At 44.8% G+C, this 71,767-nt stretch overlaps 1 protein-coding gene across 4 annotated transcripts; it reads right to left on the bottom strand.

Annotated features, from left to right (window-relative positions):
• Window positions 1-24,088: 24,088 nt before the first annotated feature.
• TMEM40 (transmembrane protein 40) lies at window positions 24,089-70,179 on the bottom strand. Of its 4 annotated transcripts, XM_025449424.3 has the most exons (11): window positions 69,752-70,160; window positions 53,835-53,915; window positions 53,048-53,179; window positions 46,988-47,041; window positions 44,442-44,477; window positions 44,316-44,348; window positions 43,885-43,932; window positions 39,863-39,934; window positions 39,707-39,781; window positions 39,112-39,174; window positions 37,740-38,357 (listed from the first exon to the last, which is right to left on the bottom strand). In XM_025449424.3, exons 2-11 carry the CDS (start codon window positions 53,905-53,907, stop codon window positions 38,338-38,340), a joined length of 606 nt encoding a protein of 201 aa, XP_025305209.1. In that variant the 5' UTR covers window positions 53,908-53,915; window positions 69,752-70,160; the 3' UTR covers window positions 37,740-38,337. The 4 variants fall into 4 exon arrangements, with proteins under 4 accessions (XP_048953617.1, XP_048953618.1, XP_025305209.1 ...); XM_049097660.1 differs by lacking the exons at window positions 37,740-38,357; window positions 39,112-39,174 and adding an exon at window positions 24,089-27,349 and having other exon boundaries at window positions 69,752-70,170; XM_049097662.1 differs by lacking the exon at window positions 53,048-53,179 and having other exon boundaries at window positions 69,752-70,179.
• Window positions 70,180-71,767: the final 1,588 nt, after the last annotated feature.

The raw sequence follows: 71,767 nt of genomic DNA, 5'->3' as shown, positions 1-71,767 counted from the left end.
AAGAAATTAGGCCCATCTGTACAGCCTTTTTCTCAGCCTTGGATATGAATTGCACATTTAAAATTCTACATTGTTTTCTCTTAGTTCATTTCCTCATTATGGTTCTGAGTAACTTTGGTTTTTATCTTCCTCCTCAGATTCCTTTCAGTAATGTTGGTGTCCTACTATCCACATTCGCTCTATCAGGAAAGTCATTGTTTTCTTTTTTTTTTTTAAGATTTTATTTATTTATTCATGAGACACACACACACACACACACACACACACACACACACACACACAGGCAGAGGGAGAAGCAGGCTCCATGCAGGGACCCTGATGTGGGACTCCATCCCAGAACTCCAGGATCACACCCTGAGCCAAAGGCAGTTACTAAACCTCTGAGCCACCCAGGGATCCCCTTTTTTTCTTTTTATTTTATTTTATTTATTCATTTATTTATTGGAGAGAGAGAATCCCAAGCAGACTCCATGCTGAGCATGGAGCACAACTTGGAGCCCAATGCAGGGCCTGATCCTGAGACTCTGAGATCATGACCTGACCTGACATCAAGAGTCAGACACAGGGATCCCTGGGTGGCGCAGCGGTTTGGTGCCTGCCTTTGGCCCAGGGCGCGATCCTGGAGACCCGGGATCGAATCCCATGTCGGGCTCCCGGTGCATGGAGCCTGCTTCTCCATCTGCCTTTGTCTCTGCCTCTCTCTCTCTCTCTCTCTCTCTGTGACTATCTGTGACTATCATAAGTTAAAAAAATAAGTAAATAAATAAAGTAAAAAAAAAAAAACCAAACTACTGATACCATGGTACAACATGGATAAATCTCAAAATATTTTAAAAAAAAAAGAGTCAGACACATAACTGACTAAGCCACTCAGTCTAAGCCAGCCTTTAAAAAGCCAGCTTTTAAAAAAAAAAAAATTACTTACTTATTTATTTATTTATCTGAGAGAGAGAGATTAAGGTTTTTTTTAAGAAATAATTTCAGGGGGCAGCCCAGGTGGCTCAGCGGTTTAGCGTCGCCTTTAGCCTGGGGTGTGATCCTGGAGACCTGGGATCAAGTCCCACGTCGGGTTCCCAGCATTGGAGCCAGCTTCTCCCTCTGCCTGTGTCTCTGCCTCTCTCTCTCTTTGTCTCTCAGGAATAAAAAATCTTAAAAAAAAAAAAAAAAAGGAAGAAAATTTGTATTAGTACTATAATGAACTCACATATATAGCATCTGTACTTCTAATCACTAGAATAGATTTGTTCAAAAAACAGGCACCCAAAGATAGTAATTAATCTTCATTATGAAAAAAAAATCAATATATCCAAGATGAAAATCCAAGATGAAGATCAATCTTGACTGAAAGTCCCAAAGCTGAAAGGGGAAACAAAGTGTGTCTAGTATTTTCTGCATAATTCTTACTCATTTCTGTATTTATCCTTCCTGAGGTTTTCTTACAGCAATAAATACATTCATAAAACCTCAGAGCCCAGAGAAATCTTAGAGACCCTCAGCACGAACCTCTGAACCTCCATGACTCTTCTATTTGGCAGGTGAGTGAGTGAGCTGACCTGAAGGAGGAGCAAGGTGCTCTTCCTCCCAATCAGCCTGGAGGGGCTTTAGAACTCAAATCAGGGGACGCCTGGTTGCTCAGTGGCTGAGCGTCTGCCTTTGGCCCAGGGCGTAATCCTGGAGTCCTGATGTCAAGTCCCACATCAGGCTCCCTACGAGGCGCCTGCTTCTCCCTCTGCCCATGCCCTGCCCCTCTGCTTCTCTCTGTCTCTCATGAATAAATAAATCTTAAAAAGAGAGAGAGAGAGAGAGAGAGAGAGAAAACAAATCAGGGGAGCACAGCTGGCTCAGTCAATGGAACATGTGACTTTGATTTTTGAATTGTGAACTCAAGCCCCACGTTGAGTGCAGAGATCACTTAAAAATAAAATCTTAAAAAAATAAAATAAAAGAATTCAAATCAAAGCCTGGCTGTGTCACTTAAAAGCTGTGTGACCCTGGGGCTCCTGGATGGCTCAGTTAAGTGTCTTACTCTCTTGATTTCAGCTCAGGTCGTGATCTCAGGGTCATGACATCAAGCCACACTTTAGGCTCCATGCTCAACGGGGATGTCTGCTTGAGATTCTCTCTCCCTCTCCTTCTGCTCCTCCCTCCAGTGCAAGCTCTCATTCTCTGTCTCTCTCTAAAATAAATCTTAAAAAAAAAAAAAAAAAAAAAAAAAAAAAGCTGTGTGACCTTGGACAGGGGCCTAACCTCACAGAAACTTAGTTTCCTTATCTATAAATGGAGCAAATAATACTGACCTCACAAAGTTATTGAAAGAATTGAGATAAGATATGTAAAGAGCTTGGCATCAAGCAGTGATCCAATAAACATCCCTTTGCTCTGCCTTTTCAAATAGCTTCCACACTTCAGATTATTTCTCTAGAATAGAGTCCCAGAAGTAGAATTACTGGATCAACTGGAATAAACATTTTTATGGCCCTTGATCTATATTGCCAGCTTGTTTTCTAAAAGGGTGCTGCCACTGGCAGCATGTGAGATTGCCAGGTTCACCATCACTTTGCCAGCACAAAAATATAATTTTTTTCTGTTGGGTATTAGAGAAAGAAAAGTACTTTACCACTGCTTTAAGTTTCATCTCTTCCATTAATCATGCAGGTGAATATTTTCCCACATATATGTATATGACTTATATGTTCATGACCCTTGACTGTGGAGGTATTGGCATTTTTTTTCTTATCAACGTCTGTAAATTATTCACTTCTTAATTATTGATGGCAAATGTTTGTTCCTAGTCTTTATTTTTCTTTCCTTTTTATTTTGGAGCTATTTCATTTATTTGTAGTGATTATGTAGTTATAGTTATTACTGTTGTGCCAGTTTGGGAGGGTTTTAAGCGATGGGTGTCTTTCATCTCTATTTTGATGTTTTTCTTTACAAAATATTCTATAACTTTTAAGCTGTCTTTCTGGAGGCTAGATTATATCGAGGAATCAAATGGTATATAGGTTGAATTGTGTCCTCCCAAAGGCTAGGTTGAGGTCCTAATTCCCAGCACCTGGTAATGTGGGCTTATTTGGAAATAGAGTCTTTGCAGATGTGACCAAGGGGAAATGAAGTCATACTTCACTAGGGTGCGCACTAGACAAATAGGACTGGTGTCCTCATTAGGAGAGAAGAAGACAGACACACAGGGAGAAGGCCACCTGATGACAGAGGCAGACACTGGAGTGAGGAGGCAGCAAGCCACGGAACACCCAGTCCTGCTGAATACCACCAGGAGCTAAGAGAAAAGCAGGGATGGATTGCACGGAGAGTCCCAGAGGGTGCACAAGCCAGCCAACACCTTGATTACATACTTCTGGCCTCTAGAACCGGGAGAGAATAAATGTCTAATTGTTTAAGCCACCCAGTTTGTGGGACTTTGTTATGGCAACCCTAGAAACTAATACAGACAACAAGTTAAGGCCAAATTTTCCTATCAAAATTGGAACCAAGGAGAATTGGATAGAAATGATCTCACACGGAACAGGGAAGTGCCAGGCGTAGAGAAGAATGGTACCCAAAGTGCTGTTTTCCTCAAACTTAGGAAAATACAAAAAGACCAAAATGAAACTCAAAATGACTGAAAGATTTAAATATAAAAATGAAACCATAGACATTCCAGAGGAAAACATGTGTAAGTTAAAAAAAAAAAAAAAACCACACAATTTTTTTTCAGCATAGGGGAGACATATTTCTAAGGATGATACAGATGCCAGAAGCTGTAAAGGAGAAGATTAATAAATCCAACCACAATAAAGTCAACTTTCTGCATGGTAATAAATAACTTAAGCAAGATCAAAGGTCAAGCGGCACACTGGGGAAAAAAATACTTGCAATTCAATTCACAACGAATTGGTTTCTCTACCATAAAAAGAGCTTCAAAAATCAATAAGAAAAGGCCAAGTACCCAAAAGAAAAATAGAAGATACGAACAGACAATTCACAAAAAGGAACATGCAAATAAATCAAACATAGAAAGATAGCGACCATCATAATGAGAGAAACTACATTTTTAAAAAAGATTTTTTTAAATTTATTCATGAGAGACACAGAAAAAGAGGCAGAGACAAAGGCAGAAGGAGAAGCAGGCTCCATGCAAGGAGCCTGATATGGGACTTGATTCCAGGAATCCGGGATAAGGCCCTGAGCAAAAGGCAGATGCTCAACCACTGAGCCACCCAGGCATCCCTAAGAGAAACTACACTGAAAGATCATTTCTCACCTATCAGATTGGGCAAAGCCAAAAATCATTTATTAATTACCTCCCAAATATTTTCAGTGTATTTTTGACTGGAAAAGCAGAAGGCTAAAACCACAATCACTGGGTGACCTCTTTTTTTAAGATTTTTTTTTTAAGATTTTATTTATTTATTCATGAGAGCCTCAGAGAGAGGCAGAGACACAGGCAGAGGGAGAAGCAGGCTCCTCGCAGGAAGCCTGATGCAGGACTCGATCCCAGAACTCTAGGATCACACGTAGGGCCAAAGGCAGATGCTCAACCACTGAGCCACCCAGGCGTCCCTTTTTAAAAATATTTTATTTATTTATTTGGGAGAGAGAGCAAGAGGGAGCACAAGTAGGGGGAAGGGGCAGAGAGAGAGGGAGAAGCAGACTCCTTACTGAGCAAGGTTCCATCCCAGGACTCCGGGGTCACCACCTGAGCCAAAGGTAGAGGCTCAACAGACTGAGCCACCCAGGCACCCCTCTTTTTTTTTTTTTTTTTTTTTAAGATTTATCCATTCATCTTCGAGAAAGAGAGAGAGTAGGCACACCAGTGTGGCAGGAAGAGAGGCAGAGAGAGAGGAAGAGAATCCTCAATCAGAACCCCCAGGGAGCCGACCATGGGGTTCGATCCTAGGACTCTGAGACCACTACCAAAGCCAAAACCAAGAGCCAGGCACACATCTGACCGAGCTACCCAGGCATCCCCACTGGGTGACCTCTTAAGATTTTTTTTTTTTTTTATGATAGTCACACACAGAGAGAGAGAGAGAGGCAGAGACACAGGCAGAGGGAGAAGCAGGCTCCATGCACCGGGAGCCCGATGTGGGACTCGATCCCGTGTCTCCAGGATCGCGCCCTGGGCCAAAGGCAGGCGCTAAACCGCTGCGCCACCCAGGGATCCCCCCTCTTAAGATTCTTTGCTCGAACTCTCTGCAACCCATAACTTGCTGTTATTATTTTTACCTATTAGCATCATCTAAGTGTCAAGACATTAATCGATATAGAAAAAGCAAGTACAGCATAATGGTTAGCTGTAGTGCAATGGCTGACTGCCCAGGTTTGATTCTTGGTTATGCCATTTGCTAGTTGTGTGGCCTTGGGTAAGTCATTTGACTGTTGAGCCTCAGTTTCCTCACCTGTAAAATGGAGATGAGTGCCTATTTCCTAGGGCTATTAAGAATTAGTGAGTTGGGCACCTGGGTGGTACAGCACCCGACTCTTGATTTGGGCTCAGGTCATGATCTCAGAGTCTTGAGATCAAGCCCTGCCTGAGGCTCCTCAATGAGTCTGCTTAAGACTCTCTCTCCCTCTCCCTCTGCTTCTCCCTCCAAATAAATAAATCTTAAAAAAAAAAAAAGAATTAATGAGTTGATGCTAACTTGAGTTTAAATTTAATTTTAATTAAAAAAACATTAATTAGGGACACCTGAGTGGCTCAGCAGTTAAGCCTCTGTCTTCGGCTCAGGGCGTGATCCTGGAGTCCTAGGATTGAGTCCCACATCGGGCTTCCTGCGTGGAGCCTGCTTCTCCCTCTGCCTGTGTCTCTGCCTCTCTCTGTGTGTCTCTCATGAATAAATAAATAAAAATTTAAAAATAAATAAAAATAAAAAAGCATTATTAGTTGATATATGAAAGCATTTAGTACAGTACCTGGCACATGACAAGTACAGTATCAATGCCAGCAATTATTATTATTGCCAAAAAGGAACCCTAAAATCTGGAAATACAGATAATTTTGTTATGTAGTGCCAATAAACCAGTTATTCTGAAAATTCCTCTGTGCTGTCGGACTTGATGGCCACTCCATACATACTACATGCCTTAAAATACGTTAATCTTTTTTAATCCTCCCAACAGTCTTGTAAGGTTTGCTTTATCACCTCTGTTTCACTATTAAGAAAACAAGGGATCAGAGAGGTGACTCTACCCCCCCTCCCCCAAAGTCACACAGCTTGTGAGGGCCAGGACCAAGATTCAAACTTAAATCTGCCCAAGGTCTTTCCACTCCCACCTCAGGCCATCCCCTCCAGAGTGTCTTTCTCAGTCCCCAAAGGCACCCTTTGGTCCACAAAGGATGGAAAATTTTCAGTCCCTTTCCAGATGGCCGGGCCCAAGTGGAGAGCCTGCCTGGCTCGGGCGCTGCTGCATGCCCCGCAGATTTATAGAGAAGGTGGAGAGCATTCCCACATCCCAGCCGCACCCTGACCCAGGAGTCTGCCGCGGAGGAGAGGCTGACTGGCGGCTCCGCCTCCTGACCAGTCGGGGGCGGGCGTGGGGACCGCTCTGGGGCCCCCAGGGGAGACGCCTGGCCTCGCTGTTACGCTGGGGCAGAAACAATGGCTCGCAATGCAATTCGCTCCAACTCTGCCCCTCGGGTACAGGCCCCAGAGTCTCTTAGGTGCATCCATCCAGGCTTGTTCTACCGGACGATCAACGCGTGCAGAGTGTGCAGTGACCTGTTTCTAAATAGATCTCATTTGGGCCATGACTTTGAAAGCGAGCCAAAGGCCTCAACCTAAAATAGACAGCCTACTGCCCTGTTATTTTCATGGCTTAAAAAAAAAAAAAAAAAAAAAAAAAATCCCTCCAAAGCAAAGCAAGTATTTTTATCACAGGCTTGGCCTGGAATAGCAACACCTATTTACTTGTAGGGAGAGGCTGCAGGCGAGTTTCAGTGCTGAGTGATTATTCCAGACCCGGGAGAGCGGGTCCAGCTATGGCCTTTACTCCAGAAGCATCTCCAGCCCTTCTTCCTACTTGCAGTACATAATCCCTATCTTGACCGCCCCCCTCCCCCCATGCACCTCACTTTCTAAACTGCTCCTGGACCTTCAGGTCCTGACCACAGGCTTTCATGCTGATGCCTCACCTTAGCCCCCAGGCCAGCAGCCAGCCTTCCCTTTTTGCTTCCCTCTGTAACCAGAATCTAGATCTTCCTTGGGCTGGAGGCTCCCTGACCTAAGGAGCTTACATCAGCCATGAATAATCATAATTGAAGCTAAATTTTAATTGAGCACTCACTGAATTTTAGGAACCATGCTAAGTATTTCTCGTGTATTATCATTGAATTTGAAGGATTGTTCTATGAGATTGGACTATGGTCAGCCCCATTTTACAGAAGGAAAAATGAAATTTAGATGAACTGCCCAGGGTCACACAGGCAGAGGATGACCTGGGACAGCTGAACAGTGGCTGAATGGGTCCCAAGTGTGAGTTCTGGATCATTATCTCATCATTATAAGTTTTTGCTTTGTAGGGATATCATCCAATTTTGTTTAACATATATTTATGTACATCTGCAGAGATGCCCTCCAAATGCCAGTTCTGGGGAGGGATGGGGAGTGAAAGTTTTATCCTTTCTTCTCACTTGCTTCTTTAAAAGCTTCCTGTATATTTTTATGAACACATATCTGTTTTATTAGCAACAAAAACAAATGCTAGTTGAGAAAAATAAATTGAAGCAAGCACTCAACTGCTCTGGCAGAGGCAGTGTGGGGTAGTGGTTAACACACACACTTACTTGGAAGGCAGGCTGTCTGAATTTAAGTCCTAGCACTGTCACTTCCTAGCTGTGTGATCTTGGGTGGTTTATTTAGCATCTCTGCTCCTCTGTTCCTCACTCATGGAATGGAGGCTAATAATAGCATCTACCTCAGCCCATGGGCATGAGGATTATCATGTAAAAAGTGTTCTTGGCAATGCCTAACTCACAGTCAGGACTGCATGAGAATCTGCCACCATCTGATACCTCAGACTGTAGAGGAAAGGCAGGCGTGGGCAGGCAGTAGAGCAGCCACAGCTGTCCGTACTCGAAAGGATAAGTAAGGCTTGTAGCAAACTGGAGACTGTAAAATTGTGGCTGGAAGGGGTGGCAATGTTTTTATTTTTTTATTATTATTTTTTTTGGTGGCAATATTTTTAGATCCAATGCAGGAGCTGTTGTTCTAGGATGGTAGAAGTCCCTTAAGGTGGGACATCTGGTGGCTTAGTGTTGAGCGTCTGCCTTCGGCTCAGGTTGTGATTCCTGGGTCCTGGGATCGAGTCCCTGTGGGGAGCCTGCTTCTCCCACTGCCTGTGTCCCTGCCTCTGTGTGTCTCTCACGAATAAATAAATAAAATCTAAAAAAAAAAAAAAGTCCCTTAAGGTTTAATGTTGGCTCAAATTGAACAACAAAAGATGCAGAGCCCTTTGGCCCCAGGCTGCCAGCCTGCAGCCTGACTCCCTCTGGCCTCCTGCCACAGTGGCCTGCTCCCCCAGAAGAACCCTGACATCCAGCAGCTGACTGGTGAAAGTCAGGAGTCACAGATGCCTGTTTTGGAGGGAAGTGGCACTAGGAACCAGATAGGGATCATCCTCTTCATTTTACAGGTGAGGTAACTGAGGCTCAAAGCGAGGTGGTGATTTGCCCAAGGTCATACAGCATACTGACTGATGGAGTCAGGATTTAAACTCAGGAATTTTTTTTCTTTTAATATTTTATTGACACAGAGGGAGAGGGAGAGGCAGAGACATAGGCAGAGGGAGAAGGAGGCTTCAACCAGGGAGCCTGACGTGGGACTCGATCCTGGGTCCCCAGGATCACACCCCGGACCAAAGGCGGTGCTAAAACCACTGAGCTACTCGGACTTCCCCAAACTCAGGAATTTCTAATTCCAAACATATTGCTTCTAGGGCTATGAGTCTAGTACTTTCCCTCAGTTCTTTCAACCTCAGCATGGTGAGACTGCTAAGTAAGAAAAAAAAAGTCCTCCCATGGTCTTTCTCAATCTCTTTTTTGTCTTGAAATAAAAACTGTTGACTACCACATCTTATCTAAAAGGTTTTTCTCTGCATGGCACACAAATGGTTAAGTTAAAGGTGTGGCTGGCCACACAATCCTGGCACTGGTTTGCAGTCACATGCTTCTACTCAGCATCTCTGAACAATTCAGCAATAGTTTTTTAGTGGGCAATGCAATGCCTGCTCCTCATTGGGCAATACAATGCCCACCACTACAGGAAGGACTGTGCTGTTAAGAAACTGATCAGAAGGTAATACAAAATTGAAAATGAAAATGAAAAAACAAAAAAGAAAGAAACTGATCAGAAGGGCATCTGGGTGGCTTAGTCAGTTAAATGTCCCAACTCTTGATCTCAACTCAGGTTATGATCTCAGGGTTGTGAGATCGAGCCCCAAGTCGGGCTCCATACTGGAGTGGAGTCGGCTTGAGATTCTCTCTCCCTCACCCTTTGCCCCTCCCCCACTTCATCTCTAAAAAAAAAAGGAAAGAAAGAAAAGAAATTGATCAGAGCCCTTCAAGGTAACAGGTTAAAATTGGTCCGAGATGGGGATGGAAAGAGAATATTTAGTCAGCCCTTAATATATGTCAGGCACATGGGATCTTCTCAAGAACCTGCTTTCTTTCTTTTTTTTTTTTTAAGATTTTATTTATTTATTCATGAGAGACAGAGAGAGGCAGAGACACAGGCAGAGGGAGAAGCAGGCTCCCTGCGGGGAGCCCGATGTGGGACTCGATCCCAGGTCTTCAGGATCACACCCTGGGCCAAAGGCAGGCACCAAACCGCTGCGCCACCCAGGGATCCCAAGTCAGGTGGACTTTAAGAGAGAAGTTACACCTTTCACCCAATGCTTATGCTTCAAAAGTTATCCCTGGACCAGAGCTTCCAAGTGTGGTCTCTGGTCTAGCAGCATTGGAGTCACGTGGGAGCATGTTAGGAAAGCATAATCCCAAGCCTACCTCAGGCCTGCTGGATCAGAAGCTACATTTTATAGGACCCTCTGATGATTCTTATACACACTAAAGTGTGGGAAGTGCTGTCCTAATGAGTCCCTTCCCTCCTGACCTTTGTCTCCTTCCCATTGCTTGTGGTGGAGCTGCAGAGCTGGTATCTTCCCTGTGCATTTCAAACTATGCTGTGATGCCACAGATGAGCTGGGGTGCAGTAAGCAGTTTTATTGTCTTTATTCTCTAAATTCAAAAGACTTTATTTTTTTCTTAATTTTTATTTATTTATGATAGTCACAGAAGGAGAGAGAGAGAGAGAGGCAGAGACACAGGCAGAGGGAGAAGCAGGCTCCATGCACCGGGAGCCTGATGTGGGATTCGATCCCAGGTCTCCAGGATCGCGCCCTGGGCCAAAGGCAGGCGCCAAACCGCTGCGCCACCCAGGGATCCCTCAAAAGACTTTAAAAAAAAAAAAGACTTTTAGCTTCAAACCTGAAACTTGAAATCCTAAATATCTACTACATGTCAACATTTGTATATCACCTTCCTGATGGGTGGCCAAATATCCCAATGTGCCCAGAATTGAGAGGTTTCTTAGGAGGCAGAAATTGTAGTGCTAAAACTTGGATGGTCCTGGGCAAACCAGATCGTTGGTCCCTAGAACCTTCCTTCAGCCTCTCAATCACAGTTAACTCATTACTTAGCAAGTAGTTCTCAGCCCTGGCTACAACTTAGAATCACCTGGGAGCTTCAGTAAAAAATAAAAGAAAAATAGAAGCCCACTCACTAACCCAGGTGAATTGATTCAGTACACCTGGGGCCAGGAGCTGGGCACTGGTATTTTTTTTTAAATCCTCATGTGATTTTAATGCACAGCCAGAATTGAGAGCCAGTGCTCCTACCTGAAATTATTTTTTGCTCTGAGTAGCACATTTTCAGACACATGAAGAATTAACTGAAGGAAGGCAAAAAGGGGTGGAACTAGTGCTTACTGGATCCATGCTTCTCTTGCTGGTCAGCAGCAAAATGCTAGAAGCTGTGTTATCTGTAAAGTAGGAGTTATTTGTGCCCATTATACAGATAAGAACAATGAGGCTCAGAGAAATTAAGTAACTTGCCCAAGTTCACATAACTAGGAAGTAGTGAACTGTGGGATTTCAGGTCTGTCGTCCTTTATAACCCCAGGAGGTTGCTCTTCACACTATCTCCAAGAGAAATCTAGATTTTAACTCTGCCACTGATCATGAAAAGACTCTGGATGCCTTCCAGCTGTGAATCATCTTCTGCAGAGTGGATGATGAGGCCCAGATGTATGGATGGACTGTCTTCATGCTGGAAATTTCTGCAACAGAATTCTTTCCCTAGATCTATAAGACCCAGGTGGATCCAGTAATTCCTCTCCTAAGTGCAGACACAAGAGAATTGAAAATGGATGTCCCCACAGAGACTTGTATGTAAATATTCATAGCATCATTGATTACAAGAGCCACGATGTGGAAACAACTCAAATATCCATCAACAGATAAGTGGATAAACAAAATGTGGTATTGGCATATAATAGAATATCATTTGGCAATCAAAAAGAATGAAGTAGTGACACATGCCACAACATGGATGAACCTTGAAAACATTATGCAAAGTGAGAGAAGTCAGACACGAAAGGCCACAGATTGTCTGATTCCCCTTTTGAACAAATATTTATTTGAGAGAGAGCACATATGCACATGCGCACACACGCAAGTCAAGGGAAGGGCAGAGAGAGAAGGAGAGAATTTCAAGCAGACTCCACGCTGAGCATGGAGCCCAGTGCAGGGCTCCATCTCACAACCCTAAGACCATGACCTGAGCCAAAATCAAGAGTCAGACACTTAACCGAGTAAGCCACCCAGGTGCCCTTATATGATTCCCTTTGCATGAAATGTCTAGAACAGCCAAATCTATGTAGAGAAAAAGGGGATTGGTGGTTGCCTGTGCAGGCGAAGCTGGAAGCAGAAGAGAGGAATGGGGAGTGATTACTAATGAACATGGGGCTTCTTTTGGAGTGATGATACATAATGGAATTAGCAAAGACAGTCATACCACTGTGTAAGTATACTAAAACTATTGAATTGTATATCTTAAAAGGTGAATTCTGGGCAGCCTGGATGGCTCAGTGGTTTAGGGCCATCTTTGGCCCAGGGCATGATCCTAGAGACCTGGGTTCGAGTCCCACATCAGGCTCCCTGCATGGAGCCTGCTTCTCCCTCTGCCTCTCTCTCTCTCTCTCTCTCTCTCTGTGTCTCTCATGAAAAAATAAATAAAATCTTTTTTAAAAAAGGGTGAATTCTAGGGTATGTGAATTATATCTTAATCTGCTAGCTGGAGTGTTCATACATGTCTGGTGTGCTCATACATTTCTGATGGGAGCATAAAAGGGAGCAATTGGTTTAGAAAACTGGTACTTTCCATACTTACCCTATGAAACAGCTGCTCCATTCCTGCCTATATTCCACAAATAAACGAGTGCTTAAGTCCTTGCAAACACATGTACGTGGATGTTCATAGCAGTTTTATGCATAATATCCCCCAACTGAAGACAACCCAACTGTCCATCAATAGAAGACCGGATAACAAAATTATAGTTTACCCAAACAACAGAATAGACACAGTGATGAAGAGGAGCTGCTGTTTCCTGCCTATCAAGAATGAATCTGATATGCTGATACTATGTTGAGTAAAAGAAGCCAGAGAAAAGACCCCATACTCAAAAAAAAAAAAAAGACCCCATAGTCTATGATGCCATTTCTATGAGGTTCAAAAGCATGCGAAACTAATTGATGATGATAGAAGTCAGAAGAATATAGAGTGGGAAGAGGCATGAGGGAGCCTGTTAAGTTGCCAGAGGTATTATGTATATATCTTGATCTTGATAGTTGTTGCATGGGTGTGTACATATGTAAAGATCACTGAACTGTACATGGAGGGTTAGTGAACTTTATGTACTTCACCATGTGTACATTATACCTAAAAAACAATCCAGAAGCTCCTCGGCTAACAGTGGCCTAGTCCTAGGGTTCAATGACTGACCCTGGACCCTGGCAGTGAGCTGAAGAGGTCAGACTGTGCAGTTAGATGGACCTGGATTCCACTCCAGCTTTGTCCCTTATCTAGTCCTATGGTCTTGGGAAAGTCACAGAACATTTCTTTCTTTTCTTTTTTTTTTTAAAGATATTATTTATTTATTTATTCATGAGAGACACACACAGAGAGAGAAGCAGAGACACAGGCAGAGGGAGAAGCAGGCTCCATGCAGGGAGTCCAACGCGGGATTCCATCCCAGGTCTCCAGGATCACACCCTGCGCTGAAGGCGGCGCTAAACGCTGAGCCACCCGAGGTGCCCTACAGAACATTTCTGATTTATTAAATGAGAAAGCAATGTTTACCTCACAGGGGTTGACTTGACACTTCATGGAAACAATACATGTCAAATCCCTAGCACAGAGCTCAGCAAAAGAGCAAACAATCCCAAGTGATCAGCAAATGAAGGCTCAAATAAGACTTCTGCTCTGTCAGAAAGGTAGAGTCAGAGCCTTCCTGGGGGACCAGGGACAGTTGAGGAATAAGCATAGCTAACAGCTAGAGACTTTATGAAACTTGTCCTAGGTCTTCCTGCCCTGTTGAGACCACCAGGACAGACCACATAGAGAAGCCAAGATAAGAGAACAAGAGAGAGACATGAAAAGAGAGAGGCCCAGGGTCCCAGTGCCCCAGCTGAGCCCAGCTTTCAAGCTGTCCCCACAGGGTACAGCCATTAAGGGTGAGCCATTTTGGATGGTCCAGCCCAGCTGGGCTTCCAGATGACTGCTGGAGCTGAGCCCAGTAAATCCACAGAATCGTGAAAGATCATAAATGTTTGTTGTTTTAAACTTTAGCCAAAACAGGAATTGCTGTTGAGAAGTGGAGAGTTCCAATAACCACCACCAAGAGCATGAGACATTGGCTGAAGGAAGGGCAGTGGGCAGAGGCTCAGAGAGTCTTGATGAGGTTGTTATTGGAACCTGGACGGGCTGTGAGGAAATTGTTATAAAAGGCTGAGGAAAGGGAACCCAACTTACGTATTGACAGAACAATTTAGTTAAACTGTTCCTTTTCATAATGTGGAAAATAGAAAATTTAGTTCATGAACTTGTTGATTTGGCTAAGAAGATTTCAAGGCAGAATGTTGAAAGAGCCAATGGTTCATTGTAGCTGAGGTATGGACAGAGAGAGAAGGGGCTAAGAACTCTTTGCTATTCAAGCAAATCTAAAGGAAAAGCTTCTCACTTCAAGCTTGCTGGGTTGGAAAATCATCTCATTCCCACCTTGTGTAGCCCAGTAAAGATTCTCAAAGAAAAGAAAAACCTAGGGGGAAGGAGGGAACCTGGTGACAAAAATCAAATCTATGGGGGCCCCTGAGTGGCTCTCGGTTTAGGCTCAGGTCATGATCTCAGGGTCGTTGGAGCATGCCCCAAGTTGGGCTCTGCGCTCAGCGCTGAATCTATTAGAGATCATCTCCCTTTCTTTCTCCTCCCTCCTCTGTTCCTCTCCCTCTATTCCTACCCTTGGTTGTGTGCTGGCTCAGATGCTCTCTCTCTCTCTCCCTAATTAATTAATTTTAAAAAAATATATTTTTTAAGAAAAGATGTTATTTATTTATTCATGAGAGATAGAGAGAGAGAGGCAGAGGCAGAGGCATAGGCAGAGGGAGAAGCAGGCTCCCTGCAGGGAGATGATGCGGGACTCCATCCCAGGACCCTGGGATCACAACCTCGGCCAAAAGCAGATGCTCAAGCACTGAGCCACCCAGGTGCCCCATTAAATAAATAAAATCTTTTTTTTTTTTTTTTTTTTTTTTTTTTTTAATAAATAAAATCTTAAAAACAAATCAAATCTAGGGTGCTGCCAGTAAAATGTGGCCTCAGGGTGAAGGTTAGATCAAGTGTGCCGGCCACACAACCCTGTGTTGGGACTTCCGCTGGATTTAAGGGTCTATCAGGTAGATCGTCTCAGCTAGACAAAAGGCTTCTGAGAATCCCTGAATTAGCTTAGCAGCTTTCCTAGGGCCCCAAAGTAGAAAAGGACCTGTTTTGGGAAGAAATGTAAGTCTGGCTTCTGTCTAATGGAGCAGGTGATTTGCTACATAGGAAATTCACACATTTTTTTATTTTACCAATTTGGACCGAAAAGAACAGAGACATTATAAAAAAAAAAGCAGCCTTCAAGACCCCAACATCCTAAGGGCAGGAAAGAGGCCAACATGGGGCGTTTCTTATGGAAAAGAAGGTATGACTCAGAGGGTGGAGCCCAGAGCCACAGGTAAGCATTCATCTTCAGAGGTAATGCGGATTCTGTTTCCGACCACCGCAATAAAGGGAGTATCTCAATAACACGACTCAAGTGCATTTTTTGGTTTCCCAGTGAACATATAAGTTATGTTTATCCTATACTATAGTATTGAGTATGCAATAGCACTATGTGTAAAAAAGATGTACATTAATTAAAAAATGCTTTATTGCTAAAAAATGCCAACCATCACCTGTGCTTTCAGCAAAGTCGTAATCTTTTTGCTGGTAGAGAGTGTTGCCTCCATGTTTTTGGCTGCTGACTGCTGGGGTGCTGGTTGCTGAAGACTGGGGTGGCTGCAGTAGTTTCTCAAAATAGTACGATACTCTCTTTCATAATTTCTCTGTAGCATGTGATGCTGTTTGATAGCTTTCTACCCACAGCAGAACTTCTTTCAAAAGTGGACCCTATCCTCTCAAACTCCTCAACTGCTTTATCAAACCGAGTTTAAGTCATGTTCTAAATCCTCTGTTGTCATTTCAATAATCTTTTTTTTAAGGCTTTTATTTATTTATTCACGAGAGACACACACAGAGAGAAGCAGAGACACAGGCAGAGGGAGGAGCAGGCTCCATGCAGGGAGCCCGATGTGGGACTCGATCCAGGGTCTCCAGGATCATGCCCTGGGCTGAAGGTGAAGGTGGCACTAAACCGCTGAGCCACCCAGGCTGCCCTCATTTCAACAATCTTCACAGCATCTCCACCAGGAGTAGGTTCCATCTCAAGGAGCCACTTTCTTTGCTCATCCATAAGAAGCAACTCACCCGCTCAAGTTTGATGGTGAGATCACAGCAATTCAGTCACACCTTTAGGCCCCACTTCTGATCCTGGTTCTCTCACTATTTTCACCACATCTGCAGTGACTCCCACCACGGAAGTTTTGAGCCTTCAATTTGTAAAAAATGCGGTATCTGCTAAATGGAATAAAGTGCAATAAAATGAGATGTGTCTATAGAACTAATCCCAGGAAGCAGGCCTGAGCCTTAAACAGCATATATTTCTTAACCCTGGACAGAAGGAATTGTCGAGGAGAGGAGGAAAGGGAGGAATTTCATAATTGCGATGGATCTGTGACACCTCTTGTTTCCCCTTTTAGAATGGGAGTGAATATTGTGATGCTCAGTTCCTGTCTCATTGTAAATTGAGTATGTGGGACCAGATAACTTTTCCCTTTGGTCCACAGGTCTTCCGATCAAGAGAAACCATGCCCAGGTGCCTCCTCAACAATGATGAGATTTAGTTGATGAAAAACTGGACTTTGGGCCTAAGTCTGAGGCTGTAATGGATAAGATTTGGGGGATTATGGGAAGAGGGGCAATTTTATTTTGCACATTAGGGGACCTTGGGGGACCAGATAATAGACTAGGATGGCTAGTCTCTAAGGATGGCCCCTGATGAATCATGCCTCCTGATGTTCATACCTTTGTGTATTCCCTTCCCATGTTGTATCGGGGCTGGTCCTGTGACCTACTTTAACCAACAGAAGGCAGCAGAAGTGATACTGTGTCAGCTCTGGGTCTGTGGATTAAGAGGGCCTGGCAGTTTCAGCTTTTGCAGTCAGGGGAACCTGAGCTGCCTTATTAGAAGTCTGTCTACCTTGTGCTGGAGAGACCACAGGGAAAGGCAATAGGGAGAGGAAGAGGCCTGAAATGATTTGGAAAGAGCTTCAAGCTTCTCTTTCCTGCTGAGTCCAGACTTCTAGCCATTCCCACCAAGTGGCCAGACGTGAGAGCTCCATCGTGGATGTTCCAGCAGAATTGAGTCCCCAACAGACTGCCACCACTGCTGACATCAGGTGGAGTAGAACTAACCCCAGATGACCCCAGTCAACCCATAGATTCATGAGAGACAATAAAGTAGTTGTATTTTTAAGCCACCAAGTTGCGAGATAGCTTGTTATACCACAATGACTAAAACACCATTGGCCCAACCCAATCAGAAACTAAAGATCAGGGGATCCATGAGTGGCTCAGGAATGAGCAAAGAAAGTGGTTCCTTGAGATGGAAACTACTCCTGGTGGAGATGCTGTGAAGATTGTTGAAATGAAGGCAGCCTGGGTGGCTCAGCGGTTTAGCACCGCCTTCAGCCCAGGGCGTGACCCTGGAGTCCTGGGATCGAATTCCACATCAGGCTCCCTGCATAGAGTCTGCTTCTCCTTTGCCTGTGTCTCTGCCTCTCTCTCTGTGTGTCTCATGAATAAATAAATAAAATCTTTAAAAAAAAAAAGAAACTAAAGATCAAAGAAGCTCATTCTTGGTGGCCATATAATCAACTTCCTGAAGCAGAGAGTAGAATGAAGAAGGATGGAGAGTAGATCTGGAGGGGTAAACCGAAGATAACCAATTTGAACATGATGGCTTGAATGGAGTGAGAGAGAGAGAGAGAGATTTCTGGGTGTTTGGAATCAGGAAGATTCTTCACCTTTACTGAAGCAGGAAATGCTGGCCAACAACAAGGTTTGGGGGGGAAAGTCAACGATTTCTATTTTGTGTAGATGTAGATGGAAGGGCTTTGAGACATTCATGTGGAAGTGTCAATGGAGAGGAATGTGGGAATCCTTGGTGTATGATGATGGTAACAGCAGCTGAGGGTGCCTGTGAGTGTGCCTCCGAGGGGGTCAGAGTGAGATGAGAAGACAGCACAGACTATACCCTGAGGACCCCCAAAATGCAACAGTCATTCCTTTGCCTGCCAAGGAGGCAGACAAGGGGCAACCAGTGACAGAGAGGAAAATGAGGGCAGTGCAATGTGAAAGAAGCCAAGAAGAGAGAGTGATGGGTGGATGAAGTGGTCCACCAAAAGTCACACTACTCAGATGTCAAGTCAGAAGAGGGCAGAAGGCTTCACTGAGATTGGTGGCCTCACTCCCCTATTAGACAGCATTACCTGAGCGGGTCTGTGGACCTGGAAATGGCAAGGGAGTTGTGGTTGTTCCCAAAGAGTGAACCCAAGTGGCCAGTAAACCCATGAGGTACCCAACCTCATTAGTCATCAGGGAAATGTAAATTCAAACCACAATGAGATTCCATTTCACACCCACCAGATCTGCTAAAAATAAAAAGCCTAACAATACCAGGATTTGGAGAGGATGTTGAACAAACAGAGCTCTCATGCATTGTTGGTAGGAATGTAAGTTGGTACAACCATCTTGGGAATGGTTTGACATTAACTAGTGTGGTTGAGGATGTGCATAGCTTGCTGGGCCAGGTTCCCTGGGAAACAGACTCGGAGGAGGAGGTTTGCCTGCAGGAGATTTAAGGGAGTGCTCTCGGGATCAACACTTGAGAGGGGGTGAGGACAGCAGAATTTCACACAGGAGATGAACTGCAGGGAATTATAACAGAGATCTCAGGCACTGGGAGCTCAGAAAATGGGATGGCTTTTTATAAGTGTCCCGAATTCCTGGAAGAAGGGCAGACCTTTGTACTCCTACATTGGCCAGTCACTGGTGGGAACTATCTCCAAAGAGGGGTCATAACCTTGGATGAGGTAGCCCCGTCCATAAAAGGGCAAGACTCCTGGCAGCTGGAGAGTGGGCATGTGGGTTCTGAAGGAGGAGATGTGGGCACAGACCACAGCATTCACTACACTTCTGTATCGTTTGGATCCCTTGCTTTGTAAAAATAAGTTAACACCATCTGAGAATGATTCTTCCAGGATTCTGATTCTTCTTTTTCCCCCCCCCTGGGGAAATGTTAGTAGAATAAGCTACAGCTCTCGTGCTGCAGCTAGTATAGTGGTTAGCTCCCTCCTGTTCTAGGGTCCCTAAACCTCAGCTCATACCTCTACTGGTCTAAGGGGATTACCCAGCCAGATGGTCCAGATCTTCATCTCTAAGGGGTTTGAGGCCTTTGTCACCATGCTTATCTTAGTCATGGTTCCTGATTTTGTGTGTACCATCTGTCTATTTACCATTAAGAAACACACAAGTGGAGTGTCAAGTGCATTTCTCTGTCCTTTGTGTAACAATAGCTCTGCTTCCTCCTGATGTTGTAGTCAATTCACTTGCCAGGAGGGTGATTCCTCTTCTTGCCTGCTGGTCTCTTAACACCAGGAGGCACCTGAAATGATCAGGTAACAGCTATACCTTGAAGTTCAATGGAATTCTCTCTCCTGGTGGAAGCATCTGTTATCCCCACCCCTGGGAATCAGGACCTCTAGACTTACAGAGCCCAGAGTTGTGAGAATGGGAAGCCCAAATTCTCCCATTGGCTCACTGGGAGTACAGTGAGAGGAGTCACTCTTATTTCTACCCCCTGATCCCCAAATCTGTTTATTCTGCTTATAGATAGCAACCATCCATGGTATTGGTCGAGAGTGAATGCTGCCTCCTTGCAGAGTATCTTTCCTTGCAGAGTATCATTTCCAAATTGGTGCCTCAGTTGCATCTCTCTCTCTCTCTCTCTTTTTTTTTTTTTTTTTTTGGAGCTAAAATACGTTTTATTTTTAGGCCTACCAAACATTTTAAATATAAAATTCTTTTTTAAAAAAGATTTATTTACTTGAGAGAGAGTAAGGGAGAGCATAGAGGGAGAAGGAGAAGCCAACTCCCCACTGAGCAGAGAGCCCAATGTGGAGCTCGATCCTGGGACCTCGGAATCATGACCTGAGCCGAAGGCAGGTGCTCAAACCACTGAGCCACCCAGGCATCCCCTAGAATTCTTTAATATACAAACAGTGATTGCAACAGCATTCACAGGACAGTGAGAGCTGGCTGAAGGGGAGGGAGAGTAGGTTTTCAGGTTCCTAATTGCTCCCCTCACCCACAATCCCCCATGTTGCCTGTGAGAACACAGTCTTAGCAGAGGACAAGTCAGGGCAGCCAAAAGCACAGAGGCCTTAGAGCCCACTCTAATGTGGCTTCAGTTCAGAAGGTCCCTCTAACATAATATCATCACCACCTGTAGATCCATTGCTGGATCCAGTTGGAAGACAATAGGAAGGTGGTTTTACAGAAAAAAACCATATCATTCTTCAGGATTCTGTTTATCACAAATTTTGGGCATAAAATAGAGTTTTCTAGAGATTGTTAGATTGGCAAGAGCTAAACGCATCTGGGAAAAGAACAGAAATTGAATCTGAGCCTACCTCCTACCAAGATTCCTTGCCTATGACTCTAGAAAGCTGGAATTGTGGATCTGCTTAGATGTTTGGGAAAGGGAAGGGATGACAGAGTCTTTGGACCAACACAAGTGAAGCCTTGCCAGCTGTTGACCAAGAAAGCCTCCAGGCAGGCCAGGGAGGTCTGTGGGAAACAGTTTATGGCAGTGGTACTCAAAAGAGTATGATGGTACAATGGCTTTTAGGCAGAATTTATTGCAAATGTGCAAGAGAGAAAGAACAGAAGTCAGAAAGAATTAAGAACTAAAGAACCTGCTTCTTAGAGGTCTGTGGGATAGAAATGAGATACTCCTGGGCTGGTACTGGGACCGACCCCAAACCTGTTCTCTCCTTGAGCTCCAGTTTGACTGGCTTGGATGTAGATTGCAGCCCCAAAGTCCTCCAAAGGCCAGCAACTTCTGGGCAATGTGGTCTGTCATTAAGTTTGGGGGATCTTGTGATCATATGGCCATTACTGCACCTCCTTTTTTTTTTTTTTTTTTTGCATCTCTTTTTCTATAAAGTTAGTCCTTTGGTCCATTGTGATGTTATCTAAGACCAAATGTTAATAGATCACTCTGCAAGTCTTTTTTTTTTTTTTTAAGATTTTATTTCACACACAGAGAGAGAGAGAGATTGAACACAAGAAGGGGGAGCAGGAATGGGAGCAGGAAAGGGAGAAGCTTAATCCTCGCTGAGTGGGGAGTCCAATGCGGGGCTCGATCCCAGGACCCCAAGATCATGACCCGAGCTGAAGGTAGACACTTAACTGAGGAACCCAGGTTCCCCTCTGCAAGTCTTCAGATTGGCTGAGACCCAGTACCCAGGAAAGGTAAACTCATACTAGGAAGAGTTGTCCCAGTCAAGATGAATTGCTTCTTCTTCCAGGTCGAAGAGGTCTAACTTAATTAACTTGCCATAAGTGGCTGGTGGGGCTCTCTGAAGGATAGTGCCAAACTGATGGCTCCATGTTGATCTTTGTTGCTGGAAAAGTGGACATCCAGCAGCAGTAATACGTAGATCATTCTTAGTGAATGCAGGACCTTTATTCCTGCTACATAGATTCTTCATTATGAGTCTTTTAAGCCAAAACTGGGGTGGCAGACTGCTGACCTGGCTGAGTCACTCTGCCTGCTTGGTTATTTAGCACCTCTTTCATGATGGATGCTCTCTGTTGGATGTCAACATATGATGCAAGATCTTCACACTTTGTGCCCATTCCCATGAGTCCACACATAACCTTCTTTCCCAGACCGCCTTGTCCCCAGTCTTTCAATATTTATCCTTCCTGTTTTTGCCACTGCCCATAGTCTGTATTTATTCTTACCTCAGGCTACTTCTCCTGTCCACAGAGTGGGTGCCCAAAGCCCTACCCATTGGTAAGATTCCACCTCATTTATTGTCTTTAAAGGTCACCTCCGGGTGACACTGAAATGTAGCTGTCCTCCACTTTCAGCTTATGCCCACCTACCAAATAGATCTATCTGTGAATCAGGCTTAGCCTTCTCCCTCCTTATCAGGTGGTCATAGGGAGCCCCATGCAGCCTTCATGTTGTTCCCTTCATGTTCCCTTCATGTTCTCCCTCCTTATCAGGTGGTCATAGGGAGCCCCATGCAGCCTTATAGTTGTTCCAGCTATAAGATCCCTCAATGCTCCATGGTCAGGTGCTTCATCTCTACCAGTGCCCACCCCAGGAGGTGTTTCTCAAATGGCAATAATTCTCTGTTGCAGATTGAATGGCTTTGCTCCAGAATGCTATGGGTCTAGATTGTGTTTATTTCACTGGGCTTGCTGTAAACACATGGTACCTTTTCCCACCACAGATACATCGAATACCGTAAGGTCTTCTGGGCCATATAACCCTGGAGACAGAAAAGCCTGCAGTCCAGCCTGGATCTATTGCAAAACTATTTTCTGGGCCAGACCTGCTCAAAAGATGACAGTCTTCCATGTCATTCAAAAAATAGATTGGATTCCTATTCTCAAGTATAAAATACACTGACTCCAGCCTGCAGAAGCCTACCCGGTATTATGCTTCCTTCTGAATGGTGGGAGGTAACAAGATGCAATCACATGTTCTGTACTTTGAAGGGGCTGTCCCAGCATGCCCCAGACCGCTCTCCAAAAACTACACTGATGTGGTGAGCCCCTAAAACTTAATAGGGTGAATTGCCTATCCTCTAGATTCCTTGAATTCATGTAGAGTTTATCTCCTACTCTCCAGAGACATGCATATTCTTCCAGTCCTATAAACACTGTTTCACTAATAGAGTGAACCAATGTGATGTTTTGCAGGATGTCCGATGGTCCAGTCCCTTCAGCCTTTATTATGACAGAGAGCACGAGAGAGAACACAGCCCTCAGGCAGATCATAAATGTGTATCGTAGTCTGCCCTACATAAGAGTGAACTGTTTCTGGCCTTTTTCACGTTAGAAATGGAAATGTATGTATAAGCTAGATCAACAGTTGGATACCATGAACTTAAAGCGATATTACTCTGTCTAGCAAAGCTGCCTCACCCAACACAGCAACTACACTTTGGGTTACTGTTTGGTTTTTGCGTGGGGTAGATTAGTGGATTAAAAGGGGGATAGATGGTGACCACTACCCCTGAATCATTTAGATCTTATATAGGGACTTACCAAGAGAGTATTCTCAGGCCCATTTTTAAATTAAGAAATGAAGCTTCCAGGGTTATAATAATTTATTGTAAAACCCCCTGCTGGGGATCCCTGGGTGGCTCAGCGGTTTAGTGCCGCCTTCGGCCCAGGCTGTGATCCTGGAGTCCCAGGATCGGGTCCCATGTCAGGCTCCCTGCATGGAGCCTGCTTCAACCTCTGCCTGTGTCTCTGCCCCTCTCTCTCTCTGGGTCTCTCATGAATAAATAAATAAATATTTTTTAAAATAAAAATAAATAAATAGAACCTCCTCCTTTGTCAAATCTGTTTGGCTCACAAGCTTTTGCACTTAACCCTATGAGAGACCCAGCCCACGGTTGTAATTAGTTAATTTAGGAAAGTAAAAAACAAGATCTGACTGGATTGCTAAATGTCCATGCACATCTACCATGCTTTTTGTAAGAGGTTTTTCTAACAAGCCTAACTTTGGAATCAGATGGGGCCAATTCCGCCTAATTTCTTAAGAGTGGGAAATCAAACTTAGTTGAGAAAGTTTTGTTAGTTTTTATTCCTGGCAGCTTTACACATGAGCTTTATTTCCAAATGCTGTATGCCAGGATGTTTCCTCATTTGACTTTTCCAGGATCGTGATGGAAAAAAAAAAAAAAAAGAGGGAAAAGAGTTGCCACCCAAAATTAAACTATTCCCTTCGCTATGGAACAATGCAGCATGAGGCTTCCTGGAGCAGGCAGTAATTTTCTTTGTGCAAATGACTGAAACAGCCAGCCCCAGAATACGCTACTTGCTGTGTCTTCTTAGGCAAGTCATCACATGGATCTCAAATTCCTCAGCTCTACAATGGTAATAATAATAGTTTCTACCTCAAAAGATTGCAGGGTCTTGCTCAATCATGAGTCCCTAAAGTACCTGACACAAAGTAGCATTCAATGAAGGCTGCCTGGCTGGCTCAGCCAGTTAGGCATTTGGCTTTTAATCTCAGGTCTTGGTCTCAGGGTCATGAGTTCAAGCCCCACTTTGGGCTCCATGCTTTTTTTTTTTTTTTTTTAAGTAGCATTCAATGAATATATGCAGAATCAATGAGTAAATTGTGAAGACTAAATGCGATAACACATTTGCACAGCACATGGCAAACATTAGATTCTATAGTGGTAATTTGACAATGTATATTAAAACCTTAAGGGTCTCCTGGGTGGCTCAGTAGGTTAAGTGTCTGCCTTCAGTTCAGGTCATGATCTCAGGGTCCTGGAATCTAGCCCCATGCCTGGCTCTCTGCTTGGTGGGGAGTCTGCTTCTCCCTCTGCCCCTCCCCCTTCTCCAGTTCTTTCTCTCTCAAATAAATACATTTTTTAAAAATTATTTTATGATAGTCACACACACACACAGAGAATGAGGCAGAGACACAGGCAGAGGAAGAAGCAGGCTCCATGCACCGGGAGCCCGACGTGGGATTCGATCCCGGGTCTCCAGGATCGCGCCCTGAGCCAAAGGCAGGCGCCAAACCGCTGCGCCACCCAGGGATCCCCTCAAATAAATACATTTTTTTAAACCTTAAAACACACAGGTTTTTTGACTCAATGATTCTGCTTCTAGAATTGGATACTTAATCTGAATAATTTTAATAATTAAGATAATTGATAAATAATAGTGGCAATCTTACTTAGATAGTAATTAAAGATACACCAGAGATTTAGCATATGAGATTGCTCCTGGAAAAACCACCTAAATGTCCATCATATTTTGGCAAGGATTCTCTATGTGTGACACATAGACAGACTTTATAAGGTTATACACTAGAGCAGTGGTCCTCTAAGTGTGGCTTGTGGGCCAGCAGAATCAGTATCACCTGGGAAAACCTACTTATTTTTTAATTTTTTACAGATTTTATTCATTTATTCATGAGAGACAAAGAGGCAGAGACATAGGCAGAGGGAGAAGCAGGCTCCCTGAAGGGAGCCCGATCCAGGACTCAATCCCAGGACCTCAGGATCACAACCTGAGCCAAAGGCAGACGTTCAACCACTAAGCCACCCAGGCATCCTACCTGGAACTTATTTAAAATGTAAATTCTTGAGCCCCATCTCACACTTACAGAAATTCTGGAATGGGGCCCAGCAATCTGGGTTTTAACAAGTATTCCGGGTGATGCTGTTTACATGTTCAAGTTTAAGAATCACTGCTCTAAGTTGTTACTAGAAATTGTTTCTTTGTGAGTGGGAGTATTTTAATGTTCTTATATTCTCTGAAGTAAGCATTACACTGCCAACTAATAGAAGAAAGATACCCAAAACAAGAAAAAAAAAAATAAAAGAAGAAAAGTAAACTAATAAGTGAAAAGGGAGGGAAAAAATTAAAAAATGGAACAAAAAAATGGAACAGAAAAAAAAGCACTCCTACCTCTCCAATGTTTTTTCTTCTCCCTCCCCCCTTTATTTTTACCCCTACACCAATGGGATGGTATTTATTTACAGACTTGATTAGTGTCCAGGACATTTTGCAGCTGCTTTTTTTTTTTTCTCATTTAATATGTCACAGGAGCTTTCTGATGATGTCATAGGCATTGGTATCATTTTTTAAAATGGAGGCATTAATTTTACTTTGTTCCCCTGGTCATCTGTTTCCCTGTGTGTGTGTGTGTGTTTTAAGATTTTTATTTATTTATTTGAGAGAGAGCGAGCGAGCGAGCATGGGCAGAGGGAGAGGAAGACTTCCCAACAAGAAGGGAGTACATCTCTGGGCTCCATCCCAGGATCTTGGGATAGATCCCAGGACTCTGAGATTATGACCTGAGCCAAAAGCAGACACTTAATTGACCAAGCCACTGAGGTGCCCCTCCCTGTGTTGTTTTCAGTTTTTGCCATCATAAATAATGCTGTCACCAATATAAGCACATACACCTCTTCCCAGATTTCCAAATTATGTCCTTAGGATAGGTTCTTAGAAGTGAGGTTGGGGGATCTCTGGGTGGCTCAGTGGTTTAATGCCTGCCTTCCACTCAGGGGGTGATCCTGGAGACCCCCATAGATCGAGTCCCACATCCGGCTCCCTGCATGGAGCCTGCTTCTCCCTCTGCCTGTGTCTTTGCCTCTCTCTGTGTCTCTCATGAATAAGGAAATCTTTAAGAAAAAGAAAAGAGGTGAGGATGGTGGATCAAGGGAAGGATAGAAGCATTTTATTTTATTTTTTTTATTTTATTTTTTAAAGATTTATTTATTTATGATAGAGAGAGAGAGAGAAGCAGAGACACAGGAGGAGGGAGAAGCAGGCTCCATGCAGGGAGCCCGATGCGGGACTCGATCCCAGGACTCCAGGATCACGCCCTGGGCCACAGGCAGGCGCTAAACCACTGAGCCACCCAGGGATCCCCAGATAGAAGCATTTTAAAGACTCCCGTTGTGCAAGACTGCCCGTTTCCCAACAGTGAGACATATGATTTATATGATTTGAAGTAGTATGGATAATTAATGGAGAAAATAAGTTACTTGTTTAAATTTTCATGTCTTTGTTTGAGACAACAGTTTCTCCTCTTTCAGAATAAACTCATATTTATCCTTTCGTAAATTGGGTTGGGGAGGAAAGCTCTGAACTTCATCCCAGTAACATCCTTGAGTCTCAAGTTTCTTCATGTGCTACATGGAATGATACCAGAATGATTTTGAAATTAAGTAAGATGAGGTATGGGAAAGCTCCCACAATGTATTCTGCATATGCGTGTCACCATTACCCTACTTAGCATGAGATTTACGTATTCATTATAAAACCTTACGTTTTGTCAGCAATCCAGAAAACCTTCACCACAACCCAAATCTTGAAAGCCTTCTTCCTTTGGGGCCTGGTGCCTTAGAAGGCTGTGGGCAAATTCCCCTCTTAATTTCTTTCTTTTTTCGAGAAGAACACTGGGATGCGTTTGCAGCCTTAGCAGAAGGGCCCTTGGTCAGGGCCTGAGGGTGTCCTTATCTGACACTGGCGAGAAACCCAAGTTGGCGGACGAGAGAGTGCAGCCTCCCCAGGCTCAACCTCGCGTTTGGGAGAAGAGCCCGTTCGGAAAGGTCAGAGGCGCTCTTAGACCCAGCAGAGACGCTTCAGGTACCAGAAGCCGACCCAGGGCCGGCCTGGCAGGTGCAGGAGCCAGAACACATCAGTTAACGACTCTCAGCAAGTTTTCCTCCGCGATGTTTTTCCCGTTGCTAGGAAACCTCTTGTCGCCGCGGCCCGCTGGTTAGCGCTCCCTCTTGTGTCCACATGCTGCAATAGCACCTGCAGTGGAGCAAGGAGCAAAGGTTGCTTTTGTTCCTAGTACAGTACTCGATCTAGAGCGTTGTTATTGTGGAATGTAACACAGAGAAAAGTATCCAAGATAGACACACAGGTTGAAAAGTAGTTACAAAGTAAGCTCTCGTGTAACAACCACGACCCAGGTTAAAAAATAGAACACTAAAAAAAAAAAAAAAAAAATAGAACACTGCCAACACCTCAGACCTCTACACGCCCCCCACTCCCCTGCTCAATCACACTCCTCCTATAGATTAAACACTCTCCACGCTTAGGGATCTGTTCATAGTTCTATTACTGTTTGTGTATCTGTAATCAATATAGCTTTAGTTTTGTCTACTTGGAAACTTGATGTAAGCAAAACCATATGACTTTATTCAATGTTATATTTGTAAAAATATATTATTTTTGTATTTCTGAGGGCCATCTATGTTGTTTCATGCAGATGTAGTGTGTTCATTTTCATTGGTGTATAACATTCCAGGATATGACTATTACTACACTTGGTCCGTTCTCCTGTTCATGGATATTTGGGCTGTTTCCAGCCTGGATAGCTTAGATAGTGCTTAGATTCCAGCTTAGATAGTGCTGCTGCTGTGTCCATTCTTGTACATGTGTCTTGCCACAAACACGCCAGCATTTCTCTGGTTACATATCTAAGAGTGAAGTTGTTGGACTACAGAATGTGTATATCTGGCTTTATTAGACAATGCCAAACGACTTCCCAAAGGGAGTGAACCAATAAATGTTCATTCCCAATGCTTGTGGGGCTACAGTTAGTATCATCAGATAATTCATTTTTACCAATCTGGTGGGTGTGGAGTGGTATCTCATTGTTATTTTGTTTAATTTATTTTTTTCTTCATTTATATTTAGTTTAATTTAATTTGTTTAATTTATTTCCTGATAATTAATGAGATAAAGCATGTTTTCATATTTTTATTGGCCAGGTGCATTTCCTCTTACTCAACGTGTCTACTAAAGTTTTTTTGTTGGGGGCACCCTGGGTGGCTCAGTCAGTTAAATGGTTAAGCGTCAGCCTTCAGCTCAGGTCATGATCCCAGGGCCCCCCATAGGGGTCCTTGCTCAAGAGGATGCTTACTTCTCCCTCTGCCTGCCCTTCCCCCTGCTTGTGCTGTCAGATGAATGCAAAATGAAATCTTAAAACAAATTTTATTTTTGTCCATTTACTTTTGAGTTGTTTGTGTTTGTAGCAGAAATCTCTAGTTCCTGATCTTGGCTAATCTCTGATTTCAGCAGCCATTGTGGTGATCAGATTTTTTTTTTTTTTTTGACATAATTTCAGACATAAAGAGAAGTTGCAAGAATATCCCCTTCATTAGATTCTCAGATGTTAACAATTATCACATTTATTTCATCTTTCTCTCTGTAAGTACTTTTCTTTCCTGAATTTAAGAGCAACTTGCAGAGGTGATGCTTCTTTATCCTAAATCCTTCCGTGTGTGTTTACTGAAAACAAGGATGTTTCCCTACATAACCACAATACAATGATCAAAGCCAAGAAACTGACAATGATACATTAATAATGTCTTAATAGTGGCACATTAATAATGTTTTATCTGCAAATCTTATTCAGATTTTGCCAGTTGTCCCAATCATGTCCCTTATAACTGAAGAAAATTCAAGATCATGTTTTTATTCATTTTTTATATCTCTTCAGCTTTGATTAATCTCTGAAAGCTCCTTTCTCTGTCTTGTAAACATTGACACTTTTGAAGAATGTGGATCAGTTATTTTGTAAGATATCCCTCTATCTGGTTTGTCAGATATTTCCTATGATGAGATTCAGTTTATGTACTTAGGCAGGAATATCACAGAAGTGATGTTGTTTTCCAAAGCATCGTTTTAAATCCCAAAATCAATCTAATACGTTGTTCACTTATTCCTTTAGAGACAAGAGACTGTTGAATATAAGATTAGGGATTTTAACATCGTAAAAAGTGAAAAGATGAGCCATGGAGTGAGAAAATATCACCAAAACATACACATTTAGACATCAAATATTAAACCTAGGGTAGAATCAAAGATATATCAAGAATTCTTACTATCGGGCAACTCCCTCAGGTCCCCTCACTCTCTGGGAGCTTTGTACTATTACTTTGCTATCGCCCAATAAACCTTGCTTTGCTGCCCACCAAAAATAAAACAAAACAAAACAAAGAAAGAAAGAAAAAAAAAAGAAAAGAAATAATTTTTTACAATCAGCAGGAAGAAGGCAGACAAGCAAAAGAGAAAAAATTGATTAAAACTTGGGATCCCTGGGTGGCGCAGCGGTTTGGCGCCTGCCTTTGGCCCAGGGCGCGATCCTGGAGACCCAGGATCGAATCCCACGTCAGGCTCCCGGTGCATGGAGCCTGCTTCTCCCTCTGCCTGTGTCTCTGCCTCTCTCTCTCTGTGTGTGACTATCATAAATAAATAATTAATTAATTAAAAAATAAAAAATAAAAAAAAATAAAACTTGATCCAGCTCTTCCCCAAAAGATACTAAATATGTAAAAAACCGCTCAATTTCATTAGCAAATGGGAAATGCAAATTAAACACAATTGGATAACATTGTATGCCTAACATATTGACTCAAATTAAAAGGCCATCTATGGGGCAACTGGCTGGCTCAGTAGGTGGAGCATGTGGCCCTTGATCTGGGGTCATAAACTCAAGCCCCACATTGGGTATAGAGATTGCTTAAATAAACTTTAAAAAAATCTTTAAAAAATGAAATGAGCTAAAATAAAAAACTGTTAGTACCAAGTGTTGGTGAGCTGATAGTGCCACTGGATGTGCCAGAGGGTAATGAGTCAACCTACTTTGGAAAAGAGTGTTGTTTAAACTAGGAAAGCTCAGGGGCACCTGGGTGGCTCAGTGGGTTGAGTAGCTGCCACTAAGGGGCCCCAAGTAGAGCTCGAGGATCATCCTAGATTCTTTTCCCTTTACTTCATTCATTCATTCACTCATTCACTTATTTATTGGACAAACTCAGAAGCTAGTGGGGGGGACAAATATGGACATAGACAATCCTCATCCTGGGTGTCAAGAGCCACAACCCCAGGGGTGCTGGAGGTGGGTGTAGAGTTGAAGACATACTGTGGCTTAGACCTTTAAAATGTCTTCAAAGTCACCCTTCCTCTCTGATCCTGTGGCCACTGATACCCCCTGCCTCTAGTCTCACCCTGTTTATCTTGGCCTTCTGAGAAGCTAGCACGGGAGTGGATAAACTATGGAAGGGTTTTATTAGGCGAAACACCCGGGCTAGAGAACACGAGGAGGGAGTGAAAGGCTGGGAGAGCTGTCAGGCTGTGATGTACATCGAGCCCCAGGTGAAGAAGGAAGGTTGGGTGGAAGGTTCTGGTGTGCCAGGTTGTCTAAGGAAGGTCTGGTAGATATCAGGCGGTCCTGTGTCTCTGCAAACCCCTTGTGTTAAGTCATCGGCTGGGAGCCCATGGGAAGCATGGCCTTGATGCAAACGAAGAGGACAACAGCCCTTTGTCAGTTACAACCCCTGGAGTCAAGGTCTGTAAAGCTCATTTTCTTGAACCCATGACCCCCACTGAGGGATCTTTCTAAAATACAATCTCACTGTGCCATTTCTAGCTCAAACACCTTCCATGGTTCCCCAGTGTCCTCAGCCTAAATCCTTAAAATCCCTAAATCCTTATCCTGGCTCTTAAAGTCCTGTTGGGGGAAAAAAGGGACAGTTTACGTTGTGTGCTCCATGGCCCACTAATCCTCACTCTTATGCACAGCCTATATGCCTCAACCATACCAGACTGACTACCTGTTGCTTTCTAGATGTATATCCTCTTTTATTCCCATATGCCTTTGCCCACACTGCACCCTCTGCCTAGAAACCTTTCCTTATGCCTCTCCATCAAAACCTAGCTCAATGTCAAGTGCTTTCCCCAGCTTCCCAGGTTCAGTCAGCAGCATCCTTGGCTCTATCTCTGGTCTAGGCCCACATCCTCTGGAATAGACAGAGGATTCCTGTGACTGTGTCAGAAGAAGGAGGCAAACAACTGCCACTGTCCTCTCGGGCTTCTCTCCTATCTTCCCAGAGCAAGCTGGCGTCTACGGCCTCAAAATATTCTCATATTCCCATCATCTCTCCAGTGGTTACAACAGAAATCCACTGCACAGATTCCAGGGCAACCAGAGATAGAAGCCCATCCTGATCCAAGTGCTTTCTCCCTCCCTCCTCCACTTGCAATCCTGCCTTCCTGGTCTTAGGATTTAATACTTTATTTTTAGACCACACATTGGACTGGGAATCTGCTTGACGCCTGAGGTGTAACCAGACCCTGGGCTGGTGCTGGCCTTGAGCTCTAGCTGGGCAGAGGAGCAGTGAGAAGGGCCAATGGCAGTGCTGGGGGCTGGGGCCCCAGGGAGGCAGCATACTAAGGCAGATGTACCCTACACTAAAATCCAGAGAGTGGGGGCTTTCTCCCAGTACCTGAGGGGGGGCTCCAACAACCTGACCCACCCAAGCCCCTCCTTTGACAACGGGGGCTCAGAGAAGCCAAGGTTAGCAGAGGCAGACCTGGGCCTCAAATCCTGTTCCCACACTGTAGTCAGGCTGCCCCCAAATTGGACAATGATTGTGTCCTTGCTCTTTGTCTCCCATTTTGTGTGTACCTCCAGCTTAACACTATGGAAAGCCCCCTTGCACAGATGGCCTGCAGGCCAGATACAGTTTTGTTTAGCCACAGATAATTTGCATTTTTAAAAAAAATTGTGGTAATATACACATTACATATAATTTACCATCTTATCCATTTTAAGTGTACAGTTCAGTGACATTGAATACTTTTGCATGTTGCACAACCATCCCCAGCAACCATCCCCAGAACTTTCTCATCTTCCCCAACAGAAACTATACCCACCAAACAAAAACTTCCCATTCCCCTCCCCCAGACAGCCCCTGGCATTGGCCTTTCTACTTCCTGTCTCTATAAATCAGGCTACTCTAGAGACCTCATATAGGTGGAATCACATAGTATTTGTTCTTTTACAACTGGTTGATTTCACTGAGGATAATGTCCTCAAAGTTCATCCATGTGGTAGCACATGACAGAATTTCCTTCCTTTTTAAGGCTGAATAATATTCCATTTATGGAAAGACCACATTTTGTTTATCCATTCATCCACTGATGGACACTTGGGTTCCCTCTAGCTTTTAGAATTGTGAATAATGTTGCTATGAACAAGGGTGTGCAAGTATCTCTTTGAATCTCTGCTTTCAGTTCTTTGGGATAGGGACACCTGGGTGGCTGGGTGGTTGAGCATCTGCCTTCAGCTCAGGTCATGATCCTTGGGTCCTGGGATTGAGTCCTGCATCGGGCTCCTGTCAGAGAGCCTGCTTCTCCCTTTGCCTTTGTCTCTGCCTCTCTCTCTGTGTCTCTCATGAATAAATAAATAAAATATTTTTAAAAATTCTTTGGGGCAATATGCCCAAAAGTGGACTTACTGGAGCAAATAGTAATTGTACTTTTAATTTTTTTTAAAGATTTTATTTATTTATTCATGAGAGACACAGAGAGAGGCAGAGACACAGGCAGAGGGAGAAGCAGGCTCCATGCGGAGAACCCGACGCGGGACTCGATCCAGAGACTCCAGGATCACGCCCTGGGCTGAAGGCGGCGCTAAACCCCTGAACCACCCGGGCTGCCCTACTTTTAATTTTTTAAAGAGATTTTATTTATTTATGAGAGAGAAAGAAAGAGAGAGAGAGCACAAGCAGGGGGAGGGGTAGGGGAAGGGGGAGAAGCAGACTCCCTACTAAGCAGGGAGCCCTGGGATCAGACCTGAGCAGACAGCAGGTGCTTAACTCACTGAGCCATCCAGGCACCTCTTCTAACTTTTTAAGGAATCATTTTCCACAGCAGAATTTGAAAATAAAAAAAAGTTAGGGGATCCCTGGGTGACTCAGTGGTTTAGCGCCTGCCTTTGGCCCAGGGCGCGATCCTGGAGTCCCAGAATCGAGTCCCACATCCGGCTCCCGGCATGGAACCTGCTTCTCCCTCCTCCTGTGTCTCTGCCTCTCTCTCTCTCATAAATAAATAAATAAATAAATAAATAAATAAATAAATAAATCTTTAAAAATAAAAAATAAAAAAAAGTTAGTTGCCAACAATAAAAAAAAATCTGGCTTCTGTTGAGATCAGAGATCTGACATCACTGGTCCTGAACCAGCCTCATTGAACCCCCAGGAGAGACAGCAGCCCTGCCAGGCAGTGCCCTCTCCTCAGAGGTCTGGGATGTCGCTCTGTGGGGCCCTCTCCTGAACTTCTTGGTTGTCATTACTCAAACCTCTTTCCTTTGTTCCTCACCCTAGGTGGTAGCTGCTTTGCTCTGTTAGGCACTGTGATACCTCAGTGGCCCCTTTTGTCTTTTCAATCCTCCTGTGCCTATTAACATATCCCCTATATTAGCTCTCTCTCTTGAACCTGGTGTGGTCCCATTTTCCTGCTGGCTCTGGATACCACTCAGCTGTTGTTCCTGGCTGACACCTTCGGCCAGGTTATCAGCTTTCCTGACCTCCTCTCCCAGGCTCCTTGTTTTTCTGCAACTGGCTGACTTGGCTTGCCTGACTTAAGAGAGCAGATGTATGCCCCTGCTCTAATCAAGTAACTTCCAATGAGATGCTCTTATTGAGGGACTCCTGGGAGGCTCAGGTGGTTAAGCATCTGCCTTTGGCTCAGGTGATGATCCCAGGGGTCCTGGGATCGAGCCCCGCCTCAGGCTCCCTGCTCAGTGAGGAGGCTGCTGCACACTCTGCTTGTGCTCTCTCTTTCTGACAAGTAAATTTTTATAAAGATGCTTTTATTGAGCACCTACTATGTGCCAGAGACTGTGCATAAGACTTTATGTATCAACTATACTCAAATAATAAAAGCAGACACAAAAACAAACAAAAAGGATTATCTTCAAATAGGAGAATATGGGATCCCTGGGTGGCGCAGCGGTTTAACGCCTGCCTTTGGCCCAGGGCGTGATCCTGGAGACCCGGGATCGAGTCCCACGTCGGGCTCCCGGTGCATGGAGCCTGCTTCTTCCTCTCCCTCTGCCTGTGTGACTGCCTCTCTCTCTATGTGACTTTCATAAATAAATAAATAAATAAAATAAAAAACAAATATGAGAATATAAACCTGAAAAAAATCTCCATAACAGGGTTTTAATAAAATTAATTATTATAATATATGAGACATAAAACTAGGCATCTAATAAAAATCTGTATGGATGATCCTTTAAAAATAAAGACCTTATGCAATTATCTCATGTGCTCCTTGCTGCAACACTGTGAGGTGGGCACTGCTGTGATCCCCGCTGTACAGATGAGGATAGTGAGGCCAGGGCAGAGAAGAACTTGGCCAAAATCCCAGCCGGGCAGCAGCAGAGCCAGCCACAAGGACCCAGCATCTCACAAAATGAGGTTAACCACATCGTCCTCAATTCTGTAGGTTCATATTTCTATCATGAAAACTTTCATTCTCAAAAAAAAAAACAAAAAAACTTTCATTCTCTTCATGTTTGATAAATACCGGATCTAGCTTCCTGTCTCTTCGTTTTCTCATCTCTAAAATGGAGATCATGACACATGCTACCTCACAGGGTTTCAATGAAGATGAAATGATACGATGTCTATCAAGAGCTTAGCTCCACAGCCAGCAAGTAAGAAGTATTGAACAGATGTTAGCCATTGATATTATTACCTAGATCTGGAGGGATTACTATGCAAAGCATGAAAAGCACAGTGGCTGGAAATGCTGCTTATGGAAAAATCCTTGTTATATGGTGGAAAAATCCTTATTCTATGTGCAAGAGAAAAGGGCCCAAATAAAAATAAATAACTCCTGCACTAAAGACTCACAGGAAACACACCCAAATATTAATTGTAGTTGATTTTGGGTGCTGGGATTTGGGGCAATTTTTTTTTCTAATGTAAATGTTAAAAAGGAAGCACTGTACTCTTCAAATTTATCTTCAGATGTAATACAATCCTACTACAATTCCCACTGGCTTCTTTGTGAAGTTGAGGAGCTGCGTCTTTTTTTTATATATAATATTTATTTGTTTATTCATGATAAACAGAGAGAGAGAGAGAGAGAAAGGCAGAGGGAGAAGCAGGCTCCATGCCAGGAGCTCGACGTGGGACTCGATCCCGGGTCTCCAGGATCACACCCTGGGCCGAAGGCAGGCGCTGAACCGCTGATCCACCCAGAGATCCCCGAGGAGCTGCTTCTAAAATTCGTGTGGAAATGCAAGGGACCCAGAACAACAAAACAGTCTTGAGGAAGGGGAGTAAAGGTGAACCTTGCCCTGGACATCCATGTCAAGGCTGGGCTCAGAGCCAGATGTTGAGACAGCACAGTTGTGAGTATCAAGAACATTCCCTGCTCGGAGGTCACTATTCTTCTGAAATGAAGTAAGCTTCACTGAGAGAGGTGCCTTAGAACCAGAGTAGAAAAAAGAGAATGTAAAAGTGCTTGTAAACTCTCCAGTTTCATGGTTTCTGAAAGATGATTTTTTCACCAGACCATGGTCATTTGAGGAAAAAGGACACGCAGCAAAATTTTCAGAAAGTTTCGTTTATTCATTTAAAACCTTTTCTTTCTAATGCTTGCTTTTTTGATGTAAAACTATTCTTTCTTTTATAAAATGATGCTGATGGTTGATGTCCTTTGTTGTTATTATGGTCTTCAATTAGCAAGGGAAAGAGTTGGCCACCCTCCTCTGACTTTTTAATATATTTACTTATTTACTTGAGAGAGAGCACTTACGCAAGTGGGAGTGGGGGAAGAGCAGGGGAGAGGGAGAGAGAATCTCAAGCAGGCTTCACACCCAGTGTGGAACTGGATGCAGGGCTTGGTCTTAGGACCTGAGATCATGACCTGAGCCGAAACCAAGAGTTGGCTGCTTATCTGACTGAGCCACTGAGGTGCCTTTATTTATTATAAATAAAATCAATTTTATTTATTTATTTTTAAAGATTTTATTTTTAAGTAATCTCTATATCCAACATGGGGCTCGAACTCAAAATCCCACGATCAAGACTGGCATGCTCCACCAACTGAGCCAGCTAGACACCCCCCTCCACTCATTTTTTAGAAAAATATTCTCTAATTCAGAAATCCCAAAGTCTGGAAACACTAGGGAAAACTGCAGCTGCCTCCTGACTGCTTTGCCTGGGGTGGAGGCCTAGACTAGCCAAGCTCTATAAGGCAGCTTAGCATAAGGAGAGCACATGCTTGGGTTCAAATGGCAGCTCTGCCACTTACCGTGGGAACTTGAGCAAGTTACTAAAGCTCTTTGAGTCTCTGTTTCTCCATCTGCAAAATGAAGATGATTGACACCTCTCAAGGCTGCTGTGAGAATTAAATCAGATAACATATGTGACTGTACTTGGACCATCTTACACTTAAGAAAGTATCCTCCAGGGAGCAGCCCTGGTGGTACAGCAGTGTAGTGCAGCCTGCAGCCCAGGGTGTGATCCTGGAGCCCCAAGATCGAGTCTCAGGTTGGGCTTTCTGCATGGAGCCTGCTTCTCCCTCTGCCTGTGTCTCTTCCTCTCTCTCTCTCATGAATAAATAAATAAAATCTTAAAAAAAAAAAAAAAAAAAAAGAAAGTATCCTCCAAGAGTCTGTGAGCTCAGCAAAGGCCCCACTTTTCTCTTCTGCAAATTGAAGAGTTATCATCCCTTCAATCATTCTTTATATTTCCCCTCTGGTCTCTTCTATATGTTCTCTACTGTGTCACTATTGCTCTTAATATGTGATCTGGAATTGAATACATGCTGTTGATGTGGACTAGCTGTATAAAGTAGGATCTAGGAGATCCCTGGGTGGCGCAGGGGTTTGGCGCCTGCCTTTGGCCCAGGGCGCGATCCTGAAGACCCGGAATCGAGTCCCACGTCAGGCTCCCGGTGCATGGAGCGTGCTTCTCCCTCTGCCTGTGTCTCTGCCTCTCTCTCTCTCTGTGTGACTATCATAAATAAATAAAATTTTTAAAAAAATAAAATAAAGTAGGATCTACTGTCACCTCCTTTAGATGCTATACCTCCATTTATGCAACCCAAGTTTGCAATGGGTTTCTGTATATGTATGCTCCTATTTCACCCCTTTGGTATTTGTTTGGCTTAGAGTACCGAATGGCCCCAGATCTTTTCAAGGAATGTTTGCAAAACCCTGTTTCTGAACCTGTACAATTTGAATCTTGGACCTAAAGTGAGGGGTTATACTTTTATTCTCTTTTATACTTTACTCAATAGACAAGGTGCACTCCCTGCCTAGATGGGGTCAAAGGAGACTCCAAATGTGTTGTCATGCTCAAGAAACCTGAAGGAACATTTAGCTGACTCTTAGTCCAGGAAAGAAAACCTTTATTTGAATCTTGATGAAATCCAAGGCAGCAGGGCTGGGAGTAGGTGATGGGGCTAGAGAAGATGCCTTGATGCTGTGGCTTTCGTCTTCAACATCTCGCCTGTATCAGGTTCACCCTAGAGGCCTGGCATGATGACTCCCTGCCTCGGGGCAGTGGGCTTTGTTTCCTCGAATAACTCTGCAAGATTTAGAGCTCACCTGGATGGCCTGGGGATTTGAAAGGAATCAGGAGCCCACACGGATTACGGCTTGTGGGGCCCAGGGGTCTCGTACTGTCTCCCGACAGTAGTGACATCCTAGAATCCTCCTGCTGATCCAGGAAACCATGAAGGGCATAGGCCTGGCACCTTGCCTCTGCCTTCCATCCTGACAGCTGGATTGCACACCAGTGCTGCCCAAATGATGCCTGGGTCCAGGCTGGTGCCAACGTTCAGACTACATGGAAGGAAAAGTGCTCTCTTTATTGCTCTAGACTGGCCCGCCTGCATGTCTCCCAGGATTTGGCTCTGCCCTCGTGCACTCAGGAGATGCAGTGGTGGTCATGCTGGGGCCCAGCGTGGCTGCCAGCCCAGCACTGGCCTCAGTCAGTCTTCCTGAACCCTGGAAAATAAAGCCCACATGGGATTCTGAAGGCAGCCAGGCCTCCTTTCCACCATTATCCCCACATGCCCAAATAGTCCTCACAGCTGGGATCATGTGGTCACCCTAGAAGCCATGGGTCTCCATGACCCACAGCCACTGCAACTAATTTCCCCTTTATGAATTAAATGGGTTAGAGGAGACAGATATCCCCAGCACAGAGCCACACAGCCCCCTGGCCTCTCAGTTTTGAGATGCAACGGTAAGCACAGAGCTGCTGGTCAGAAACAAAGAGATCTCCTTTAGCACAGCCCAGCCACACTAGCTGTGTGACCCTCAGCAAGTCACTCCACCTCTCTGGGCCTCGGCTCCCTCATCAGTCAACTGCAACATGACTGAAGCACACCTAGTAGGCAAATAAAATTATGGCAAAAATAGCATTTGGGTTAGTTCTATGAGAGAATGAGGAACACCCAGATTCCCTTCACTTTTCCACTGTGTCCCACACTTAAGGACTTCTGCATCCATTCCTCCTCACATGGTTTGCATCACATACTTGTGCAGTGGGTATTATTAACACATGATCCAGTGGAGGAAATGGAGGCTAAAAGATGATCCTGGGCCCCAGCGCTGGTCAATCGGCAGGGGTAGACCTTGAACCCAGGCCCCTGACTCCAGGCCCTGTGCTGTTTCCCATAGGCTAATAAGCCTCGATTGCAACCGAAGACTTTGATAGGGAGGAAGAAGGTGAACATAGGAAGTAGGCAAACATTACCCATCAGCCTAAGCTTCTGAAAGAGGGGGATGAAGCCATGCAGGACACTGTGGATCCGGTACACTGCTCACAAACAAAGAGAAAGGAGCTTGAGCTTTTTGCCCCAGCAAGGGATCCAGGGCCACCCACCTACTCTACCTCCGCCCCGCCCCCCTTGCCACCCCTTACAAAGGCCTCACCCACACAAACAAGGATTAATGGTGGAATTTCAGGCAGCCAGGTTAAGCTTAGATAATAGTACTGGAGTTATTATTATTAAAAACAATGACCTCGAACAGCAATAACAGTGCCAGGAAACTCAGTGAATTCAGGACCCCACTCTATGAACTGCCTTGTTTTCCATAGCTAGCTAATTCTGTTTGTTTGCCGCTTTAAACTGTTTTTGTTGCATTTTTGTGGAGCTGCCCATTTTTTTCCACAGGGTTTTGCCAACGACCTCACAATGACCTCGAAAGTGGTCAGGAAGAAAACATGAGCATAAGGAAAGCTTTAAAAAAATGTTTAGGTTGTGGCTTTCTGGCCCCCGGTGAGCATCAGTGGGAGTCCAGCCACTCCCCCTAAAAAGTCTGTGTGGGGGAGGTTGCGGGGAGCTTACCCAGCCCAAAGTAGATGCCCACAGTCTCCAGGGAGGCGAAGGTGAGTAGGCCGACCCCAAGGGACATGAACCAGTCTGCCAGGGCAGCAGGGGAGAGAACAGTCAGCCTGCAAGTCTGAACCCTCCTATCCCCCGACCTGTTCCCATGGCCCTTACCTGCATAATAGTGATAACACACCAGCAAGGTCCCAATGGCAAAGCAGAGCAGGACAAAATGGAAAAACTCATCTGTAAAGGCAGAGGTGGGGGATTACTATTTGCTTCTTTCTCTCTCTCTCTCTTTTTTTGTTACTAAAAGTATTCCTGCCTCTGCTCCAATGTGACTTTATTCAGACACATCGCTCCTGAGTGGCCAACTAAGAAAGCACCCCAGCCCCATTCCTTTCCAGGCTTTATCTCATTTTATTATTTTTCTAACACTGACACAACTCAACTTGTTATATCATTATTACTACACTTATTCTCAAAAAAAAAAAAAGAAAGAAAGAAAGAAAAGAAAAGAAAAAATGTGAAACAGATTTATTCTCTGTTCCCTTCAGTAGGTTGGTGGGTAGGGATTTTGCTCAGAGACTAAAGCACTGCCAGGCATGCAGGACTGCCCAGTATTTTGTTTGTCAAATGAATATTACATGCAATTGTAAAAAATGCAAATATGTCAAGCCTACAAGTTTTACAAGGCCCCATTTTCTCTCCCTAATCCCCCTCCTTAAAAGCAAGCAACGATTGTCAAAACCTTTCCAGGCATATATAGGCACATTTAAAAAACCAAAAGCAGGGAGGTATCACAAACCCAGATTTAAAGATATACTATAAAGCTATAGTAATCAAAACAGTATGGTACTGGCATAAAAATAGACACATAGGTCAATAGAACAGAATAGAGAATCCAGAAAGAAAGCCATGCTTTTGTGGTCAATTAATCATCAACAAAGGAGGCAAGAATATTCAATGGAAAAAAGAGAGTCTCTTCAACAAATAGTATTGGGAAACCGGGACAGCGACATGCCAAAGAATGAAACTGGACCACTTTCTTACAGTGTACACAAAAATAAATTCAAAATGGATGAAAGACCTATATGTGAGACAGGAAACCATACAATTCCTTGCAGAAAACATAGACAGCAATTCCTTTGACATCAGCCATAGCAAATTCTTTCTAGATATGTCTCCTGAGGCAAGGGAAACAAAAGCAAAATTAAACAAATGGGACGACACCAAAATAAAAGCTTCTGCACAGTGAAGGAAACCATCAACAAACCATAAAGGCAACCTTTGGAATGGGAGGAGACATTTGCAAATGACATATCTGATAAGGGGTTAATATCCAAAGTATATAAAGAATTTATATAACTTTTATCTATTTATTTATTCATTTGACAGAGAAATAGAGAGAGAGGGCTCAAGCAGAGGGAGTAGCAGAGGGAGAGAGAGAACCAGACCCCCCACTGAGCAGGGAGCCTGGTTGGGGGCTCGATCTCAGGACCCAGGGATCACAACTTGAGCTGAATGCAGATGGTTAAACAACTGAGCCACCCAGGTGCCCCAGAATTTATATAACTTAACAACAACAATAATAATAACAATCCGAATAAAAATGGGCAGAAACATAAAGAGACATTTTTCCAAAGAAGACATACAGATAGCCAATAGATGCATGAAAAGATACTCAACATCACTCATCATCAGGGAAACGCAAATGAAAAACAAAATGAGATATCACCTCATTCCTGTCAGAATGACTAAAATAAAAAAGACAAGAAATAACAAGTGTTGGCAAGGATGTAGAGAAAAAGGAACCCTCATGTACTGTTGGTGGGAATGAAAAGTGTTGTAGCCATTGTGGCAAACCAACTATGGAGGTTCCTCAAAAAATTTAAAATAGTATTACCATACAATCCAGTAATTCCACTACTGGGTGTTTACTCAAAGAAAAAGAAAACACTAATTTGAAAAGATATATGCACCCCTGTGTCTATTGTAGCATTGTTTATAACATTCAGATTATGGAAGCAACGCACATGTCCATTGATGAATGAATGGATAAAGCAAAAAGTGGTATGTATATATTATGGAATATTACCCAGCCATAAAAATAATGAGATCTTGCCATTTACAACAACATGGATGGACTTAGAGGGTATAATGCTATGTGAACCAAGTCAGTCAGAGAAAGATAAACATCATATGACTTCACTCATATAGAATTTAAGGAACAAAACAAACATACAAACAAAGAAAAAAAGGAGACAAACGAAAAACCTAGATTCTTAAATAGAACACATTGATAGTCCCCAGAGGAGAGGTGTGGGGTGGGGGGTGAACCAGGTGAAAGGGATAAAGAGTAAGTTATGATGAGCATTGAGAAATGTGTGGGATTATTGAATCATTATATTGTATACCTGAAACTAATATAACACTATCTGTTAACTGTACTTGAATTTTTAAGAAAAGCAGGACCAGTTTGTTCAGCTGCAGCTCTATCATTTGCTTTCTTCCTCTCATGGATAGATCAGGGCCATTTTTCCATCTCAGAACATATGTAGATCTGCCCTGTTTTTTTTGATGGCTGCATAGTGTTCCATGGTATAAACTTAATTTATTTGTCCTACGGATGTCTGATTTTTTTGCTGTTACTGTTGCTGCACCAAATAACACTACACATGAATCTCTGTGCACATATCTCTGTGGGCCCAATGGCCAGAAGTGCCTTGGTGGGTTCTCATCGCTCACAGAAGTATGGTGAGGAGCTGAGGGCAGGTTCTGTGACTTGGGCAGGTGTTCAGGTGTGCTCTGTGACTAAGGCCCTCCTGCACTTTGCCAGGCACTGGGCCAGTCACTGCGGAGAGAACACAGGGCCCTTGACTCGGCCAGGGAGTTGTGATTACAGAAGGCTATGCTGTCTGTCTGAAGGGCAATGAGCAAGGGTCAGGGTAGCATTAAAGACGCAGGGGTTGGGGGCAGCCTGGGTGGCTCAGTGGTTTAGCACCACCTTCGGCCCAGGGTGTGATCCTGGGGACCCAGGATCAAGTCTCACGTCGGGCTCCCTGCGTGGAGCCTGCTTCTCCCTCTGCCTGTGTCTCTGCCTCTCTCTCTCTCTCTCTGTGTCTCTCATGAATAAATAAATAAATAAAATCTTAAAAAAAAAGATGCAGGGGTTCTGGACTAAGATTTTGCGGTAGGAAGGAGAGCAGAAAAGGAAATCACCTTCTTGCTTTGGAGTATAATGTCATGTCCTGTACTTTGGGAATCTCCATCTTATACCAATGTAGTGGTATTTGGTGCAACAACAGTAACAGCAAAAAATCAGACACATCTAGGTTCATCAGTGGGTGACTGGACAAATAAGTTTATACCATGGAACACTATGCAGCCATCAAAAAGAACAGGCCCAGGAAAGTTGTAAAACCCTAGTTCATGGAACCTTGAGTGGCTCAACAGTTTAGTGCCTGCCTTTCGCCCAGGGCGTGATCCTGGGGTCCTGGGATCGAGTCCCACATTGGGCTCCCTGCGAGGAGCCTGCTTCTCCCTCTGCCTGTGTCTCTGCCTCTCTCTCTGTCTGTCATAAATCAATAAATAAAATATTTAAAAAATAAAAAAACTGGTTCATTTAGCTGGACAGAGGCAGAGTCAGGGACTCACACCAAGGTCTCCCACTCCCTGAAGGTGAACCTTTGCAACAACCCCAGATGTTTCTAGGACAACTGCCATTTGTTTCATAAAACACCCTGGTCTCCTGTCCCTTTCCCATCCTCCCCCGTGAAGCCCTCATGGACTCCAGGCTTAAAGCAATGGAGCTCCTTCCAGTTCTCATGGCTCCTTCCCTAGAGTCCAGGCTTCCTCACCCCACTTCCAACTCCCCATCATGGCCAGAGGGCTAGAGGGGAGCCTTTATCATCCCTGTGACTGTATAGCAGAAGCGACACAGGACCATGGTTCGAGGCCAGGTTATGCCAGTCGCTAGTTGAAAGGTCACACTCCATCCCTGGGCCTTCGTTTCCATATCTGCACAAAGTGAGCATTGTATCACCTTCCTGAGGTGATTCTAAGTGGAGGAGTTTGCAAGTAGGGCACACGACAGAGGTGGGCTATGATCATTGTTTTTCTAGGCCACCAGAGGACTTTCTCCCTGTCAGAAATCTGACCAAAGAGAAGCAGTTTTGGGGAACTTATTTCCTTACCATCTTTCTTTATATTCAGTCTTCTCAACTCAGAGGCCTCTACTTCTCCTTAAGAACAAGAGAGAGACGAGTGTTGAAATTGATGAAGGAGGACAGGTGGGGTTTTCTCTTCCCTGCTTCCCTGAGACTGGCTCTCCTGGGTTCTTCTTCCCAGGACAGAGGGCCCTCACCACAGGACCAGTCAGAGCAAAGCTGTGAAGGTAGGGGTATCTGTCGTTGGGACCTCCACTCACTCCTCTCCTCGCTACACAGGCCCGAGTCTGCATTCTGTTTCCTTTCCTTGGAGATCTCTTTCCAGAATCAAGGTGATGCTCTGGCTGGTGCTGTCATTTCTGCTGTGACTGACCTGCCCTCTCAGGCTGTCTGATCCTGTCCTAACCCCCTGGAATCCAGGCCACCTCCCCCTCTCCTCTTGGAGTTTGTGTATTTACCACTCGCTGGGTCAGAGCCTTTTCTTCGGAGTCCTGGAAATTAGAAATCCAAAATTAGTGCCTTAACAGTGCCCAGACTGCCCATCATCAGCACTGACAACCCCCTTCCCCTAAGTGGACACTTACCTGATTCTCCAGAGGGCACCACCTCTCTAGGGGCACCTACATGGGAGGAAAATCAGTTATCATGTACATATGCCTTATCCTCTGGGTGGAGATAAGTTACACTGTGGGGAAGGTGGATCTTACTCAGAGACTTTACGTGTGACTGGGGTGACTGGAGCAAGGCAGCCACCACCCACCAGCCACTGTAGGAATGCTTGTCTAGTGTTTACAGGTCATTCAAATTCCCACAAGAAGCCAGAAATCCAGGTTTTTACATCAACATCTTGATTATAAGAAAGGCTGGCAACTCTTGTAGTCCATGGAATCAAGATGTCATTGTTTGTGAGACATGACATTATTTCACATATCACTATGTAAGGAAAAGCCACTGCCAATTTTAATTATAAGTTGCCAGTAATTTTAAGATGCATCCTGATTTCTGAGATGTCTAAATGTGAAAAAGTATGAGTTGATGAAATGTAACAACAACAATAATAATAACAATAAGATGACTCTAGGAGACATAAAACACATCTGCACACATGTGGTCACCAGTTTGCAGCCTGTGCCTGTTCTTGACTATGCAAGATACAGGTGATGACACCCAGGCACGTGGACCCAGCCCCACTAGGCTCTGAGTTGGTGGAAGCCCAGATGGGCTGCACACTGGGAACCCCAGCCCCATACCCTGAGTGTTGACCTTGTCTGGGCTGCTGAGGCTGATGTGAGCCTTATGTAGTTGTCCCAAGCTGCAGCTTCCCCATTAATCTCGTCTACAGTGGCCTACCCACCCCATTTATCCTGATTCTTGGTGACTATTCTAGTTCCTGGTGGCCTCTCTCCTGGCCTGTCCAATCCTTCCACTCAAGGGCAGGCAGGACCCCGTATAGCCACTACCAGCAGCAGTCACCATGCCTGCACACTTTCCATCCTTCAGGTCAGCCCCAGGACATAGTACCAGAAGGGGGCACTCAGCACATGACAATAAGCATGCTGAACTGTTTTAGGGCTACTATGCAAATAGAAAACATTATCTGCAAGTTACTTAAGGGTGGACGGTATGGAGAGTACATACCTACTAGGAAAAGATGAAATGAGACCAACTCCAAGAATGTAATTTACTAAGAAGCTCCAATGTCTTGGGGGGGGGGGGGAGGGAGTAATTCACAATTCTGTGGTGATATCTATGTTTTCTACAGTAAATATGAATTACTTTTATGATGAGAAAAACATATTTTTAAAGATTTTGTTTTTAAGTAATCTCTACACCCAATGTGGAGTTTGAACTCACCTTGAGATCAAGTCACATGCTCCATTGACTGAACGAGCCAGGCACTCAAGAAACATTTTCTTAAAATATTTATTTATTTATTTGAGAGTGGCGTAGAGGGAGAGAGAATCTCAAGCAGGCTCCTCAATGACCACGGAACCTGATGCAGGGCTCGATCTTACGACCTTAAGAGCATGACCTGAGTCCTAATCAAGATTTGGATGCTTAACTGACTGAGTCACCCAGGCACCCCCAAAAACATTTTTAAATATTTGTAAATGTAACAGTTTCTCTCTCTCATTTTACACCCAGTGAAACTATTCTTATACTACCTGAGTAATTAAAAACATTTTTCTAAACCAAGTAATACTTGTTTTTGTGAGGAAAAAAAAAAAAGGAAGGAAAGAAAATTAGAAAATCCAGTTAAGCAAATAAAACAGTGTAATTATTACTCACAATGCTACCACCCAGAGGCAGCCATGGGTAATATCTTGATGCAGAAATTAAAATATTTCATTTACATTTCTTAGAAGGTGTATGTGTTTCTTGTTGGTTTTCTTGGGTTATTATCAGGTGTTAGGAGACTACATAGGTAGGGGCATAGAAATATTGGATTAAAGAAAATCAAGATTTTTTTTTAAAGTAATCTCTACACCCAATATGGGGCTTAAAATCACAACCCCAAGATCACAAGTCATGTACTGTACTAACTGAGGCAGGCAGGCGCCCCATGGATTAAACAAAGTTAAATGGGTTTTCTTGTCTGCAGTATGCAGTTTTTAGGCTTTTTGGCAAACTGGTTCATTCCTACAAATTGTTCTCATTTCATCAAAGTGCTACCAAGCCAAGTGCCATAATGTTTGTATCTCCTTGCTGTAATAATCATGATGCCTGGAGATCATTATTCCATAACATGAGTTTTTTTAGAAATCGGATCCTTAATTTTCCTGTACCCCTGTAAACAGCCCACTATTCCAAGACACTGGGTACTAATCATGTTCCATTTTTCTGGCTGGAAGTTCAGGCGCAGAAAGATTGGGTGACTGACCTAAGTCACCCTACAAGTCAAGGTTATAGTTTGGAAGAGAATCTGGGACAGCCTCACCATGGTAGAAAATGCTTGTCCCCATCACCATCCACCAGTGTTCTAACCATTCATCTTGTCATAACTCTAATATTTTTCTAGCATTTCTCAGCTATGAAACACCCTCATAAACTTGTTTCTGTCCAACAAAGCCCAAAGGCCTCATGTCCTTTGTGTAATTCTTTTCTCCAAAGCCACTGGACAATGACTTACCTCCGTAGAGCTGAAGCTCATCCTTCAAGAGGTCAGGTTCCTCATGCTCAGTACCTGAGTGGAGATAACCCCCCTTTAGTTAGCTATCCCATCACAGCACCCCAGGGCAGCTTCCATCTCCCACCTAGCCAAAGCCTTAAAAAGTAAGCACAGTCCTTGTTTGCACTAGAGGTGAGCCGCGCAGTCTTCAAGAGGCAAGACAGCCTTATGAGTACTTTCTCTTTACCTTGTCTGACTCCCCCCACACACCCAAAGGTGACTGTGGTTGGTTTCCTGACAAATAATTGAGGGTCTGAGTGGACCTGGGCCTCCTTCAAAGTCAATAGTAAGAGTTGTCATTTATTGAGCACTTACTAGGTATCTATATAGAACTAAGTTATTTATTTATTTATTTATTTATTTTAAAGATTTTTTTTAAAAATTATTTATTTATTTATGAGAGACAGAGAGAGAGAGGCAGAGACACAGGAGGAGGAAGCAGGCTCCATGGAGTGTGCCCAATGTGGGACTCCAACACAGGACTGCAGGATCACGGCCTGAGCTGAAGGCAGACGCTCAACCACTGAGCCACCTAGGCGTCCCTATTTTAAATATTTATTTATTAGAGAGAGAGAGCATGCACAGACGGAGAGGGTAAAGGAGAGGGAGAAGCAGACTCCCTGCTCAGCAGGGAGGCCTGACATGGGGCTCCATCCCAGGACCTGGGAATCATGACCTGAGCCAAAGGGAGATGCCTAACTGACTGAGCCACCCAGGCACTCCAAGAACTCCAAGAATATATTAAACTATATTTAATATTTCATTAGATCCTTATGGAAATCTTGTGCAGAAGTTATTAGTATCTCTCCCTCCCAATTTTATGGGTAAGGAAACTGAAGCTCACAAAATTAAATTATTCCCTGAAGGTCACACAGCCAATAAGTAGCAATTCCAAAGCCCAGATAGATCTGTCACCAAAGTCTTCAATCCTAATCACTTTTTAAAAAATTATTTATTTATTTGAGGGAAACCACAGGAGCATGAGCACATGCATGAGTAGTGGGGGGGGGGGGGCAGAAGGAGATAATCTTTGAGCTTATTCCCTACTGAGCAAGGAGACTGACTAGGGGCTCGATCACATAATCCATGAGATGATAACCAGAGCTGACACCAAGAATCTGATGCTTAACTGACTGAGCCACCCAGGCGCCCCCTAATCACTTTTATCTTCAGAAATAGAACCCAGAACTCAACTTCAGCTTCAAGGTCAGCATTTATTAAGCATGTCATGTGTGCTAGGTTCTGTCCTAGGCATTAATCCAGGCTCTTTCCCCCATGCTCTTTTCTTCCTAAAATGCATTTAGGCCAAAATTTACTTAAAATTTTTATTTTTGCCAAAATTTTCTCCTGGTTGTAAAAATAGAACATGCCCATTGTATAATATTTATAGTATAGGACAGATCAAAAAAGTGAAAATAAAAATCACCCATAATTTAACCATCCAGAAATAACCACTACTAACATTTTGCTATTTTTCCTTCCAGCTTATTTATAACCACATATGTGTGAATTTTTACAGGGTATACATGAGATCGGACGAATCATATGATTTGACATCTTTCTTTTTCACTTCAGAGATATGTGAATAACAGAGCTGTAGTCAAGACAGGGTGTACTTTGCTGTTGTTGGACACTAGGCTGCTTGCTACTGATGCCTCACTATAAACCATGCTGTTAGGGGCGCCTGGGTGGCTCAGTGGTTCAGTGTCTGTCTGTGTCTCCGGGTGTGATCCTGGAGTCCTGGGATCGAGTTCTGCATTGGGTTCCTCACAGGGAGCTTGCTTCTCCCTCTGCCTATGCCTCTGCCTCTCTCTCTCTCTCTCTGTGTCTCATGAATAAATAAAATATTTAAAAAAATAAAAAATAGGGGCAGCCCCGGTGGCGCAGCGGTTTAGCGCCACCTGCAGCCTGGGGTGCGATCCTGGAGACCTGGGATCGAGTCCCACGTCAGGCTTCCTGTATGGAGCCTGCTTCTCTCTCTGCCTGTGTCTCTGCCTGTGTTTCTGCGCCTCTCTCTCTCTTTGTCTCTATGAATAAATAAACAAAATCTTTAAAAAAAATTTTAAATAAATAGATAGATAGATAAATAAATAAATAAATAAATAAATAAATAAATAAATAATAAACCATGCTGTGAGGAACATCCACACATAGGCATGCTCAATCCCACTGAGAAACTCAACAGTGAGCTGAGTGGGCAAAGGAGAAATGGTGAGGCCTATTGTCTACTGGGCTAGCTGTCCCTGGGGTGGGTGTCCAGCCTCCCTGAGTTGGCTGACATTTTCCAGTTACTCCTGGGTGCTGATCCTCATCACTGCTCTCTGCAGGGAACAAATAGAAGCTATAGGAGAACCTAGGTCTGGAACAAGCCTGAAATACTTTGGTTCTGGGGTTCTCAGAATTTAACTTATGTGAGGAGTGTGACCTGGAGGAAAGAGAGCTCTTTGGGGGATGGGAGGCATAGGAGAGCTACCACAAACTTTCTGTGTCATCCTGGACAAATCATTTAATATTTCCACTGCTGCTTTCATGAAGTAAGACAAGATCATCCAAGGTATCATATTATAAGCACAGGGCTGTGTCATCTCAGTGTTCCCACAACATCATGCTGACTGTTTGCTCCCACCTGGAAGGCTCTTCCCATTTGTCTCTTTTATCTTGAAGCTTAAGAGGTAGAAAGGCTTTTCCAACTGCCCCAGGTCACACTCATCTTTGGCCTCCCTCATCTGGAGTTATATAGCATTAACTGTGCTTGATACTGTGGACATGAGGGCCAGTGGTGGTGGTGTCCATCTCTCCAACCATCTTGAGCTCCTGATGGACAAGGCCTGGGTCCTTACTGTTCTAAGAGTGCCTGGAGGAGGAGCCTGATCAAGACTTGAAGAATGACAGTCTTGTTTGCACTCTTGGACCGGTCATCATTGCAAGAAATTCCTGGTTTCAGGTCCAGAGGACTCCCTTTTCCTTAGAATGATCAAGATGGCTCTGGCAATGCCTAGGTCCCTCAGTGTACTTGGGAAGCTCTTGCTCAGTTGTGGATAAATTTTAAATTTCCAGGAAGCCAGATTAACTGTGCTTTAAAATCTGTGCATATGTGATCTCGGCTAGATACAGAGAAAAAAGTATCAGGAAGTACATCAAGATTACAACAGCAGTGTTTATCTCAGGAGATAGAGGATTTTGGTTTGCTCCTGTTTTCTTCTTTTCTGTATTTTATTAGATTAATCAATGTTAAAAAAAAAAAAAAAACAGGCTTTTTCATTGCATTGCAAAATATCAAACAATACAGAAAATGAAAGCAAAAATTACTCCAAATTCTATCTGCCAGGGACAACTCCCATCAACATGCAAATGAACATTATTTTAGCTTTCTCTAGGACATAGTCATAATACATATTTTTTTTTTAAGTAGGCTCTATGCCCAGTATGGACCCTAATGAGGCACTTGTACTCATGACCCTGAGATCAAGGACTGAGCTGAGATCAAAATTACTTTTTATGAAAGGTATTACAGAATTATAGGCTGTATAAAAAGAGGACAACTTTTGTATATACTCTCTAATTCAATTTCATAAAAAATTAAGCTTGGCAGAAAGAGTCATAGTTTGTTGCTCATGCCCCCAGTATCCATCCCAAAGCCTGGCACATAGTTGGTGCTCAATAAATACTTATTGAATAAATGTAAGGAAATACACTAATATATGTATTTAGTTGTTATCTCTGGGTGACAGAGCAAAGGATGATTTTCTTCTTCTTTCTACTTCCTTATATGCTCCATATTTTCTACAGTATTCTTATGTGTAATCTTCCACAATCAAAAGTTTTTTGTTTTTTTTTAGAAAGTCTGTAAGCAGGAGAAGGGGCAAAGGGGGAGAGAGAGAGAGAGAGGATCTTCAAGCAGACCCTATGCCAAGCAAGGAGCCCATCTCGGGGCTCAATCTTATGACCCTGAGATCATGACCTGAGCCAAAACCAAGAGTCAGACACTCATCCAACTGGGCCACTAAGGTACCCCTCTATTCCTTTTCTTAATAACATTTTCTTTTCTCTAACTTACTTTATTGTAAGAAAACGAGATACAGAATATGTATCAATCACTGTTTATGTTTTCAGTAAAGCATCCAGTGAACAGTAGGCTTTAGTAACTAAGGGTTGAAGGAGTCCAAAGTTACAGGCAGATTTCAACTGTGTGGGGAGTCAGGGTCCTTAGCCCTTGTGTTGTTCAGGGGTCAATTATACTTTTTATTTATTTTTTTAAAAGATTTTATTTATTTATTCATAAGAGACCAGAGAGAGAGAGAGAGAGAGGCAGAGACAGAAACAGGCTCCATAGAGGGAGCCCGACATGGGACTCGATCCCAGGTCTCTGGGATCACGCTCTGGTCTGAAGGCAATGCCAAACCACTGAGCCACCTGGGCTGCCCTCAATTGTACTTTTTAATGAGGGCAGTGGCTTCCTTTCCAGTCCATGAGGAGGTTGGCTACAGATAAATGCACTGGGCCCACCAATCACTCTCTTTCCTCTGTCTAGAGAAATAAGCATAGATTTTATGGTCTTGAGCCTCAGTCTCATGATTTGAATGTGAGGATGTGATGCCAGGGCTCGGCAAGCATTTTTTAGGATTTAGCCTGAGAATTCTTTCTTCATATAAAACCTTAGGCCCAAGCCCACTCTGTAAAGCAGATCTTAGTGCAGGCATTCTGACGGAAGAGTAGACCAGAGCCTACCCCTTAGAACCCCTGAGTCCTAGGAAGACCTCCAGGGACCCTGAATTGGTTACTGAGCCCTCTGACAGCAGGTTAGCCTCCACATGCCTCAATTTCCTCACCTGTAAAATGGGAATAATAGCACCTTCCTCAGTGGGTCTCTATGAGAATTAACTGAGTTATTACATGTAAAGTGCTTGGAATAGTACCTGGCACATAGTACACGTTCAGTAAATGCTAGCCATGATGTTGCTGCTGCTACTACCAATTCAGCCTCTCATTTTGAATTAAAAGAATAAAAATGAAAAGACATTCTTTCTCTTGGAGAACAATGTGGCAATTTGTAATCAAGACCCAATGGAAGATGTACATTCCTGAAGGACTCATGGGGGAATTGATGCTAAAGACACAATTTGTGTGAAAAATTCAAAAAGCAAAAGCCTTTGAGCAAGGATGCTTATGAGCATGGTAAACTGGTGGTAAGGTTGGTGGATAATCCTAACAGTTGTTTTTTAGAGCTTTTACTATGTGCTAAATGCTAAAAGTTTACATGTGTAAATGTAATCCTCACAATAATCCCATGAGGTAGTAACTTCTGTTACCATCCTCAATTTACAGAGGAGGACCCCCAAGGCATATAGGGTTTAGCAATTTACCCAAGGACACATAGCTAGGGAGTAGCAAAGAAAGGGTTGAGACCAGGTAGGCTGCTTGAGCAGACAGGTGCATTGAGGTCAACACCAGAGTGCTCCTGATAAACCTGAATGTTACTTTATATGAGATGCAGCCACTCGAGGCTTTTTGGTAAGCATGAATCTTAGCTGCAGAGATATTACAGAATAACATGTCAGAATGCCCAGGATATGAGAGCAAAAAATTTTTATTCATTTTTTTAAAAAGATTTTATTTATTTATTCATGAGAGACAGAGAGAGAGAGGCAGAGACACAGGCAGAGGGAGAAGCAGGCTCCCTGAGGGGAGCCCGATGTGGGACTCTATCCTGGGACTCCAGGATCACACCCCAAGCTCAAGGCAGATGAGCCACCCAGGCATCCCAAGAGGAAAAACTTTAAACAGAGGACAAAATTGTCTGTATGGTCAGTTATAACTGTGTACAAATCATGTGTACTGATAGGTGGTGTCTGGAAGGGGATACGGAAAAAGAGAATTAAAGTATCAAGGTGGGAGACTATGGGGCATTGTTTTTCCATGTAAATGCTTTTCTTGAATAATACTGTGAACATATATATATATATATATATATATATATATATATATACACACATATATACATATATATAAATATTACTATACCTGAGGAAGAGGATGAGGAGGAGGAGGAGGAAGATGAGGAGGAGGAAGAGGTAGAAGACTTGTGTCTCTTAGGTTGTTCTTGGGAAAGGAGTCCAGCCTCCCTGTCTGGCTTGTAGAAATCCGTCTCTTTATCTAGGAAGCACATATAGAAAACAATGAATGTTCTTTCCCTTCCCACCCCAGTGACCACCAAGAGCTCCCCAGGCATCTACTTGGACTTGGAGGTCAGGAATGACCAGATTCTCTAGACACTTTCCCTAAACTCGTAGGGCCAATGGAAGGTACAGAAGATCAGAGCTCTCAGAGGCCCTAGAGGCTCTAGGAAGCCTCAAGGCACAAATTTCTCTGAATATAGAGACCAGAGAGCCTTCTAAGCCCCCTATTCTACCCAGAGGCCACTAAATTGTGTACAATAGTTGTCAATTTAGGATGCAGTATAAATTATAGGGCAGGGATGATCTGGTCAAGTGAATCTTCTCATTAACCATTCTGGAGTAGCACAGGAACCTTCCTGCCTTCTGAGGACCCTCACTAGTGCCAACCCAAACCTCCAGAGCCCTCTTGAGATTTGGGGAGCAAATGAAGGTCCCCAAAGCTATAAAGTTCTAGGGGATGGACTGAACCAAGCATATGTGTACGTGTGTGAGGAAAACATTACTTCTCCAGAGGATTCAACTGTGACTTGAGCCATTATGCCACATGAGAGGAACAGATCTTCAGTTCCACCCACTGCTGGACTCTACCTCCCATGTGGCTTTGCCCAGAGGGTGAGAGAAGGCGAACATACAGTCTAGGTCTTCTGTTTCTGCATGGACTTGACTGTCATCTTGAGTCTGGGAGGAAGGTCCTGAAGTTTCCATGGTTTTCTCTGGAGGAATAACAATAATAAGTAATTAATGAATGTCACCTTAGTTAATCCCCTTAACATAGAAAAAGATTGGCAAAGAAAGAAAAAAATGACAAGTGGGTGGCTCATTCAGTTAAGCATCTGCCTTCTGCTCAGGTCATGATCCCAGGGTCCTGGGATACAGACAGCAAGACAGTATTGGGTTCACTGCTCAGTGGGGAGTCTGCTTCTCCCTCTCCCTCTGCCCTTCCTCACTGCCCCTGCCTCATGTGTGTGTGTGTGTGTGTGTGTGTGTGTGCTCTGTCTCTCAAATAAGTAAATGAAATCTTTAAAAAAATAAAAAAAATAAAGTGTCCTTAAATGTAAGGATACTGTGATTTTTATGATGAAATTACATGATGTCTGGCACTTTCTTCAACATAATCTTGCTGAGGAGACTGAGGGCATAGGTAGAGATACAAATAAACACATACCATGAGTTAATAGTTACTGGAGCTATATCAAAATATAAATACCAATACTGGTGGTATTATGGGTATTTTTAGCTTCTTATTTTCATTTTACATTTTCTAAATTTTTAACAGTATTGTTCTCATTGTAATAAAATCGCCAATAATTTTTCCTTATGTACTTAAAAATGTAATATGCCAATATCTTGTTTCAGTGTAGTACTTCATTGATGAGGGAGCAGAAGGCCAGCTGGGGACAAAGCACCAGCTGATACCCTGCAAGATCCTCCCCACTCCCACCCTGGCCACTCCTGGGTGGGATATGAGTGACATTCCTCCAGGAAGTTCCCAACCGTCTTAATGTTAATGCCTTGCTAAGAGGGAAAAACAACATGACAATGGCAAGGCCTCCAAATCCTGTGAGTCTTCCTTAGCATCTGAAAATCCTTCTGAAATCTCTCTTTTCCCTACCTCCCCCAACTTCCAAGTATATAATCAGCCACCCCTCACAAGCTTGGGGCAGTAGCTCTTCCTGCCCAAGGGTCCTGTCTTGGGCTTTAATAAAACCACCATTTTGAACAAAAGACATCTCAAGAATTCTTTCTTGGTCATTGGCTCCGGACCTCACCCCACGAAACCTCACCTATGTTTCAAAACTACATCATTGATGGTCTTTCCAAGGATTTATCTGAACCTGGTCATAAGCCAGTTAAGTAGGAATTGGGATTACCTGCTCCTCACAGTTGAATTATAATTTCTAGACAACGAAATTTCCCCAAAGATTGTCTTATTTGACAATTACAATAACTCTGCAAGGTATGTTTTATTATTCCTGTTTTATAGAGGCACCAGAACCCATAGTCTATCTAATACACCCCAAGATGTTGGTCTAGGGCACAAAACAAAACAAAAAAAGGCCACCCTGGCGTTCAGCCCTGCTGGAATGCCTGTCAGGATTAGGGATGCAAGCAGTGAAGGTAAGGGCAGGAAGCAGGCACTTGAAGGTGAAGAGCAAAATTTGGGAACCTGTCCCTTCAGGACACTACACTCTGTATGTACCTTCCCAAAATTGTGAGAGGAGCTAGAGGCAACTATGGAGGCTGGCCTCCAGGTGAGGCTACAAGAAGGCCCTAACTGTGGCCTTGGAAAATCCAAATGGCCAACTTCCGTCAGCTAATGCTCTCCCCTGGGGAAAATACATGAAGTGGAGCTCCCCTCCAAAGTCTTTATTTTAGTTGGGCACATGGCCAGCCAGCTAGAGACTACCAGCATACCTTGAAGCTGAGTGTGGCCATTTGACTACATTCCTGCCAATGGAATATGGGTGGATAGGATATGCATGGTGGTGAGCCCAGAACTGTTTAATGGTTCTCCAGTAAAAAGAAAAAAGTACACATACATGCGCACGCACACACACACACACACACTCACACAATTTGTTAAATATTTTGCTGATATAAAAAATGTATAGCATACAGTTCACAAATAATAAAATATACAGTACTCTTTATTGCAAATTCCACATACCTGGAATTTCAGTGGGCTTTGGAATTTCTTGCAAAACCCACTCTCAGTTTTTATAAGTCCATTGCCAACAACAGTGTCACAGAATCAGACTATTTTTTTTTTTTTTTAATTTATGATAGTCACAGAGAGAGAGAGAGAGAGAGAGGCAGAGACATAGGCAGAGGGAGAAGCAGGCTCCATGCACCGGGAGCCTGATGTGGGATTCGATCCCGGGTCTCCAGGATCGTGCCCTGGGCCAGAGGCAGGCGCCAAACCGCTGCACCACCCAGGGATCCCCCAGAATCAGACTATTGATGAATTTTTTATTACTACCAGGTTCAGCAAAAAAGTTGCCAATATCAATGATAGAACAGGAGTACTTCTCATGTGAATGTTAGCTGCTGTTTTCTTTCACATTAACAAGACAAAAGTGAATCAACTAAGGCATTTGTTTGGGGCAAACTATTGCCCCAAACTATTGTGGTGCCCCACAAATTCTTTTTCTTATAATGAGAACTTTTAAGATCTATTCTTTAAGAGGCACCTGGGTGGCTCAGTGGTTGAGCAACTGCCTTTGGCTCAGGGCATGATCCCAGAGTCCTGGGATCCAGTCCCACATCGGGCTCCCTGCAGGGAACCTGCTTCTCCCTCTATGTCTGTGTCTCTCTGTGTCTCTCATGAATAAATAAATAAAATCTTTTAAAAAAGTAAATCTGTTCTTTTAACTTTCAAATATGTAATACCGTATTGTTATTATTATTTAAAGATTTATTTATTTATTTGAGAGAGAAAGTGCATGAGAAGTGGGAGAGGCAGAGGCAGAAGGGAGAATCTCAAGCAGACTCCACACTGAGCACCAAGCTCTGTGAGGGTTTGATCCATCACCCTGAGCTCATGATGACCCAAACCAAATTACAATAACCCTGCAAGGTATGTTTTATTATTCCTGTTTTATAGAGGCACCAGAGCCCATAGTCTATCTAATACACCCCAAAATGTTGGTCTAGGGCACATTTGGTCATGTGCCCAAATGAGCAGACCCTTAAATGACTGAGCCACCCAGGAGCCCCCTGCAATACCATATTATTATTAATTATAGTCACTATGTTGAACATTACATCCCTATGACTTATTTATTTTATTACTGGAAGTTCATACCTTTTGACTGCCCATTTCATCCATTCCCCATCCCCACCTCTGGCAACCACCAATCCATTCTCTGTATCTGTGAGTTTGGGTTCTTTGTAAATTTGTTTGTTTTTGGTACAGAATCTACTCTCAATCTACCAAGACCTTGGCAAGACAACAGCCTTCCCTGTGCCTCAGAGATGGACCACCTAGGTTTGGATCCTGACACATTGGTTTGTGGGATCTTGAGCAAATGACAACCTCTTATTGGCTCAGTTTCCTCCTTTGTCGTATGAGGACAATAACAGCGCTTATCTCATAGTGTTGTTGTGAAAATGGCATGAATTAAAACATGTAAGGCACTTAGACCAATGCTTGGTATAGAGCAGGCGTGGAATAAATGCCAGCTGAGATGATTTCAGGCCTCCAGACCTAGGCCATTCTTTCTTATTGTCAAAAGTGTATCTGACCTTCCAAGCACAGCTCAAGTGCCATTTTTTTTTTGAAAGATTTTATTTATTTATTCATGAGAGACATAGAGAGAGAGAGAGAGTGAGGCAGAGACACGGGCAAAGGGAGAAGCAGGCTCCATGCAGGGAGCCCGACATGGGACTCGATCCAGGGGTCTCCAGGATAACACCCTGGGCTAAAGGCAGGTGCCAAACCGCTGAGCCACCCGGGCTGCCCTCAAATGCCATTTTCTTTATGAAGCCCTGTGCTAGTTGCCTTACCAATTCCCACCCTCCTTCCCCCACTCCCTTAATCCTCCTTCCCCCAGAACCCCTGCCCTTCTTTCTTGCTAACAAAACTGTAGTTTTGTTCATCAGGACATCATTACATCAGGAGTGGCAACAAGACAGTATTTGTATAGCGGCAAGAGCATGTGCTTTGGGGTCAGACACACTAGGATCCAACCACATTCCTGTCACCTGTGCACAGGATGACCTTGAGCATAGCAGTCACCTTCTCTTAGTTCTGGTTACCTCAATTGTGAACGAGGAATGGTAGTACCTTAGGGAGGAAAGGTAGCTAGTGCCTGCCCTTAGCAGTACTCAGTAAATGAAAGTTTCTTCTTCTACAGACCTCCTCTTACCCTCAGACATTCGGTGTCCAGCCTCAGCCCAGCCCATGCCCTGTCAAAATTGTATCTGACCTTTTAGACACAGCTAAAATATCACCTCCTTTACAAAGCCCTATGTTAATTGCCTGACCAGTCCTCATCTTCCCTTCTCCACCCTCTTAATCCTCCTCCACCCCCCATCAGTCCTGCCCTACTTTCTTGCTAACAAAACTGCAGATTTGTTTTTCCAGCTCCAGTTAGTTGTTTTGTCAGCCTCCCTTGTAGCTGAAGTTGGCTGGGGTTCTGGGAAGGGTTTTGCTTCTCCTGACAAAAGAAGCCAACAGTGCTGGTGCTGTGTCTTGCCTCTCCTTCCTTCCTTGAACATAAATGTGATGGCAGGAGCAACAGTGGCCATCTTATGACCATGAGGAAAAGCCAAAGTAATTGCAGAGATGTTGTTGAGCTGCCAAGCCCTTGTCAGCAGCTGCCTGCTTTCTTGTTATTTAAGGAAAATAAAACTTTATAGTCAAGATTTTTGATATGAACTTTCCTTCTCTTACATTATGTCTGTTAATTGAGCACCTACTGTGTGCTAGAACTGGGGATATATGGTGAACAAGTTGCATCCTTGTCCTCAAGGAATTTCTTGATGGATCAGGAGCCTGTGGGAACCCAGGGGCCAAATCAGACCAGGGTCAGTCAGGGAAATTTCCTGAAGGAGAGAATGCTGGGGTGAGTTTAGAAGGGCCAGAGGGGGGATCCCTGGGTGGCTCAGTGGTTTGGTGCCTGCCTTTGGCCCAGGGCATGATCCTGGAGTCCCAGGATCAAGACCCATGGCCGGCTCCCTGCATGGAGCCTGCTTCTCCCTCTGCCTATGTCTCTGCCTCTCTTCTCTCTGTGTGTCTTTCATGAGTAAATAAATAAAAATCTTAAAAAAAAAAAAAAGAAGAAGAAGAAGAGCCAGAGGGGACAATATGCAAAGGCATAGAGGCAAGGGGCCTTGTCCCACAGGGGAAACAGTGGCAGGAAGCAACTCTGAAGAAGAAGGAGGTTGGGGGGAGGCCCAGGGAGCACCCCCACCTTGTCTCTGGGCATGTTGCTCTCCTGAGCCTAGTCAATTCTGCCTTGTGCCAGACCTGACTTTCTTAGGGTAGGGCACCTTGTTGCACAACTCCAAGGACCACTATTCTTAGTCACACACAGATCTCTGCTAAGGGCTCAGCAGGATGCATCCCCTCCACTAGAGCCTGAACCCAGCCAGGGGGGGTGGGGACAGAGACTAAGACTGATTCATTTCTGGGTCCCCTGAAGCCTGCACAGGACCTGGCAAAAAGCAGAAATGATGATGATGATGATGATGACAATGATATAAACAAGTACTTCCCAACTGCCAAGCAACCATCTGAGCACATTACAGGTGTCCTCTCATATGCTCCTCACCACAACTCTGGGACGGCTCGCTGTGGTGGTGCCCACTTTAGAGATGGCGCGGGGAGACTAAGGAACTTTCTTAGGGCTGTAGCTAGTAAGTGGTTGAGCAAAGGTAGTTGCTCTGTCCGTGTTGGGAGGTGGAAGGAGTGAAGCTGTCATCTCTACTCAGGCCCCTGTCATTAGCACTGGAATGAAGCCACTAAGTCATGGGAGTGCTATGCAAATGATGATGACTTGGCTTGTAGTCAGCCATTGGTGGGGCCCTGAGCAGTGTCCTTAAGGCCAGGGTAACTTCCTCAGGAAACTCATCCAGCAGAAGGGAAGAAAATGGAGCTTTTGTGAAGATTGGACCTGAGGGAGCCCTCTTTCTCCTTTTAGTGTCCTCACCCCATCCCTCCTCTACCCACATTTGTATTATAAGAAAGTATAAATGGAATTAAAAAAATTAAAGCTCAAGAATCAGTGCACATGGGACGCCTGGGTAGCTTAGCAGTTGAGCATCTGCCTTCAGTTCAGGGTGTGATCCTGGAGACCCAGGATCAAGTCCCACATCGGGCTCTCTGCATGGCGCCTGCTTCTCCCTCTGCCTATGTCTCTGCCTCTCTGTGTGTGTGTGTCTCTCATGAATAAAAAAATAAAATCTTAAAAAAAAGAAGAATTAGTGCACAGGGCAATGCATAACTCAAAAGGACAGCACTCACAGTGGAGCATCAGCCACTGGCAGAGGGATGTCTGGGACGGGTTTCAAAGCTCAAGTTCACCATGTGCAACCTCCTCTGGAGCAAGATGGATGGTGGGGTGTTGAGACACGAGAAGTGAAGAAAGCAGAAAGAGGAAAGAGAACACAGTATGTTCCCCAAGATCTTATTTCATGAGTGCAAGGCTTATATTATGCAGCAAGAAGCTGAGTTTCATATAGACAAGTGACTTGTTCTAGGTCTCCCAGCTGACAGGTGGTCTCGAATCAAAACCCTGCTCCAGCAAAGAACCCCATTCCTTGACCCTGGTTAGAGGCTCCTAAAGCCCCCTCTTGCAGGTGCTTCCCCCTCCCCGTCCGAGGCTCATCCTACAAGGAAATGGAATGCCTGACTTCCTAGCATGTTTCTCCCAAAGACCCGGCCCTGCTGAGTCACTGGTGGTGCCAGGGCCTCTGTACCCACAGGTCTTGCTAAACTGGATTTCCCCTTTGGTTCAGCCTACATTTTCTAAGCTCCTACTGTCACAAGGGACTGGGCCCATGGTTGGATACTCGGGGACACCAAGCTGTCACAGTCTCAACAGTGCTTTTGCCGCCTAGCTCAGATAGTACCCACTCTACATGAGGAGCAAGTGAGCTGGGTGGCACAGAGAGAGAGAGGCAGAGACACAGGCAGAGGGAGAAGCAGGCTCCATGCAGGAAGCCTGACATGGGACTTGATCCCGGGTCCCCAGGATCAGGCCCCGGGCCGAAGGCGGCGCCAAACTGCTAAGCCTCTTGGGCTGCCCTCAAATAATCTTTACACCCAACGTGGGGCTCGAATTCACCACTCCATGATCAAGAGCCGCATGCTCTACTGACTAAGCCATCCAGGTGCCCCACCCCTCTTCCACTTTCATTGTGACATTGGGCCCTCCCAGGTTGTCCAGGACCATCCTCCTAAATTAAGGTTAGCTGATGAGCAACCTTACTTCCACCTGAATTGTTAATTCTCCTTTGCCAGGTAACCTTAGTTTCCAGAGATTAGGATGCAGATATCTTTGGGGGCGGTTACTCAGGTTGTCACAGTCCCTAACCCTAGTGCCTGCCACAGCCTGGAGCCCTGCAGGGGCTAAATGTCTTCCTTCTTATTCATTAGAGACACACAGAGAGAGGCAGAGACATAGTAGGAGGGAGAGGCAGGCTCCCTGACGGGAACCTGATGTAGGACTCAATCCCAGGACCCTGGGACCACGACCTGAGCTGAAGGCAGATGCTAAACCACTAAGCCACTCGGGTGCCCCACATCTTCCTTCTTTTTCTTTTTTTTTTTTAAGATTTTATTTATTTATTCATGAGACACACACACACACACACACAGAGAGAGAGAGAGAAAGAGAGAGAGGCAGAGAAGCAGGCAGAGAAGCAGGCTCCATGCAGGGAGCCCGATGTGGGACTTGATCCTGGGTCTCCAGGATCACGCCCTGGGCTGAAGGTGGCACTAAACAGCTGAGCCACCCGGGCTGCCCCCACATCTTCCTTCTTAAACCAGGTTCCCTCTCTGGCTCCACCATGCTCCTGGGAACCCCCCAAACTTCAAAGATAGAAGGATGCCCTGGCTCCTTTCTCCCCAGATAGCCAAAGCCTCAGTTTACCCCATTTTTCCTTCAAGAAGCCCTGGCTTTTCTGTTCCTACTGCCTCCCTCCCAAGAGATCTGATAAGGAGACTGAGGGTTTTGGAGTTGGTTATAAGTGTGTTCTTATTCCTGTCCCTTAGATGCCTGGCTCCTCTACAAAATGGAGTATTAATATATGTCCCCACGAGTGTTGTGGGGATTAAATAATACTGTGCCCATAACAAGCCTAGAATACTGGCACTTAATAAATAAGAGTATCCCCTCCCCTTGCTCATGCTCAATGTCTTCCTCATTTGTTGATGATCCAATTTCCCTTAGGAGCACAGTTGACAGGGTAGATTCCCAGGATTCTTTCCTTTGGAGGTTCCTGCTCGGGGGCTGGTGTTAGGAGCCAAGTTAGGGTTAGGATATGGCTAGGGGAAGTCTGCATTATTAACAAAGGCAACATCTGCTAGGCAGAGTGTGGTCCACTCAGACCACCAGAACTTTTCCCCTAAGTGTTAAAATAGTCTCCCTGTCTGCCTCTGGCCTTGCCCTTCCAAACACATTGCTGGAATGCCCTGGCCTTTAGTTTCCCCGTGTGTAGAAGTTGGGCTGCCCTCTACAAGTTTCTTCCAGCTTTGACATTCTAGGAAACTAGTGCTCCCCTGGTTTTCATGATTCATCTGGTCAGCAAAGAACTTTGGAACTCAGGGTTTATGAGACCTGCAGGAAAGCCCAGAACAGCATGTTCTAATAATAAGATACATATGGTATATGGTATCTCGTAGGGAACAGAGGCCCTTGGAGTGCTCTAAGAAAAAAGGAGATTTTGTATTCAAAGAAATTGGTTCAACACTGCTTTCCATCACTGCTTTCCATACCCACCTTATTGCAGCTCCAAAATGTATGACTGTGTGGGCAGCCTGGGTGGCTCAGTGGTTTAGCACTGCCTTCAGCCCAGGGAGTGATCCTGAAGACCTGGGGATCCTGAAGACCTGGGATCAAGTCCCACGTCGGGCTCCCTGCATGGAGCCTGCTTTTCCCTCTGCCTGTGTCTCTGTCTCTCTCTGTGTGTCTCTCATGAATAAATAAATAAAATCTTTAAAAAAAAATGTATGATTGTATGATTGTGTATTAAAGGCTCTGAAAAGGAGCACCTGGGTGGCTCAGTTGGTTGAGCATCTGCCTTTGGCTTGAATGATGATCCCAGGATTCTGGGATTGAGCCCTACATCAGGCTCCCTGCTCAATGAAGAGCCTGCTTTCTTTCTACCTCTGCTGCTCCCCCTGCTTGTGCTCACCGTCTCCCTTTCTCTGTCAGATAAATAAATAAAATCTTAAAAATAATAATAAAAATAAAGACTCTGAAAAGGGCTGCAGGAGAAAAAGCTCTTTCACACTATTAATTCCAACCTTTCCCCAAAACATGCAAGTACACAGTCCTTTACTCCAGAACGTGGTTCAGTATAGTCTGACGCAGCTTTGGGAAATGCCATCGGCTTCAATCCTTGACGTTCTCTAGGTCAGCCTCTCCATCCTAGAGTCCCAGCCTGGGCACTGCTTCAGTGCCAATTCCCTCATCCGGAGTTCCTCCACCTCCATCAGGACAGTTGGGGAGGGGAATAAATCAGAAACAGACCCTCGGAAATGAGGGGCATGGAACAGAAATGGTCTTTTCACCAGCTTTGGGATCCCAAGGTGTGGGTGGTAAATCCTTCCAACAACCCCAGGCAGGGCTCGGGGTGGGGGTGGGGGAAGAAACTGAGTCAGCTGTCATGAGATCAAGAACATGGTCCTGGCCCTGTCTCCAACTCACCCTGGGCCCTCGGGCGCAGCACTCTCCCTTCTAGGTTCTTATTCTCATCTACAAGACAGAGAATAATGTCATTTATGTTATTTATATCTTAGAATGCATGTATGGGGTTGTGGGTAGGAAAGTACATGGTAAAATTACCATTCCCTTTTGCCAGAACGTTATACTGAGAGGTATGTTGTTTTTTTTAAGATTAAAAAAAATAAAAATAAATAAAAATTAAAAAAAGATCTTATTTATTTATTCATGAGAGACAGAGAGAGGCAGACACAGGCAGAGGGAGAAACAGGCTCCATGCAGGGAGCCTGATGCAGGACTGGATCCCGGGTCTCCAGGATCACACTCTGGGCCGAAGGCAGGTGCTAAACCGCTGAGCCACCCAGGGACCCCATACTGAGAGGTATCTTGATTAAGTCACTGCTTCAATGGGGGCTGACAGAGCCTTTTGAATTCATGCTTTATCACTTTACTTCTCAGCTTCATGACTTTGAGTAAATCACTTCTCTGAGACTCAGTTTCCTTGTCTGTAAAATAGGGATCAGTGTCATTGTCTTGCAGGGTTGCTGTGAGGATTGAAATTAAAAGGACTTTACTTCTGAGCTCCCTGGGAATAGGAATCGTGTTTTTCTTGCTCTCTCTTACATTCTAGCCCCTGGCTTAGACAAAGTGCTTCATAGTCATAAAACAAGTCATAAAGTACTGAAATTAAGAGCTTAGAGACATGCTAGCCTAGCAGAGTTTCTTTAGCAGCTCCCTCTTCACTTTATACTACTTGTTCATACCCCTTCTTCTTCCACACTCTCCCCTTTCCTGCCCCATGCTCACCCCACCCCACCCCCACCTCAGCTCCCCAGGTTTGGCGACCTCTCCCTTTCTCCAAGCTACAGGTTCACAGAGTTGTAGCCAGGAGACCAAAACTGAGGCCCAGAAAGGGAAAGGGACTTGCCCAGGGTCACATAGCAAGACATCTAGATATGAACTCAGATCTGAGTCTGAAGTCAAGTGTGAGGGGAACCTCACAGAGGGAAAGAAGGAAGATGCTTCAGTTCCCACCTCCTCCACCATCTTATCCCCAGTCCATCCAGGCAGTTTAATGGTGAGATAACAACCCACGCTGCCTAGCCAGCTGACCACACACCAGATGGACCTGTTATGAATGTATATGACCCTTTTGGCCACAGCACACTCCACAAAGTAGCCAGGGCCTGAGGTTGCCTCTGAGCAGTGCAGGGTGGCACCTAGGCTGAACTAAAAAGGGACAAAATCTAGTCTGTGCAGAGAGAGGATTGGTTGAAGGCTGTTCATACAGAAAGACCTAGGAGTTCTAAAAGACCCTCTGAAAGGTAAATAAATGTCAGCACAATCATCTAACTTGGTGTCTAGCACATGGTAGGTGCATAAGCAATGTTTGTTAAAGTGTAATATGAGCCAACAAGGTGATAAAGCTACAGAGCAAAGCTAACAGTTTTAGGTCGTATCAACAGAAGGACATAGTCTATAGTGAAGAAGATGATCCATATCTCACCATCTCCCAACCTAGGTTCAATCCTGGGTTCTGAACAGAATAGAGTCTGGACAGAGATAATCCAGGGGACATGTGGGATATTAAGATCAAACCCAAGAGAAATGTCTGGAGGAGTAGGGCACTAAGCCTAGGTAGGGATAAGCATTGCATGGACAGACCTGGTCACCATCCCCAAGTGTTCACAGGGCTTCCTGCAGGACAGAGGGACTAGATAGGGCTATTGAGCTCTAGAGGTCAGGACCTTGGGATGTCACCAGGGCAGATTCCAGCTCAAGATATAAAATAATTTTCTAAAATTCCTTTTTAAAAAAAGATTTTATTTATTTATTCATGAGAGACACAGACACACACAGAGAGGCAGAGCCATAGGCAGAGGGAGAAGGAGGCTCCCTGCAAGGAGCCCAATATGGGACTTGATCCCGGGACCCCAGGATGCCTGGGTGGCTCAGCGGTTGGGTGTCTGCCTTCGGCTTGGGGCCTGATCTCAGAGTGCAGGGATGGAGTCCCACATTGGGCTCCCTGCAGGGATGTGAGACTCAATCCCAGGACCGGGACCGCGCCTGAGCCAAAGGCAGACACGCTCAACCACCGAGCCACCCAGGCGTCCCATATTCCTACTTAACTTTTAACTAAAAATCACTAACAGTATCTAGTTCAACCCTGATGTGCACCCTCTCAGGCACTGAATGTCATGCCTACTAAGTGGGGTTCCCAAGGCCAAGGGGAAGCTCCATAACAGACAGGTCTGCTGCGGTCCTGTCTTTCATTTCTTTATGGTCAGCCTACTGCAATGTATTGCGGCACCCTGGTGCCAGGTTGGGTGGATCTGAGCATCGAACAATGCGTTTTAACTGAATCAGCTCCTGCAGAGTGTATGAGTGGCTTCAAAGAGTCCCTGCAAAGAACCACGGATGTAGATAACTCTAATCCAGAGAGTGCAAGCGACCAGCAGGAAAAGTGCTGGACAGACAAAAGTGCTCCCCACTCGAGGCCATCATCAGCCACCTTACTATGTTGAAAACAATGATGAATGGGATCTCATACACACGGTATGGCTTACTGAAATAATAATAGAACTACTGGCAAGGTGGACTTCCATCCACTGTTGTTGGTGATTAAATTCACACTGAGTGTATATTGGGCCTTTGGACATTAGCTAATCATCACAGTATTTGTATATCATTTCTAAATCTATAAATATGCATCTGTTGGGGGTGCCTAAAGCAGTTTTCTTTTTTAAAAAAGATTTTATTTATTTATTTGAGAGAGGGGTGGGAGAGGGAGAGAGAGAGAGAGAGAGAGAGAGCACAAGCACACAAGGGGTGGGGAGAGGCAAATGGAGAAGCAGATTCCCCACTGAACAGGAAGCCCAATGCAGGACTCGATCCCAGGACCCTGGGATCATGACCTGAGCCAAAGGCAGATACTTAACTGACTGAGCCACCCAGATGTCCCTAAACCATTTTTCTTGAGAAGCATGTACAATCAAAAAGTGTGGCAGGAGGGGTGCCTGGGTGGCTCAGTGGTTGAGCACCTGCCTTTGACTCAGGTCAGGATCGTGGAGTCCCAGAATCGGTCTGGTCTGCCTCAGGCTTCCTGCGGGGAGCCTGCCTCTCCCTCTGCCTAGGTCCCTGCCTCTTTCTCTGTCTCTCATGAATAAATAAATAAAATCTTTAAAATTAAAAAAAAAAAAGTGTGGTAGGAGCACCTGGGTGGTTCAGTTGCCTGGGTGTCTGACTCTTGATTTTGGTGCAAGCTGTGATCTCAGGGTCATGGGGCAGAGCCTTGTGTCAGGCTCTGCATGCTGGTTATGGAACCCACTTAGGATTATCTCTCTCCCTTTCCCTCTGCACCACTCCCTTCCCTGCCCAGTTTTCTAGCTCTCTCTCTTCCTCTCTCTCAAAATTTTTTTTTTAAAAAGTGTGACAACCATTACTCCAGATCCTTAGACCCAGTTAGACACTAAAGGATGCTGGGATGCTGGTCCCTGTTTGGGTTTGGGGCTGAATCAGATTTGTTTCAGATTTAGGAACTATGAAAAACTAGCGGGGGAGTGTGCCCCCCAATAAAAATTGTTGAGCCCCTCCCCCCACAACATTTGGAGATTAATGGAAAGAAACCAAAAGCTCTTTTTTTTTTTTTTTGAAACCAAAAGCTCTTAAAAGGTTTTCCCCAGCTCTGACTCTCCAAGGTGGGTGCCTATTTAATCAGCCAGAGCCAGTCCAGCCTCCTTTCTCATTCTGTCATCTAAGTTTCTTTCTGTCTCCTCTCTCTTTTCCATCTTTTTCTCTGGTCTCTCTCTCTCCCTCCCTCCCCACCAACACATATGCAATTGACAACAGCAAAAACCAGAAAAGAGGCATCCAGTTTAAGAGAAGGAGATTGCTCAGTCTTTAATGTCAGACAGACCTGGATTCAGTTCCCACTGCTATCCTCCACAGACTGAGATCATTGCATGGCAGCTACATTCATTCTCAGAGCCTCAGAATCCTCCCCTGGAAAAAAAGGCATGCCTGCAACTCAACAATAAAATGACAACCTACTTTTAAAATGGTCAAAGAATTTGAACAGACATTTCTCTGAAGAAATGGGCAGTAGCACTTGGAATGATGTTCAACATCTTTTTATTAAGAGAAATGCAAATCAAAACCACAATGAGAGGGCACCTGGCTGCCTCAGTTGGAAGAGCATATGACTCTTAATCTTGGGGTTATGAGTTTGAGCCCTATGTTGGGTGTAGAGATTACTTAAATAAATAAAACTTGAAAAACAAAACAAAACCGCAATGAAATACCACTTCATACCCTCTAGGATGGCTACAATAAGAAATCCAGATAATAACAAGGGCAGACAAGGATGTGGAAAATTTCGAGCCTTCATGCACAACTGGTAGGATTGTAGAATGATACAGCCACTTTGGAAAAGTTTAGTGATTTCTCAAAATGTCAAACATAGATTCACCATATGACCCTGCAAGTACACTCCTAGGTATACACTCAAAAGAAGTGAAGACCTATGTCCACACAAAAAGTTCATACATCAATGTCCTCGGCCGCTTTATTCATAATGGCCACAAAGTGGAAACAACCCAAGCTGATGAATGAATAAACAAAATGTGATACAATCGTACAACACCATTCAGCCAGAAAGAGGGAAGAAACGCTGGTAACAGACTACAACATGGGTAAACCTTGAAAGCATGATGTTAAGTGAAATAAGCCAGCCAAAATTATGATATAATCCCATTTATATAAAATGTCCAGAATAAGCAAATCCTTACAGATAAAATCCACAAAGTAGGTTAGTGGTTGCCATGGGAAGGAGGAAATGCAGGGTGACTGCTAAAGGGTCTGGGGTTTATTTGGGGATGACAAAAATTCTAAATTAGATAGTGGTAATGGTTGCACCACTCTGTGAATATAGAGTTACCAAAAAACACTGACTTGGACACTTTAAAAGTGTGAAGCTGATGGCATGTGAATGAGATCTCAATAAAGTTGTTACTGAAAAAAAAAAAAAAAAGAATGAGGCCTCCCCCTCCCCCACCCTAGAGTTGCTATGAAAGTGGAGTGAGGCCCCTGGCAACGGGATGCCCAGCACATCCCCAGGGTGGAGCCCATGCTGGAGAGAGAGAGCGCTCTTTTACAGGGGCCTGGAGAGGATTTGAGAGCACAGGTACCCGGGCGTTTTAGAGGGCTACGCCAGCCCCAGTTCGACGAGTTTCAGAGACAAGAGGGATCCCATTATTTATAGATCTGTTTGGTTTGGACCCAAAACAAAACACCGCACACTTCCCTCACCGCAACTCCCCACCAACACGCACTCCTGACTCAACATTTTTCTGGCAGTTTCTAAACAAAGCAGTATAAAATAACCAGCACGTGCCTATCATCTTTCTTACCCCCCTTAAAAAGAAATCGGATTGGCTGGAGGCCTGAAGGCCAATTGAGAGGAGAGGGGTTGGGATGCTCCCTCGGAGCGCGGGGTGGGGGTGGGGGGGCTCCTGATGCGGAGGGGGGGGGTGGGAGCGGGACAGGGAGGGGCGGGGCTCCCCTCCCCCAAGGCCTGGCTCTGCCTCTTCAGCATTTTCTCCCCAAAAGTGCCTTTGAGCCCAAAGCTGAGGAGACGACTGGCTTCCTCATCCTCTCCAGCCCACCAGGCCGGGCAGGAGGGCGCCTTCGGAGGGGCCGGGAAGGCAGCCGCCTTCGCTTGTTGGTCAAGCACAGAGACTGGGACGTTTTGAGGGGAAACACCTTCGTCTTCCCAAGCGTTTGGTTCCACAAAGGCAGAGCGGGCGAAGCCTTCAGAGCCCTAGTTTGGCTCTTCATTCTACAAATGGGGAAACTGAGCCCTCAAAGGTTTTTTCTGAAGGTCCTGCAGCAGGTCAGCGACAGAAACAGGAGTTAGGGTCCCCTGCTGTGGCAGGACCTGGCCTGGCCGCAGCCTCAAGACACCCCAGGGAGGTGCATATTTGTCATCCTCCCCCGATACTTCTAGAGGAGGAGGCAGGTGCTCAGCCAGCTAGGCAGGCGCAGAGCTGGGATCCAATCCAGGCCCACCGAGGAGCCCCAAAATGTCAGGCCGGTGGGAGAGCCCGTCCTCCTAAAGACCAGCGCTCCACTCGCCCCTCACCCGGCACGTGTCCCATTACCTGCGGTCCGGAGGCCGGTGTGCGCCGCCCGCGGAGCCGTGTGCGCGGTGCAGACGCCGGCGGGCCGGGAAGAGCGCGGCCGCGGCCAGGCCACGCCCCCGTGACCGGGAGGGGCGGCGCGGGACTTGCCCGGGGCCCCGCTGGCTCACCCGGGTGGCATTCCTTCCTGCTGGTGCTATCGGCCCCAGGCCTTCCTGTCTGACTGGAGTCTTCCTCCTGACACCCCAGGCACCGCAGATGGGGCGGCTAAACCCTCAGACCCGCGCCCTGGGCAGGGCCATGACTGCTGACTCAGGAGGCAGCGACGGAGGGGGTAGTCGCAGCGCCCTCGCTGGGCCACGCTCTGGGCACAGAGAAGGTGGGGTGTGTTCCAGATTCCCACCTCGTTGGTGAGTCTGACTCAGGACCCAGCCGTGTGGGCCAACCCAATGCCTTCCCAAGGGGTGAGCCGGGCAGGCAGCAGGACGGGAGGCCCCAGGGCTCAGAGGACCGGGGGGACTCCTGTGAATGGGACTGGCGGTGCCCTCTCCTGGTGAGGAAACTGGGCAAAGGCTAGAATATCCATTGCCTTGTGGAGACAGGAAAAACACAGGTCCCAAGGGGGTGTGTGTGGGGGGGACTGACCTACAGTGAGTCCAAGAATAACCCCAGCTCCGCCTGCCTCTGCTGCTTACTGATCAATTTGGAAGTAGGACAGTAAACATGTCCTACACTGTCCTGGGGAGCACCCAGGCCAGCTAGAGACAGGCCATGACAGGCCCCAAGAGGGCAAGGCCCAGGGAGCTGTGGGTTCCCAGGAGGGCTTCCTGGAAGAGTTATTTGCATCTTAAGCTCAGGCCAAAATCTCAGAGTCGTCCCTGACTCTGCGCTCTCATACTCTGTATCTGGCATATCTGGAAAACCCTGTTGGCCCCACCTTCAACATCCCAAAGCCAAACTCTTGTCTCCACTTCCATGGCAACCACCCTGGTCCAGCCAATATGATCACTAGTCTGTTTGCTTCTGCCCTCAGCCTAGTGACTGTCCTAAGCATGGCAACCAGAGGGGGATCCAGTTAAAACCTAAGTCCGTGGGGATCCCTGACTCAGTGGGGCTCAGTGGTTTAGCACCTGCCTTTGGCCCAGGACATGATCCTGGAGTCCCAGGATCCAGTCCCACATCAGACTCCCTGCATGGAGCCTGCTTCTCCCTCTGCCTGTGTCTCTGCCTCTCTCTCTCTCTCTCTCTCTCTCTCTGTGTGTCTCTAATGAATAAATAAATAAAATCTTAAAAAAAAAACAAAAAACCTAAGTCAGCTCATGTTCCTCCTCTGCTCAGCACTCTTCCAGGGCTCCCACCTCACTCAGGATAAAACTCAAGTTCTTACAGAGCAGTCTACCATCTGGGACCCACCTTTTGTTCTCTATGACCTGCCTGAATTTCAATGACTCCCTTTCTCGCTCTGCCCCTCTACGACCAGGAACATGCCCCAAACACTCCAGTTAGGTTCCACCCTCAGGGCCTTTGCACTGGTTGTTCCCTCTGCCTAGAATGCTGTTTCCCAAATAGCCACCTGGCTCCTTTCCTCACTTCTTCAAGTCTCGATTCAAATGTCACCTTCTCTGAGAGGCCTTCCCTGACCACCCTGTACAAAGTAGGGGTGGCACCACCTTTCCCCATCATCCTGCTTTATCGATCGCCATCTTACATACTATATGTTTTTTGTTATGTGCATTTCCCCATTATGTATTGTTTGCTTCAGGACCTAGGGATGGTGTCTGACACATGGTAGGTGCTCAATAAATTTTGTTGAATGAATGATCTGAAAGGGAAGCCCAAGAAGCGAGGCAAGGGCATTCCAAGCAGAGGGAACCACATGTGCAAAGGCTTAGAGGGAAGAGGCACTGCTTGTATTGAGGATCTGGAAATAACTCAGAACAGCAGGAGAGTCAGGGGCTGGAGGAGGGGAGAACGGAAAGCGTCTAGAGGCAGGGCCTGGAGAGCTAGACCAAGAGGCTGGATGTTATCCCGAGAGTG

The sequence above is a fragment of the Canis lupus genome, chromosome 20 (genome assembly GCF_003254725.2).
Source record: "Canis lupus dingo isolate Sandy chromosome 20, ASM325472v2, whole genome shotgun sequence".
NCBI classification, from domain to species: domain Eukaryota; kingdom Metazoa; phylum Chordata; class Mammalia; order Carnivora; family Canidae; genus Canis; species Canis lupus.
The sequence above is the reverse complement of the archived record's forward strand: the minus strand, read 5'-3'. Positions and strand labels throughout refer to the sequence as shown.

Bases quoted from the DNA above. Each gene is read 5' to 3' on its own strand.
- TMEM40 (XM_025449424.3), bottom strand. From the start codon at position 53,907: ATGGAAACTTCAGGACCTTCCTCCCAGACTCAAGATGACAGTCAAGTC. The intron at 44,349-44,441 runs GTAAGTGTCCAC...TCTAATTTCCAG, and splicing joins GGTGCCCTCTGGAGAATCAG to GACTCCGAAGAAAAGGCTCT. The intron at 39,935-43,884 runs GTAAGGAAATAA...CTGCCTTTACAG, and splicing joins ACTGAATATAAAGAAAGATG to ATGAGTTTTTCCATTTTGTC.